The 72089-nt window shown below is 38.1% G+C and overlaps 4 protein-coding genes across 5 annotated transcripts; 2 read left to right on the top strand and 2 right to left on the bottom strand.

Annotated features, from left to right (window-relative positions):
- Window positions 1–40640: 40640 nt before the first annotated feature.
- LOC141628427 (U-box domain-containing protein 52-like) lies at window positions 40641–50335 on the top strand. Its single transcript, XM_074441575.1, has 11 exons — window positions 40641–40769; window positions 42572–42712; window positions 42797–42915; window positions 43179–43402; window positions 43492–43540; window positions 44141–44420; window positions 44989–45102; window positions 45380–45736; window positions 47563–48321; window positions 48781–48853; window positions 48977–50335. Exons 1-11 carry the CDS (start codon window positions 40641–40643, stop codon window positions 48997–48999), a joined length of 2268 nt encoding a protein of 755 aa, XP_074297676.1. The 3' UTR covers window positions 49000–50335.
- Window positions 50336–50575: 240 nt separating this feature from the next.
- Window positions 50576–58785, bottom strand: LOC141633110 (protein RBL-like). Of its 2 annotated transcripts, XR_012537915.1 has the most exons (8): window positions 58691–58785; window positions 58446–58500; window positions 58248–58346; window positions 56574–57655; window positions 52344–52602; window positions 51529–51722; window positions 50775–50872; window positions 50576–50663 (listed from the first exon to the last, which is right to left on the bottom strand). XR_012537915.1 is itself a non-coding variant. In XM_074445591.1 (7 exons), the coding sequence occupies exons 2-7, from the start codon at window positions 58462–58464 to the stop codon at window positions 51369–51371; spliced, it is 1710 nt and encodes a 569-aa protein (XP_074301692.1). In that variant the 5' UTR covers window positions 58465–58500; window positions 58691–58785; the 3' UTR covers window positions 51340–51368. The 2 variants fall into 2 exon arrangements, 1 of the variants encoding a protein (XP_074301692.1); XM_074445591.1 differs by lacking the exons at window positions 50576–50663; window positions 50775–50872 and adding an exon at window positions 51340–51425.
- An 830-nt stretch (window positions 58786–59615) lies between these two features.
- Window positions 59616–65910, top strand: LOC141628426 (uncharacterized). The gene is made up of 7 exons (XM_074441574.1): window positions 59616–59873; window positions 63240–63374; window positions 63504–63749; window positions 64122–64235; window positions 64320–64502; window positions 64930–65147; window positions 65429–65910. Exons 1-7 carry the CDS (start codon window positions 59616–59618, stop codon window positions 65748–65750), a joined length of 1476 nt encoding a protein of 491 aa, XP_074297675.1. The 3' UTR covers window positions 65751–65910.
- A 606-nt stretch (window positions 65911–66516) lies between these two features.
- On the bottom strand, window positions 66517–66987 carry LOC141634054 (mitochondrial import receptor subunit TOM7-1-like). Its single transcript, XM_074446365.1, has one exon. The coding sequence runs from the start codon at window positions 66859–66861 to the stop codon at window positions 66655–66657; it is 207 nt and encodes a 68-aa protein (XP_074302466.1). The 5' UTR covers window positions 66862–66987; the 3' UTR covers window positions 66517–66654.
- Between the last annotated feature and the right edge of the window lie 5102 nt (window positions 66988–72089).

Raw genomic sequence — 72089 nt, 5'->3', positions numbered from 1 at the left:
GAGGGGATGTAGGATATCTCTAAGCTCTTCCAGTTCTTGCGTAACCTTCCTAAAGCCACCAAGCACAAAATTAGTAAGAGTCATCAGCTGAGATGTAACACCACGAAGACCACCAGTATTCGACCCAGCTCTTGCATAACCCTCGCCCTTCACACCAACCAGCTTGTCATCAGAAATCCTCAAGTGCATCTGACTTAGCAACCCATCCATCATGGGGTCATACATAGGAACACAATACCCATCATCAGGAGATAAAACCCCTTGTTTCCATAGAATATGGGACAACCACATGCCATAAGGAAACTTAGTCTCCCTCTGTACCTCAGCTGCCACTTCCCGAATATAAATCAGAAACAGAGCAATATCCCCGAGAATGAGTACGAGGGGTGACAGAGCGACGGATAAAGTTAAAGAGAAACTGATGTGGTCCGTCAAAACTACCAGGGGATATCTTGGAATTGAAAATAGCTGATGGGTTAAAATAACGCAAGACAGTCAGAGGCCCTATACCGTCCAGAGGAGGCCAAACATCAGAATCATAAATTTCGAGACCTTCAGTCGGTATATTAAACAGCGATGCTACTTCAGCAGCACTCACAACAAATGATTGGCCATTTATCTTAGTCGACAATAGATCACCAGACGAGTTCACAGCAACCGATTGATAAAATTGAATTATTTCAGGAACAAAAACCACAGAGCGCAAGGTGAACATACCGACCCATTTTTTATGCGTGAGAATCTCCAGAAAGAAAGAAAAGGCAGGATCAGATTTAAGCCACACAACCGGATAGTACCGTCCAGGAAGAATATGATGCTCACAGAGACGCAAACACTGTTCCAGAATAGGTTCCGGCAGTCCCACAGATTTCAATTGAGCAATGACTCGGTCTTTATCAATCAAATTTTTCATAGAAGCTTTAATAGGTGGACCATTAGGCGGACCATCATCCTTGAGATCCGAAACTTCCGATATAGGACGCTCGCGCTTCAAATTCCGAGTCTTTCCATGTGTTTCCTTCCGAGAAATTTCAAGAATGCTTCTCAACTCGTCATCCGAGTCATCAGTCTCATCCTCGGCTTCATACACCATATTCTCTTTTCCTTTATCAGACACAAGAGATGGTTTGTCTCGCTTTTCTCCAACCTCCGGTTCATTTATAACAATCCCTTCACCAGCACCTTTTCGATTTCTCGGAACCCGCGGAATGACCGATTTCTTCATGGTGTCACTGGGCAACTCCTCAAACTCCGTGACAGGTGGCTCAAGTTCGGTCTCATGCAAGAGCTTGGAACGAGTAGAGATGATGAATGGTGAAAAGGTTGTTGGTTTAGGAACGATTTTGGTGGGTTTGGTGGTTGTTTTAGGTTGGGTTGTGGGTTTGGTGGTTGGTGGAGGTTGGGTTTCGGGTTCAATCGGAGTATCGGGGGAGGTGTCATGTGGTGGAGGATTTTCATTTGATTTGGATTTAGAGCGGGTGGCGACAGGGACAGGAGTGACGGTGGCGGGAGGGTTTGGACTTGTTTTCTTCTTCACCATTGTTGAGGTGGAGAAGATAAAGAAAGGTAGGTGATTTGGTTAAAGAGTTTTTGGAATTTTAGGGTTAATATCAATTGGAAAGTGTAAATTGGGGATGATGGGAATGACGGCACAAGGGTTTTATATGGGCTTAGTTTATGGTTTTATATGGGCTTAGTTTGTTGAGCCATATAATGCGATATGGTCAGGGATCCATGGGTATACAGATAAGATTTTGCCAAAAAAAAATATGCATGATTACGTAAAACTGTAACGATTCATAGAAAGTCAACTTATGACTAGTCTATATGAAGGAAACCGACTAGAGTAAGCAGAATACACGTCAACTTAAAATCTCATGAGTTAATTTATTGACCCATAATCGCGACATCTTCAATCTAGTCAGTCATTGAGGTATTAATTTCAGGACCAAAGATACTATGAGCTACTATTCAAAAGACCTAATTCTAATCGGATTTTCTCAGATTGTTCACGAGCCAATGGTTTAGTAAAAATATCGGACAACTGATCTTCCGTTTTACAAAATTTTAAGCTTATGTTCCCTTTTTCTACGTTATCACGAAGAAAATGATGACGAATGTCAATATGTTTTGTCCTTGAGTACTGAACGGGATTTTTAGAAATATTAATTGCACTCGTGTTATCACAAAGAATAGGAACACAATTAATAATCATACCATAATCCCGCAACTGTTGTCTTACCCAGAAGATTTGAGCACAACATTGAGCAGCAGCGACATATTCACTCTCAGCAGTAGATAAAGCAACCGTATTTTGTTTCTTGGAAGCCCAAGAGATAAGACACGGTCCTACAAAGGTGGCAATACCAGATGTACTCTTTCTTTCAACTGAGCAACCTGCATAATCTGCATCTGAATATCCCGTGAGAGTGAAATTGTAATCCATAGGATAGCATAAATATAAATCCTGAGTTCTAATCAAATATCGAAGAATACGCTTTACAGCTGTTAAATGTGATTCTTTAGGATTTGATTGAAACCGAGCACACAAATATACACTATAAAGAATATCCGGACGACTAGCTGTGAGATATAAAAGTGAACCTATCATACCTCGATACACCTTTTCATCTACTCTTTTACCTTTTTCATCTTTGTCAAGCTTAAGTCTAGAACACATAGGTGTAGGAAATGGATTAGCTGTAGTCATACCAAATTTCTTTAGCATCTCCTTGATATATTTTCTTTGATGGATCATTGTACCATGTGTGGTTTGCTTTATCTGAAGACCCAAAAAGAATCCTAGCTCGCCCATCATGCTCATCTCGAACTCCGATTGCATAAGATTAGAGAAATAAGCACACAAAACATCATTAGTTGCTCCAAAAATGATATCATCTACATAAATTTGAACAACTAATAGATCCTCTTTCACCGGTTTTAAAAATAGTGTCTTGTCAAGAGAACCTCTTTGAAATCCATTTTCAATAAGGAACTTTGATAGTATATCATACCAAGACCTAGGTGCTTGTTTAAGACCATAAAGTGCCTTATCTAACTTATAAACATGATTAGGAAAATTACTATCTAAAAAACCGGGTGGTTGTTCAACATATACTTCCTCTTGCAAATAGCCATTAAGAAACGCGGTCTTAACATCCATTTGAAAGAGTTTGATACCCATATGAGCGGCAAAAGCAATAAGGAGATGAATGGCTTCAAGTCTTTCCACGGGTGCAAAGGTTTCATCGTAATCGATCCTTTCCTGTTGATTGTATCCTTGCACTACAAGTCTGGCCTTGTTTCTCACAATCACACCTACATCATCCAATTTGTTTCGAAATACCCATTTCGATCCTATGACGGAACGATCTCTTGGACGTGGTTCCAAGTGCCACACCTTGCTTCGTTCAAATTGGTTAAGCTCCTCCTGCATAGCAATAACCCAATCAGGATCAGTTAAAGCATCATTAATATTAGAGGGTTCTAATTCTGATAAAAATGAATATATAATGAGCACAAAAATTTCTTAATGAAGATCTAGTTTTGACTCCCTCATGGATGTAAGTCAAAATGTTATCCATTGGACGTGAACTTTGATGCTTCCAGCGTCGAGGAACAAATGTTTCTGTTTCTGGTGTAGATTGAACAATACTGAATTCTGTTCGATTCTGCTTGACATTCGTATATGTAAACTGAACAGTATTGGATCCCGTTTGATTCTGCTCAACATCTGTATTCGTCTTTCTCGACTTATATGAGCTACTGGAAGCCTGATTTGTCTCATTAGACGGTGAAGTCGTCTGTTCAGCGTCGCCTGAACTTGGTGATTTTTCACGACTGGACAGTTCTCTGTTCTGTTCATTTCCTCCTGAATTCGTGGACTGTTCTGAACCTATTCCTTCCAACGACGAAGGCTCCTCCTCTAGTTCAGGTGGATCATCTCTTACAAATCCAATCTCAAAGTCATCATCATCCTGCAATTCAGTATTAAGCACATTAGATTCTTCAAAAATTACATGTACACTTTCCTCAAAACACATAGTTCTCTTATTGTGAACTTTATAGGCCTTGCTTTCGTTTGAGTATCCAATGAAAACCGCCTCATTGCTTCTTGGATCAAATTTTCCCAAATTATTTTTGCCATTGTTATGAACATAGTATTTTGATCCAAAGCAGCGGAAATGTGAAATGTTTGGCTTTCGCCCATATAGAAGCTCATAAGGTGTTTTCTTATGGATAGATCTAATGGCAACACGGTTACGAATATAACAAGTTGTGTTCACAGCTTCGGCCCAAAAGTTTCTAGGTAACTCGCTACAAAGTAACATGGATCTGGTCATGTCTTCCAAAGTTCTATTCATTCTTTCCACTACACCATTTTGTTGCGGTGTCCTAGGAGCAGAAAAGTTATGATCAATACCATGTTCCCTGCAAAAAGATATAAACGAATCATTCTGAAATTCTCTTCCATGGCTGGTTCTAATGGAGATCAATTTGTGACCAAGTTTGTTTTGGAGTTTCTTGATCAAAACAAGGAATTCTTCAAAAGTTTCACTTTTAGCATGTAAAAATAAAGTCCAAACAAACCGTGAATAATCGTCCACTAGAACACATACATAAAGATTTCCACCTCGGCTTCTAATCCTCATCGGACCACACAAATCCATGTGAATGAGTTCTAGAGGCTTGGTGGTGCTAACGAACCATTTAGATTTAAAAGAATTTCGGACATGTTTGCATCGAGCACAAACATCACAAACTCCGTCAATTTCAAACTTCATGGAAGGTAGGCATTCCACTAAATCGAGTTTGTAAAGTTTGTTTAGAGATGAAAAGCCAACATGTCCAAACCTCTTATGCCATAGATTAGGATCGTTTTGCATCACGGATAAACATTTAATGGTTTCCCTAAGAATGCTTCGTAAGTCAGCCACATAGATGTTATTAACTCTCTTACCTTGAAGAACAATTTCATTAGTACTTTCTTTGATTACATAACAAAGGTTTGCATGAAACTCGACTTTATTTCCTTTGTCACATAATTGAGAAATACTGATCAAATTGTGTTTGAGACCATTTACAAGCAACACATCATCAATGGAATGTGAAAGAGACTTACCGACTTTGCCAATACCAATTACTTCACCTATTTTGTTGTCTCTAAATGTCACATTTCCACCATCGTAGGCCAATAATGAGAGGAATTGGTTTCTATTACTTTTCATGTATCGTGAACATTGATACCAACGGTTGCCTCCTCTCATATGGCCCTGCAAAAGAGAATTAATTAGATGATTTAGGAACCCAAACAAGTTTGGCTCCCTTCTTATGACGAACGATATCTAAAACATATTTTCTAATCCACATTTTCTTAACAACTCTTATGTTTCGATCCAAATGACCTAAGCGTTTTTTACAAGCATTAAATACGTGGCCTGTGTGTCCACAAAATTTGCAAAGAATGTATTCAGGTAGACCCACGTACTTATGCTTGCGAAAATCTCTCTCAATGGGTTTAGGTCTTTTAATCTCAACAATACCGGCGTCAGTCTGAATTGAACAGTCGGGAGGGCTGTTTACTTTCTGTTTAGGGATCCAGATAGTACGATATTGAGAACCGCTCTGCCTAAAATCAAAACGTGAGTCATAGCCTAATCCAAGTTTATTGTTGTTCTCAGATTGATTGACTAGAAAATCAAGGACTATAGTACTACCTTCCCATTTAGCAACTACATTTCTCGAATTACTTAAATCAGTTTCAAGATTTTTGACTACTATGAGCAACTTTTTATTCTTAGCAAGGAGATAATTATAGTCATTATTAAGTCTATCAAACTTAGAACAAATTTCAGAATAAGAAGTTGAACTAGTAACATGCAATTCTTTAATCTCATCTAGTTCATTTGTTAAGTCGTGGATTTTATTAACAAGAGACTCGTTTTCAGCAGTGAGTTCAGATTGAGCAGTCTGGTCGACTGTTTGTTTCTGTATGTTCTTCATATTTCGTCTCAACTCTATATTCTCCTCCGCAATACTTTCAATTTCAGATCGCATAGCCTCAAGACGCTTGTTTTGTTCATAACTAGTATCCAAAGTCTCATCAAGCAATCTTACAATTTTTTCTTTAGACAAAGATCTAATCTTAATTTTGAGATTTGAGAGATTTACCTCATCTTCGGATTCGCTATCCGATACATCAGAGTGAGCCATGAGACATCTTAGAGAGTCGTCATCCCTTTTTCATTGAGATCTAGGCTTGTAGGTAGACTGTAGGCAGAATTTCTCATCTTTCTCATTTTCAGAAGGTTCCTCGTCCTCTGAATCGGACTCACCCCATACAGCAGCTATCATTGCACGTTTGTACTCCTGCTTAAACTTTTCACGTTTATCCTTAGCCTTTTCTTATTCCCATTTAGGGCAATTTCGGATCTGATGATCCCGTTCACCGCATTTGAAACATCCCATTCTAGAAATAGAACGAGATGAGGAAGACGAAGAAACAAATTTCTTTGGTTTATAACTTTCGAACTTTCCTTGATTTTGCTTTCTAATTATTTTCGCAATTCTTTTAGACAGCAAGGCAACTTCCTCCTCAAGATCACTTTCATTATCACTTGAGATGGCATTCAAGGCCAGACCCTTAGCTTTGGGTTTCTCTTCGGCATCATTTTCAAGTGTTATTTCGTGTGCCATAAGAGATCTCATTAAAGCTTTATAGGTAAGAGTGGCTAAATCTCTACACTCTTCAATGGCCGTGACTTTTTGTCGCCATTTCTTGGTAAGACTTCTTAAAATTTTACGGACAATATCCTCAGTTTCAAATTGTCTACCAAGATTTGAAAGTTCGTTAGTTATACTTGAAAAATGTGAAGACATGCTTTTTATAGGTTCATCCTCGTGCATTTTAAAGTTTTCATATTGTTGCATTAAGAGATCAATACGTTGTTTCTTTACTTGCACGGTCCTCTTATAGGCTAGTGATAAACTGTCCCAAATTTGTTTAGCCGTTTTACATCCTGCAATTCGATTGGTTTCTGATTCACCAATTCCGGATTGCAGGAGTGATGTAGCCCTAGCATTCTTCTCCGCCTTTTTGTAATCATCGGATGTGTAGTCCTTGGGCACTTTTACACTAGACGCACCATTGACATCGGTGGTAGTGATAGCCAGGGGACCATTTTCGATGATTACCCAACATTCATAATTTGTTCCTTGTATGAAATGCATCATACGATATTTCCACCAACCATAGCCCGTGCCATCGAAGACAGGACATTTGACAGATTTGGAATTCATTGAGAAAAAGAAAAGAAAAACTGATAAACTCAAAAGGATAAAACTCTTTGCGATAAGGCAATCAAGAGCACGAGGCTCTGATACCAATTGTTGAGTTTATCGATCCGGTACTTAAGAGGGAGAGGGGGTGAATTAAGTACCCTTTTAAAAAATAAAGCGAAATTAAAGCGCTAGGTCGTTCACGAATTTCCTTCTGAAATAATACACAAGCCAATTGAACAGTCTCGGTGACTGTTCAAACAATCAGAGTTGTGCTGTATTGTTCGTTTGAGTAAATACGTGAACCAAAAAGGAAAACAACTAAAAACAAGAGCAAACGAAATAAAAGAAAGCAAGAGACACACGATTTTTAACGTGGTTCGACCTTCTCTCTAAAGGTCTACGTCCACCCTCTCTCTTATTAATATTTCCTTTATAACCAACTCAATTACAAAGAAAACCCCCACGATCAACCCCGATCGTGCGACTCGAGTACAACCCCGTACCCCAAAAACACTCTCTCACAAAAGAGAAAATTACAACACAAATTGTCTCCTTATATGGTTGAACAATTGGAATGATGGAGAACAAAAATTGGCCTTATAAATATATAACTTGCGTACTCAGACTCAACCCACAATCACGGCTATCAAAAGGATTTGCAAACTGAAAAGTTTACGCTGAAAAACAATTTTGCAAGAACCTCTTTTGAGGAACAGAATGAGACAAAACTAATTTCCTGAAACTTTGTAAAACAAGTTTTGCACTCAAAAATATTCTCGTATAGCTCAGCTATCACAAGTGAAGGATTTGTATTTTTATAAGCAAGAGTTGTTAGTTGACCAAATCTCATCTTTCACGCAACAAACCCTAAACACAATATTTGACAATTATATTCTAGTTGCCTTCCAAAACACAAATTGTTCAAAAGGATAAAGATTTTATTTAGAGCAATATTAGAAAGTTTTTAAACAGAATACAATATTTATCAAAACAATAAATAGGAAAATATTTTATCTTGAAACTATTTTGTCCAAAAAGATAAGCCTTGATTTATTGGACCGAATAAGAATAAACACAAGTTATATATTCTTACAGTTTTTCTAGACACGAATCAAGACTTGGTCCAAGCTTCATCCATCTTCTTTTCCGAGCAAATATGAAATGCTTTTGGACCTGTCATACACACGTCTAGCACATACCATTAATTCAGAGGGATACACAAAAGTTAAGGACTTGTCATCATCAATAAAATAGGTGCAACAATCAGCTTATCACTTTATGGTATCAATCTAAAAATTAGGGTCAAAAAAAATATCCGAGAAGGCAAATAACAGTAAGTCTCCCTTAAAACTCGCATAATTTAAATATTTAACTAGATGAAAAGAAAACAAATCACAAAGTACTATGAATAAAATTCTGAGATATAACTTTACAAATATATGCATAAATAAAAAAAACTTTCAAAAGTTTCATCTAAAACCTACGAGTATTAATGAATTAACCTTACAACTTCACTCCAAAAGTTATATATTTAAGATCTACTTCGATTAACACTCTACATTGTCACCCGTGCAGAGCACGAGTTCAAAAACTACTTTTTCATAAGAACATAATCATTTTTACTTTTGTGATATGGTAAATTGAATTTCTTGTGAGATTTTGATAAAAGAGTTCAATTTCACTTATTATGTAAATTATGGGGCCTAATCACTCCAATTGAAAGTTATGGGGGTTAATTTCACAATTACACAAAGTTATGGGGGTCAATCACCACTTTCCGTTTTATATTTTATTGATTGATTATTGAAAGATTACTTGCCGTTTTATAGTGTATTTTATTGAATTTTTTTTTGAGAAAGTATTTTATTGACTGATTATTAATATTAGTGAAAGATTTATTTCCAAACTGATGATAGTTAGGCGGTAAAACAACATGTGAGAGTGATTGTGGGACTTCAACGTGTCCAGTGGTTTCTCTATTATACTTTTATATAGATATAGATAGATAGATAGATAGATTTGATGAGAATAATCCAAACTATCTAACCCCTTCTCAAATTAATCCAAAATATACTTTAACCCATATTAATCTAAACTTTACAATCATTTTTCTCTTATTGCACTCACCTTAATGTTTACCTATTATACCCGGTGAAGTTGACTTATTAGTAGGTTTCCTTATTTATTTAAGATCTTCTTCTTCTTCCTTCCCTAACCTTCTTTCTTCTTCATCTTCAAGTCATCAACTGTCATTTTTTGTCCCCTAAAATAGTTGTATCATTAACTTTTTCTCTCCTCATTTTATTTTCCACTCACCTGACTTTCGAACAAATCGAAATTGAAGGAAAATATAGAGGTGAAAGCGGAATTTCAGGAAATAATTTTCTAACATCTATACTAGGAGTACATGCATAAGATAATATTAATCATAATAAAAGGCGAAGAGAATATTTACCTCTTTAAGCGTAAATTCCACAAATAGCTTATATAAAAGAGATCTAAGAGCCCAACTTGTTGCCCCTCTACTCGGTCCACAAGCACAACCTGGAAACCCATGTCTGCTAAAACGAAAGAGAATGATCAATATCACTCTTACTTTTATGGGTCCTTGAGGCAGGCGGTATACGGGAAGAACATTATATTTTTTTTTCCTTGTGATTTAATATGGAAAAACTTATATTTCCATCACCCTCTAACTCTCTATGTAACACCCCAGATTATAAAACAAAGGGAAAACATATATAAAATGAATTATCAGAGTATAACAATGATAAAAGGGTCAAGGTGGCGGAAACACCTGATCAATCCGGTTCGCTACTAAATCCAAAAATCAAACTATTACATTATTCAGGATTCTCAAAATATGAAAACAAACTCCTAATTTATAATTCATCTCGCCGCACAGTACTTTCCCAGCAAGATATCATCCAAAGCAGCAATCATCTGAACAACCTGAGAATGGGGGTCGACAATCAGTCGGGAGTAACTAGATGCTCTCCCAGACATGTTTACAACAATTGAATATAACTAACAATCATTAACAAATGAAATGCAAAACCAGTAAACATGTGGGACCATCTATACTCATGAAAACTCGACTTCAACTTAACATACTATGGTTTACTAGACACTAGACAATGGAATCATGCGAACCTAGACCATATGTAACCACTAGACCATGTACACTTACAACCCAAGTAACACACAATCCACAACAACATAAGGCACAATGCTAGCAACAAAGCATAACGAATAAGGTCACACACAATCCATTTTTAGCAACAGAAGGCACAAAGCTAGCAACAAAGCATAGAGAATAGAGCGAACGACCGTTAGAGCGTATCACCACTGCCTCTAACTTGTCGGAGCGTATCACCAATGCCTCTGACTGACGGAGCGTATCACCACTGCCTCCATCGATGTGTAGCGTATCACCACTGTCTCCACGGTACTATGTATAGCGTATCACCACTTCCTATATGTCTAAGACCTGACCAGACCCCTCGATGCAATAACCGTACACCGAACGACACTCGGGACCTAGAGTGTATAAATGACGACTCTGGTCACCCCCGAACACAGACCAAAATAAATCCCGCATCAATGGGTGGCGTTAGTTCATTCTGATAGTATATAACTTATACTACCGTCATTTATTCAAACTAGCCCACAAACAAATGCACAGTATAACTGACTGTACCAACATGCGTGAACAACATCACGGCCCAACTTATAGGATAGTATAACTGACTAACCCACTTATCATATGAACAAGAGTAACCAACGACAAATGCAACATACCGTTATATAATAACTGTGACACCCTCATTCGTTACGGAAAAGTAAACACTTAATTCTAGATAAAAACTGCATGGATATGTTTGTAAGAGGTTCATTTGGGTAAAAACCTGAACCTGTTATAAAAATATCCAAATGGGAAGGTGTCAAACATGCAAGGTCCAAAATAAATCTCATACATAAAACATCGCTAAAGTCGCGAAACAAAGTTATACAACCCAATTATGAAAAAGGGAGACATATGTCCCTAAAAAGTATATGACATAAAAGTATTTAAGGGTCACAATAATATAAAGCCAATCTAGGTCCCAAGGTTACTTTAATTTGCTCGCTAGCTCGTCCATGTACCCTATATATGCATCACCTACCTGTCAATCGCATTTTATACAAATACGAAAGTCACAGTCAGTGGGGAGTAACTCCGAGTCCTCCCAGCCACGAAATGTCATAATTAATATAACATGTAAACATAAGAATATGAATATGAATGACACATAGCCTTAGCATATAGATGCTAGACAATCGTGCTTATCATGTGAACAACAATATAACAACACATAGTCCTAGCATGTGAATACTAGACCGACTCATACTACACTATCATGTGAATCACATAACATCCAGGAATCCAAACTTTATCAACCATAACCGGCTTTCATCTCACCTTCTATGATTCATAGAATCATCAAACAAGAAAGGACAATATATCTAGAGACAGGCATAAGTTCTTAGGACGGTCAATAGTCACTCTGTAACTCGAGTCTATACCACGAGGTAAGGTAAACACCCTAGTCCTAAACCTGCGCAGACCTAGCGACATGCGGAAAATACCGCATCCAAGACCCATGATCACACACATGAGTACCCCTAAGGAGTCCACCAAAGGGTTGACTAGTACTTAAGCTGACCACATACTTCTAAGAGTACGTCAGGAGGTCATTCCCTAACTTGGATATAAGCCCACCAAGTTAAGACACAAAGGCTATTAAGCTGTGAACATACACTCGTCAAAGACTATAAGGGCCTATCTATGACGAAGGCCGAAATACTCACCTAGGACCTAGTCCCAACTTGAATACTTTAACCCACACCACACAAGACAAGTAGGACACCCAATTAACCATAAGAGGGGCAAAGAGTCCAAACTTGCACACACACAAATGATCATACACACCCTAGCATATGAAAGACTACGCAAGAGCATATTCAGCTGACAATCCAACAATATCTCCTATATCAATAATAATCCAAATTCCAGCTAACCAACAGTACCATAATCCATGAGAACAAGCTAAAATGGCAAAGAGGCAACAAGACTCAAGCATAAGGCATCCAAAGCATCCAACAACCAACATGTGAAATGATAATTACAAATATCAAGGCATAACATAAAACATCCAATAACAACCAATCTCACCTCAAAGACGAACCCTCGACCCGAGTGTAACACCCCCGCACACCAGGATGCCTTACCAAGGACCATTCTAGTGTAAGACGGTGTCACCATCTCGGTTTCCCGAGGGAGTAGATCAAATTAGACAACAAAAGAACAAACTTATATTATTAACCTGTCTTTTATAATACAACTCAATACATCGTCTTTATAATAAAGGTACAACCATAACACTCATGACACTGCCTCTCTAGACTGGTAGCGTGATGACACGATCCCTCCAATCCTAGCCGCCATCATCAATAATACCGCTAAGCCAATCGCTCACCATCCCCGAATGGATCACCGCAGGTTTCACAAAACAACAACAACGGGTCGATCTTGACTAATCAAAAGTAAGACAGAATAACAATATAAACAGCTGATCATCCTCTATCCCAGTCTCACGACCACGTACAGTAACTGACTACGCCCCGAAGGGTGTAGCCCTGCCAGATTACCCATCGCAACAGGTAATCCTCGCCGCCAGTGGGTAACCGCAGCTCATCCCACCTAGTCCAGCTCATCCACGAGCGACTAATAATCCCTATCCCTTAATGTGCACATCCCCTCCCGTGGCGGGTTCCACGGAGGGCGAACTAGGGTGTGAAGTCACTCCCGCAAGTGACTCCACCACCATCACAACACACCCAGCCTTACAGTTATCACAACACCACAACAACACCGCCATCACCACTACACCAATACTCCGATGATCAGCAAATGACAATCATACACAATACAGTCACAATCTTAAATCAATTAACAGTAAACTGAGTAGGGAAACCCTACCTCATCGCAAAGCATGCAAGACTCCCATTTACAGCCACGCACGACTCCAATAAGCATCCTAACAATGATAACCATCTCCTATTACACAACTATACTCAAAGAATCACTCACAAGAACACAAGGCAGAAACTTACCTACATTACGCATCGACGGTGACATAGACGACCACCACTTCCGTCATCCTTTCTCGGCGAATCCCGTCATTCCCATGGTAGAGGTTTAGGCTAATTCATTAAAGTGTGAAGATATGGGTTGATAGGGTAGAGATAGGCTAGGGTTAGAGAAAGAGGAACTGTCGAAGAAATGAGAAAATGAAATGAATCTCGCGAACTTGCGTTTATATTAACGTGTCGACAGCAGCCATACTCGGTCGAGTACAAGAGTACTCGGCCGAGTAGGCTCTACTCGGCCGAGTAGGCTTTACTCGGTCGTGTATTGGTGATACTCGGCCGAGTAGCCTCAGCTAGGTCGAGCAAGTAATCCTATAAATCTCATGAAATAAGTCTGATCCCTCACCCATTCCTCCCTAAGGTATGTTTGGTCAACATTAACGGTCAACAAAGTTCTTAAATATCCTGGGTGTTACAATCTTCCCCCCTTAAAAAGAACTTCGTCCCCGAAGTTCAGCCCGCACGACCCTCTCCTCAAGTTTACGCACCGACATTAACCACCCACACCAAGGTGTACAAATTTACATCATCCCGACATTACCAACCTACCATCTTACTCAAACAAATAATCACCTATCACAGCTACTCCTCCAAACAATACCAATCACCGACCTTAACATACTCTTACGGAAATTAATGAACTCACATGCACTCTTTTGCCAAACACAACACAACTACTATCAACCATACACAAATGCGAAGCAATAATCTAAACAGCACTCAACCATACAAACATAGCAATATACAACTGCAAACCATACACAAATGTGAACCACCACGATCTGTACACTTATATCAATTATCATAAAAATTGAGTGGAGACAACCGTGCACAGTATAACCTTCATATTACTTCAATACAACATGGCTACAGCTTAAAGGAAACATGAACGTAAATTCCGAATGCTAACATGCCTAACATACATGTGATTCCAAAATCATAGGTATGACTAAATACATATAATTAAATACATACTTCATAAAATTACATAAAATTAAATACTTAGTTCCGCGACATTACTCTTCCCTTCTTGAAGGAACTTCGTCCCCGAAGTTCACCACTAACCACTTCCCGTACCCAAAGCTAATACGTACCTCATGACGGTGACATTACTCATAGACTCTTGTAGAATATTTCACTTTATGACAATACACACTTGTGATTGACAAAGACAAAAATATTTCAGCAACCAAGTAATGTATAACAATATAAATATAATTAATGAGGAATAGCAGTCTTATGCGTAACTCGTTGAGGCAATTATCACTGTAATCAAACATATATCCGTCTTAAACTTATTACAATTACCACGCTGTCTGAGTATGGTGCTACCTTTCATATGATTTAATGATTCGGGTCTTCCTCCCCTAAACCAGTTAAGTTTCCGGTAACCAAGCAATGTTATATAACGTAACATTCACCAATTCGTAGCTTATTCCAACAATCACGTATCCGTGATACAACATAATCCATCTGTGGAGCATGTTATAGTATAAAATAACAAAATAAGGTACTAACAACTCTTTCATACAATTATCATATAACCTGTGTAGTTCACCTAGCTAATTCCCATTAGCTCCCTGTTTCCGCAATATTCGGCCGAGTATGAAAGGCTACTCGGTCGAGTATATTTGTATACTCGGCCGAGTAAGCTCTACTCGGTCGAGTAGTGACTATGCTCGGTCGAGTTATCACAACCAGAGGGCGTTTTGACGACATTACCTAGAGCATTCACAATCAACCTGCATCAAATTCTTCGCAGCAAAATTAAGCACAACTAATTCCTAACATAAACGACATTCAACACGTCCCCATACGATAATTAAGTAAATAACGGCCTTATGGCCAAATGCAGTCATCCAACGGAAGATACCAAGTTCCGAAAGCAACATCCAAAGAAGAAGTAATAAATCCGACACAACAAAACAAATCCATCACAACCAAGTAAGTCCAACATCAAAGAAATCAAACTAAATAGTCTAACAACATAAGATCAATAACGAGGACCCTCCTCCATGTCATCATCACCACCTGCGCCAGAAGTACCTGCACCTGAGCTCCCTGATCCTGGAAAGCCTGCCGCTGCTGCTGAGTAGCCCTCTCCTAACTGACTGCCAGAGTTGGCTCCCCACGGTCCCGCGAGGTAGCCAAACTCAGTCTCCTCCGGAGGTCTCCAGAAACTCGGGTCAACCCCATAGCTGTGAAATACTCCCGTATCCACCCCCGGTCCCCTCCACCAGACAGGCTGTGCTAACTGTGTCCCTATGCCCTGGTTAAGGGTCATCTCATGTAAGTTGCGGAGCACCAAAGTAGAGGAGATCCGCTCAGCCAATTCATGCGGCTGCATCCTGGGGTCATGCACTGTGAGGTAGGGCGAATACTGGTAAGGGTAGCAAGGATAGGAGTCAGGAGTAGAGTAAGAGGGCTCAGGTACAACCGGTCTGCTCTAGATCGCCTCACTCCGCGACGCTCCCGAGGTGGGGGTGCTGTTCTTTGTCCCTCGGTGCGGTGACGAGGCTCAGGTAGGTCCAGGAGAATCCGTGGGTCAATCAGGTAGGACTGGGGCTCAGGTCTAGGAATGCAACAAGTCTCCCACTCAGCCAAATGATCAACAACAAGGAGATGAGCTGGGTCCGGAAGCACCATCCACATAGTTCCCCTCACTCTCCAGGCATACGACCCATCATCCATCTTCCTCAACCATCGGTTCTGACACCAGTACTGAGCGTCCATGGTAGGCATAATCTCTACATACTCATTCCTCTCAGGAGGTGGGGCCTCAAACTCTGTCAGGCGCTGAGCTAGGCGGGTCACTATGGCCCCGCAAGCAATGTGTCGGGTCTTGGACTGTGCCATGCGCTCAAGACTAGAGCACACTACACCAGGGGCACTGTAGTAGAATGGTTTCTGACGGTGTAGGTTGAGGTAAGACATAAGTAACATGACCTCATGAGAATTAAGCTTACTCACATCATCTCTCGAGTATAACAAACAGGTCATCATCCTCAAAAACATGCGAAGGGAAACGTGCTGAACATCATTAGTATGCATGGCACTGGCACTAGGGGCAGGTCTACCAGTCAAGTATGGAAGGTAAAGGGGTGCACCACTATTCTTGGCCACATCACTAAGGTAGTCATTCTCCTCGGCCTCTAAACCCAAATGGTCAGCCAACTCGTCCAGGGTAAGCTCATGATCCTCATTCATGAGACGAAAAGAAACGGTCTTTCCCTTCTTATCATAAACAAAAGAGCTCAAAAACTCTAAGGTCAAGTGGGGGTAGGATTTCTTTCTCAGATGATACAACCCCTCCATGCCCAAAATCTTGAAAATATGAACTATGTCCTCCTTGATCCCCAAAGTCTCAAGGATACTAGGGTTAACACAGCGGGTGGGGCGAAAAGGACGACGCATAAGAGCCACAAAAGCCTTTCGATGGTTGAAATCAGAGAAAATTACCGATGGATGTGCCTCCACCGGCGGAACTACCGGTTCAGTGCTTGATTGACCAGTCTCAAGCTGGACATTAGTACGGGTTCTTTTGTTGGGTAAGCCTCTGGTTTTCACCATACTGCAAGGAAACAATTCTTTAACAGGGGATTGACACAAAATTCTTAGCGCAAAAGACGGACTGTTTTCAATTGTATATCGATTTTAGAACCATCCTTTTAATACAAATTATCAGAAAATCACCAATTACCTTACAATTTATATGGTTACAAGCTTTAATTTGTTTCAAATTAGGGAATAATCATCAACAACCAGAAGATTTCAGAAACAATTCGTTTTTGTTAACCCTAAATTTCAGAAATTGAGTTTTAAACCATGAAATTAATCAATCAAGGCATACACAAGATTGATATACAATTGAATCCAAGAATCAACAAGTTAAAGACTAAATTTCAATTGTTTTAGCAAGAAAAAATCAAAATATAGCATGCTAGTATACCATAACTTTGGAAACAAATGAGAAAATTGAATTTAAACCTTACCTTAAACTGGTTTGAGGCAAGCAAGAACAAGTAGAATACCCAAGTTTTACCCAAAAGCTTGAGGGAGATAGGATATGGAGTTTTTAGAAAGAAGGAAAAGAAAGGTGGGAGGCGGAAATAAGGAAGAAAGGAACGAAAATAGGGTTTTTGTATAACCCGTATAAGTCCTGCTACAGCAATACTCGGTCGAGTATTGGGAATACTCGGCCGAGTGTCCACTACTCGGTTGAGTACCTTTCTTACTCGATCGAGTTTTGAAGAACAGAAGCGATTATTATTCTCACAAAACGGGCACTCGGTTGTGTAGCTTGATACTCGGCCGAGTATGGCCTACTCGGTCGAGTACACTCATCTACTCGGTCGAGTTTTCCGAAAACAAAGAAGAAGTCGTAACTTTTCATTGTTCCTGCAAAATCAAATAATATCGTTCGGAGTTCCGTGCATCCGGCTCGTCACTATTAAAGCTGATTTCTACCACATAAACACATAACAACATCACATCCATCATCGGAATAATCATCACTCCTACCTTCATTCCTCACTTTGCCCTGAAACTATTATATTCTATCCTTATAGCATACTCAACAAATGACAGTACCTGCAAGGTTTAACTCTTATGTCACATCATCTCTAATTCCGTTAATTCACCAGATATACACCATAATCACATTTGCAACATAGCAACTCAACACACAACACATTCATCGTGAGACAAATAGGCTAACTTATCACCGATCGCACATTGCAACAATTCCATCGATCACTTCAACTTTTCCGCACATACATCAAACACATATCACCCTAATAGTAGATACCCACAACAATCATCACCAAGCAATCAACGACTCTCACTAGCTACCCTTTTCCCGTGTCTGGCTTAAGTCCGATGGGGCCATGATTTTGAAATGAGGGCGCATACTCACCCAAAATCTAGCATCGGCTGGGGCTCCCAACGTACATACACCAGGTTCATTTTAATTGACACCCTATATTCATTAGATTCATTGGTTCAGGTTCCAAAATCGTCGGCTCTGATACCACTTTGTAACACCCCCGCACACCAGGATGCCTTACCAAGGACCATTCTAGTGTAAGACGGTGTCACCATCTCGGTTTCCCGAGGGAGTAGATCAAATTAGACAACAAAAGAACAAACTTATATTATTAACCTGTCTTTTATAATACAACTCAATACATCGTCTTTATAATAAAGGTACAACCATAACACTCATGACACTGCCTCTCTAGACTGGTAGCGTGATGACTCGATCCCTCCAATCTTAGCCGCCATCATCAACAATACCTGCTAAGCCAACTGCTCACTATCCCCGAATGGATCACCGCAGTTTCACAAAACAACAACAACGGGGGAGATCGACTAATCAAAAGTAAGACAGAATAACAATATAAACAGCTGATCATCCTCTATCCCAGTCTCACGACCACGTACAGTAACTGACTACGCCCCGAAGGGTGTAGCCCTGCCAAATTACCCATCGCAAATGGTAATCCTCGCCGCCAGTGGGTAACCGCAGCTCATCCCACCTAGTCCAGCTCATCCACGAGCAACTAATAATCCATGTCCCTTAATGTGCACATCCCCTCCCGTGGCGGGTTCCACGGAGGGCGAACTAGGGTGTGAAGTCACTCCCGCAAGTGACTCCACCACCATCACAACACACCCAGCCTTACAGTTATCACAACACCACAACAACACTGCCATCACCACTACACCAATACTCCGATGATCAGCAAATGACAATCATACACAATACAGTCACAATCTTAAATCAATTAACAGTAAACTGAGTAGGGAAACCCTACCTCATCGCAAAGCATGCAAGACTCCCATTTACAGCCACGCACGACTCCAATAAGCATCCTAACAATGATAACCATCTCCTATTACACAACTATACTCAAAGAATCACTCACAAGAACACAAGGCAGAAACTTACTTACATTACGCATCGACGGTGACATAGACGACCACCACTTCCTTCATCCTTTCTCGGCGAATCCCGTCATTCCCATGGTAGAGGTTTAGGCTAATTCATTAAAGTGTGAAGATATGGGTTGATAGGGTAGAGATAGGCTAGGGTTAGAGAAAGAGGAACTGTTGAAGAAATGAGAAAATGAAATGAATCTCGCGAACTTGCGTTTATATTAACGTGTCGACAGCAGCCATACTCGGTCGAGTACAAGAGTCCTCGGCCGAGTAGGCTCTACTCGGTCGAGTATTGGTGATACTCGGCCGAGTAGCCTCAGCTAGGTCGAGCAAGTAATCCTATAAACCTCATGAAACAAGTCTGATCCCTCACCTATTCCTCCCTAAGGTCTGTTTGGTCAACATTAACGGTCAACAAAGTTCTTAAATATCCTGGGTGTTACACCGAGTCCCGCGACGGGTCATCGGTCAAATCGAGGTTGACCGGTTTAAACCTAGTTTGACCAAACTCATTCGGTCAATCTGGCCCAGCTCAGAGTCTTGGCCTACTTTGGCCCAAATCACAAAATTCATCACAATATCATTCTCATACCATTTCCAATTTCTATCATGTGAAAAACTATTAACATAAGGAAATATATTCCAACTTACAAAATAACTAATTCCACAAAATTCTCGCATAATAAAATAGCATAAATAACCGTCTCACACAAGGGTAAACTTTTCTATAAATTTTTAATCAATAAAACGACGCCATTTACTAATACGGACTCTGAATTGAGTGATTCAAGTGGCTAAACCACCTAATTTTTCGATGCCATTCAATCTGTCATATTTTTGGAAACATTGGAAACCTTCTCGGTCCGGTACTGACGCGTTCCAGCCAACACGCGGACTTGTCACAACACATAATTCCTCATCCAAATTTGTTCCAAACAATAATATACAAATGGGTAACATAAATTAAACATAAGCATACTCATCTTACTCCATTCATTCATTTATCAACAAGATCGTCTCAAACAACAACAAACAACAACAACAACAAACAACAACAAACAACAAATACAACTACTAATGTGACATTAATTCGTCGAGTAACTCGGAATAGTTACCTTAAGCTAGCAAAGAGATAAGTAATAACTTGAGAATGCTTCTAAAACCCAAAATTACTCTTCATCTTCAACAACATATGAGTCACCTAACTCATCTTCAAATTCTTCACCTATAAGAACAATAAAAACACAATTATTAAGCTTTAAATTCGAAACCCTAAAAGATGAGCCTTAAAACAAAATTGGGGGAAATGAAAATAAAACTTACTAGTAGATGAGGATTGAAGAGAGGATTCCAAATATATAATTTTTATGAGATTTGGTGGAGAAATGAAGGATTTATGGTGGATTTAGGGATTGTAAGGAGGATTTTTGAGATGAATTTGGTGTTTGATGAAGGGAAGAGAGAGAATGAGAATTGAGGAAATGAAAGATGAAGAGGAGACCCATTGAGCATGGAGGGTGCATGGTTTGGAGTAGGGTGTTTGGGTGAGTTTCACTTGTTTACGTTTTGGTTCGTTTCGACGGAAATTAGAAATATTCGTCGAACGCGATTTTCGAGAAAATTAAAGTTCTTAAACACGATTTTACTAAAATATTAAGTACTCATATGCCCAATATCCAAACTCGTTTACCCAACGACCGTAAGAAAGGGAAAAAATCTCAATTTTACGACTTTTATCCGAAATCTATTTTATTAAAGGAAAAGGTTTAAATATAGTTTAAATCACTTTTAAACATTTCTAAACTATCAAAAATAATTACATTTCTTCAAAATAAAATAAGATTATATTTTATCATATAAATTAATATTAAATTAAAATGGATTAAAATATCACTTTTAAAATATAATAAAGGTCTTCAAATTTACGGGGTGTTACAATCATCCCTCCTTTTAAGAAGTTTCGTCCCCGAAACTTAGAAAAAGGAACATTGTATATATGTAGGCCTATCTCTTTAAAATCAAGTAAACAAAGTCTTCAAAATATGAACGTATGAAATTTAAGTGTCTTTTCAATGGAACGGAATATTCTCGTCGGCCGTTCAAGAACATCAACATTCCAAATCAAAGACATAAAAATATATATTTTTACACCAACAAATGAGAAAACCAATTATCGGACGTCTCCAATAACGAGCTTTACCACTCATTGACGTTAAAACCAGTGGAAAACAGTAAAACATTTTCAAAAATCTTTAGTTCGAAACTCTATAAAAAGGATAAATACTCCACTAGCTATGACCAAACTCTAACTACGACTTTTAAACAACTAAGCAAAGACTACTAACGCGGAGAGTATTTAAGAGAAGGAGAGGAACACTCGAAAAGATAGCTAAAACTCACAAGAATTAGATAAAGGAAAGAGAATTACCTCACGAGAAAAGTTCAGGATATTTAGCTAACATAGAAGATTCCGGCTCCCAAGTTTCTTCTTCGACATTTCCACAACGCCAAAGGATACGAACTAAGGGCACCACTTTGTTTCTAAGTTGCTTGTTTGCCCTTTTGAGGATTCGGATCGGCCTTTCTTCCAAAGCTAAGTTGGGTTCCAAATTTGGGATTTCTTCTTGAATAACATGGCTCGGATCACTAATGTACTTCCTCAACTGAGATACATGGAAGACATTATGAACCTTGCTCAAATTCGGGGGCAACTCTAAACGGTAAGCAACGGGGCCAATCTTCTCAAGCACACGGAAAGGTCCAATGTATTTGGGACTCGGCTTTCCTTTCACACCAAACCGTTTCACCCCTTTCATAGGTGATACCTTAAGGAACACTCGATCATCAACCTCAAAGGTAAGTGGTCGACGACGGACATCGGCATAAGATTTCTGTCGGTCTTGAGCGGTTTTCATACGCTCTCGAATGATCTGAACCTGATTGATGGTCTCAGTCACCAAATCGGGTCCCAACACATGAGCATCTTGGACTTGATCCCAACAAACAGGACTACGGCACTTCCTACCGTACAAAGCCTCATAAGGTGACATTTTGATAGAGGAATGATAGCTATTGTTGTAGGAGAATTCGACAAGAGGTAAACATTTCTCCCAAGAAGTGTGGAAGTCTAAAGCACAAGCACGGAGGAGGTCCTCTAAAGTCTGGATAGTCCTCTCGTCCGCCCATCTCAGAGCGGCATGAAAAGCGGTACTCATCGTAGCTTACTACCCATGGCTTCTTGCAAAGCAGTCCAGATTAAACGGGAACGAGAATCTAGGGTCACGATCTGAAACTATATCCTTAGGCACTCCATGGTAGCGTACGATCTCTTTCACGTAGGCACCAGCTAGGACATCTAATTTCCATGTCTCCTTGATAGGTATAAACCTAGCACATTTGGTCAATCGATCTACAACCACCCAAACCGCATCTTTTCCGCTAGCAGTCTTAGGTAAAGCCATCACAAAGTCCATGGAGATGGACTCCCATTTCCAAAGAGGAACATCCAAAGGTTGTAGCAAACCCCCGGGTTTCTGATGCTCAATCTTCACTTTCTGACAGGTAAGACACTTGCTAACATACTCTAGGACATCAATCTTCATCCTAGGCCACCAAAATTGTAATCTCAAGTCTTTATACATCTTGTCACCACCAGGATGAATAGAGTAAGGAGAAAGGTGAGCTTCATTAAGGATCTCCTTCCTCAACTCGGCTACTCTCGGAACATACATCCTACCTTGGTAATGAAGGTATCCATCACTATCCACCACACAATCCTTAGCTTGCCCAAGTTGGATTTTTGCTCGAATGGACCTGAAAGTAGCATCCTCAGGTAGGCAAGTACGGATCTCACGGTAAAAGTCGGGTTCTGCACTTATGGCACTAAGATAGTCAAAGCCCTTCCCAACAAGGCTTATCCCTAACGTTTGAAATTCCGTGGTAAGTTCATCAGGTAACACACGGATAGTGCTCAAAGAGTGACTAGTCTTCCTACTCAAGGCATCGGCCACCACATTTGCTTTCCCTTCATGATAGATCAACTCGGCATCATAATCATTCTCCAACTCTAGCCATCTTCATTGCCTCATATTCAATTCTTTCTGGGTAAAGATACACCTCAAACTCTTATGATCGGTATAAATGCGGCAATGAACTTCAATAAGGTAATGTCTCCATGTCTTCAAGGCATGCACTACGGCGGCTAATTCAAGATCATGAGCAAGATGAAGCGAGGAAAGAAGGTATGAACGGTAACGCTTATGGTCAAAGAAGAAAGGAAATTAGACAACAAGGAAACACCAGGTACTCAAATCTCACACAACAACATCAACCTAAGCGGTTCCGAAAAATTCTTAGCAACAAAACTTATAACCACATCACTCCCAAGGACTTCCTCAAAACGCTCATATTACTTCATCCTTATCTATTCCCTGAAACAGGGTACTCCACTATAAGTGTGATTTCACCACTCCAAATCTTCAAACATCCACAAACAACTTCCACAAGATCAAGGTCAAAGTTCCAACAAAGTTATACTCATATCCAACTAGTGTCAACCATGGGTTTCTTAAAATAGTAAAATCTTCAATCAAAGATCCGAATACCAAGCTATAAATTTCCAAAAAGGGTTCCTCAAATATTCCACCATTCAATTCCATCCATTTAAAGTAAAGTACCAAGCACTAGTATCCCAAGACATGTCTCACTACACTCCCCAAGGCTCTCAAATCCCAAACCTAAACAACAAAGCCAAGTTCTATAGCCTTAGGAACAAACGCAACTCACACTTGACAACCCAAAATCCACCAATCAAGAATACTCACTTTATCATGGATCTAGGTCTAAGAATCACTAGGTATGTCTCATCACACTACCTAAGTCTTCCTAACATCACAACCTCTCAAAACCAGGGTTATGGGTTAACCATAAACAATCTCCTCGAAGGTTCAATTTTCCAACCAAGGTTAAGATTCCTCAAAAGAAAAAGTACTATCAAAAGGCGTTAAGGGAGGATAAGTAAGGAACAAAGGACAAGTTAGGAGGGTACAAGAGTAACTTTCAAGGAAAGAGAAGAGAGAGTTTAGAAGAAGAATAAGCGCCAAAAGATAAAGAATAAGGCAAGGTACACAAAGAATGAGAAACATCTTCGAGGAAGTAGAAGCATTCTTCAAAGGTAAACAAATCTTCAGTCCTCGGCAATAGGCACCAAATCTTGATCTTCATGTAGGTAAGCTCGCGGTCATTGATCCAAGGGTACAAAAATAATTGACAATCAACAAACATATTAGAACCTACCACGAAGTATACACAAAGAGACTACAACATAAGGTCCTAAGTCTACCCATCCTACCCATCTCTCAAGTTTATTATTTTAAGGTCAAGTTATTTATATTGGGGTGCACAAACGTGCGTCGGGAGCAAATATGCTCTGATACCAACTGTGACACCCTCATTCGTTGCGGAAAAGTAAACACATAATTCTAGATAAAAACTGCATGGATATGTTTGTAATAGGTTCATTTGGGTAAAAAACTGTAATTTTAAAACCGAACCGTTATAAAAATATCCAAATGGGAAGGTGTCAAACATGCAAGGTCCAAAATAAATCTCATACATAAAACATCGCTAAAGTCGCGAAACAAAGTTATACAACCCAATTATGAAAAAGGGAGACATATGTCCCTAAAAAGTATATGACATAAAAGTATTTAAGGGTCACAATAATATAAAGCCAATCTAGGTCCCAAGGTTACTTTAATTTGCTCACTAGCTCGTCCATGTACCCCATATATGCATCACCTACCTATCAATCGCATTTTATACAAATACGAAAGCCACAGTCACTGGGGAGTAACACCGAGTCCTCCCAGCCACGAAATGTCATAATTAATATAACATGTAAACATAAGAATATGAATATGAATGACACATAGCCTTAGCATATAGATGCTAGACAATCGTGCTTATTATGTGAACAACAATATAACAACACATAGTCCTAGCATGTGAGTACTAGACCGACTCATACTACACTATCATGTGAATCACATAACATCCAGGAATCCAAACTCTATCAACCATAGCCGGCTTGCATCTCACCTTCTATGATTCATAGAATCATCAAACAAGAAAGGATAATATATCTAGAGACAGGCATAAGTTCTTAGGACAGTCAATAGTCACTCTGTAACTCGAGTCTATACCACGAGGTAAGGTAAACACCCTAGTCCTAAACCTGCGCAGACCTAGCGACATGCAGAAAATACCGCATCCAAGACCCATGATCACACACATGAGTACCCCTAAGGAGTCCACCAAGGGTTGACTAGTACTTAAGCTGACCACATACTTCTAAGAGTACGTCAGGAGGTCATGCCCTAACTTGGATATAAGCCCACCAAGCTAAGACACAAAGGCTACTAAGCTGTGAACATATACTCGTCAAAGACTATAAGGGCCTATCTATGACGATGGCCGAAATACTCACCTAGGACCTAGTCACAGCTTGAATACTTTAGCCCACACCACACAAGACAAGTAGAACACCCAATTAACCATAAGAGGGGCAAAGAGTCCAAACTTGCACACACACAAATGATCATACACACCCTAGCATATGAAAGACTACGCAAGAGTATATTCAGCTGACAATCCAACAATATCTCCTATATCAATAATAATCCAAATTCCAGCTAACCAAAAGTACCATAATCCATGAGAACAAGCTAAAATGGCAGAGAGGCAACAAGACTCAAGCATAAGGCATCCAAAGCATCCAACAACCAACATGTGAAATGATAATTACAAATATCAAGGCATAACATAAAACATCTAATAACAACCAATCTCACCTCAAAGACGAACCCTCGACCCGAGTCCCGCGACGGGTCATCGGTCAAATCGAGGCTAACCGGTTTAAACCTAGTTTGACCAAACTCGTTTGGTCAATCTGGCCCAGCTCAGAGTCTTGGCCTACTTTGGCTCAAATCACAAAATTCATCACAATATCATTCTCATACCATTTCCAATTTCTATCATGTGAAAAACTATTAACATAAGGAAATATATTCCAACTTACAAAATAACTAATTCCACAAAATTCTCGCATAATAAAATAGCATAAATAACCGTCTCACACAAGGGTAAACTTTTCTATAAATTTTTAATCGATAAAACGACGCCATTTACTAATACGGGCTCTGAATTGAGTGATTCAAGTGGCTAAACCACCTAATTTTTCGATGCCGTTCAATCTGTCATATTTTTGGAAACATTGGAAACCGTCTCGGTCCGATACTGACGCGTTCCAGCCAACACGCGGACTTGTCACAACACATAATTCCTCATCCAAATTTGTTCCAAACAATAATATACAAATGGGTAACATAAATTAAACATAAGCATACTCATCTTACTCCATTCATTCATTTATCAACAAGATCGTCTCAAACAACAACAAACAACAACAACAACAAACAACAACAAACAACAAATACAACTACTAATGTGACATTAATTCGTCGAGTAACTCGGAATAGCTACCTTAAGCTAGCAAAGAGATAAGTAATAACTTGAGAATGCTTCTAAAACCCAAAATTACTCTTCATCTTCAACAACATATGAGTCACCTAACTCATCTTCAAATTCTTCACCTATAAGAACAATAAAAACACAATTATTAAGCTTTAAATTCGAAACCCTAAAAGATGAGCCTTAAAACAAAATTGGGGGAAATGAAAATAAAACTTACTAGTAGATGAGGATTGAAGAGAGGATTCCAAATATATAATTTTTATGAGATTTGGTGGAGAAATGAAGGATTTATGGTGGATTTAGGGATTGTAAGGAGGATTTTTGAGATGAATTTGGTGTTTGATGAAGGGAAGAGAGAGAATGAGAATTGAGGAAATGAAAGATGAAGAGGAGACTCATTGAGGATGGAGGGTGCATGGTTTGGGGTAGGGTGTTTGGGTGAGTTTCACTTAGGGGTGGGCATAATCCGGTCCGGACCGGAAAAATGGACCGGTCCGGACCGGAATCTAGTGGACCGGAACCGGAATTAAAAATTCCGGTCCGGTCTCCGGTCCACCATTTTCCAAGATTCCGGTTTTCGGTCCGGTCCGGTCCGGGACCGTATTTTCCGGTCCGGACCGGTTTGGACCGGAATGCCCGGAATTATTGTTGTTTGCATTTTTTTTCTTAAAATTGTATTTTTATTCCGGTCCAATCCGGTCCAACCGGTCCGATCCGGTCCAATGGACCGGAATTTTTGGACCGGAATTTGAAAAAGTGGGTAATTCCGGTCCAACCGGTCCGGTCCGGTCTTGGACCGGAATTTTTCCGGTCCGGTCCCGGTCCGGAATTTTTGTAATCCGGTCCGGTCCCGGTCCATGAATTTTGTCGATTCCGGTTCCGGTCCAAACCGGTTCCGGTCCGGTCCGGTCCGGTTTTGGAACATAAACACAATTAAAAGAGAAACACCTAGTTACCTTTTACGCAAATAATCCTAAAGATCGTCTTCAACGATATAAACCTCCTCTCCAGGAGCAACTTCCACGCCTTCATTGTCGTTTCACACGTGCCAAAGAAGAACGAATCTAATAAATATACTAACTATATATATAAACTATAAAAACTGCGCGAAAAACATAAAACTTACGAAGAAGATAGATACATCCAAAGAGTAGGATTGATCTAGGTACGAAGAACGATGAAGAACGAAGGGCGGCACAAAACCCTAGGCGAGATTTCGCGCGACACCAAAGGAGGAAGAGAGGAGAGAATTTAGGTTTAGGGTTTTTGTGAGAAATAAGAGAAAAGAATTGCAAGGGTTTAGTTTCCATTCTTATTTATAGAAGAACTCATGGGTTTATTTCAAGCTTAGGCCCAAAACTCACCCATCTACACCAAAATCACCTGAGACTCAAGATAAGAGCGGGTCTTCACCCGTCTTGAACCCAACGAGCCCAAAAGATAAGAGACGGATATTTTCCCAGAAAATAAAATATGAAATATGGGAAAATAAAATTAAAGAAATATATTACGGAAATTAGGGGTGTTACACTCTATATATAGTATCGCATACTCGCATACCATAAAAGAGTCTTTGTGGAATAAGGAAAGAACTCCTATTCCTTTACTAAAACCGGTGCCTCAAATCCGTGTCCTTATAGGACTAATATTTCCTAATTGTGCTTATATTTGTGACCTTATGGGATTATACTATTTTAGTTATTAATTCAATCTAATTGTGACTAATTAGCATAATTATTCTCTAACAAGTAATTATGATTTAATAAAATAATATAATATTTATCTCCATAATAGATCCTATATTATATTTAGTAATTACCAGAAAAGTCTTGGGACATATTCCTCCAATCTCCCACTTGTCCGTAGACAATAAGGCAATCATCAAAGTCCTTAAATCTCTTAATGTCAATTTTAATAACACAATTAACATCCAATGTTCATTATGTCTTCCAACAAAATTATATTTTTTGATCCCGAGTTCGAACTGCTTAAATAAGGATTAACCTTTTTAATCCAATCCAGCATGGCCATGCATTTTCCCAGTTTTTGCTCATTAAGAGGCCTAGACACCAACCCTATCGTATAGGAGGACTTATTCAATCTTGTATAACCAAAACTCCCACTCAATTCTTAGCCACCATGACTACACCTTTTATAACCTCCTTTTACGGCGCAACGTTTAACAATATCAATGCATAACTAATTATATCATGGTTGAAAAGATATACTCATGTCAGAGGAATCCACTAAATATACATTTTGATTCTACTTCAGAATCTATTTTGATCAAGTCTCGATATATCCAATATATCCATGTAATTGAGTAGACATCTCTATGTCCCTATAGCCCATGGAACCGCGCTATCAAACAATTACATGCTAGTCTCTCAATAAAACACTTATGTCCACTTTAGTGATTTAGACTAGGGACTTAGTTAAGTTGTGATCTCTGTTCACCTCATACTTTTCCATTTATCAAAACATTTTTGATAACTCTATAAGAGAAACACAAGCTTACTTGGACATTTTATTTAATACTAAACCAACAATTAAATAAGAAATAAACTTTTATAGATGAACATTTTAAATAAAGAAATAATATCTTTACAAATGTATTCTCAGCCATACAATCTAAAGCCATTCTCCCATATGCTTTATGTAATACCTCGTAGTTTCTAAGGCGTTCACTCGACCATGTAGACCAAGTGGATCGAGTATAACCTATATTAGACTTAGTGAAGTTGTGATAATACCTGTCTGTAGAAGGGTCGTCGTAAAACTGTCATAACTTGAGATCTAGACATGATATTGATGTGATTCCAATTGCAAGTGATAGCTTGTTCTCTTACAATTCCAACGGTAGGTCACACGCCCAAAATGACCAAGAAACGAGTGAGATATGATTGTTTTACGAAAACTGGTCATTGCTAAGAACTGCGTCGCACTCGACCGAATGGACCGGCACTCGACCGAGTGGACTCGTCACTCGATCGAGTGGCGCTGAATCAGAACACGGGATAAGAAATCTTATCCCCTTATCCCTATTCATTCTATCTTCTTCCTCCTCACTCCAAATGCTCTCCCTTCTCTCTAAAACCCTCACAAACACCTTCTTCTATGAATTCAAGCTTGTTCTAGGGGATTGTTCACCTTATTATTATCTTTCCACCATTGTAAGTCAAGATCTATCCTTTCTTATTTTGTAGTAGACCCTAACTTTTGGAGAAAATTAATTTGGGTAATTAATTAGTAGTTAGTGTGTGTATTATGGGTAATTAGTAAGTATAATAAGGGGGTTTGTATTATATAATAGCATAGGATGTATTTGTGATGGTATTACATGATTTATAAAGGATTATGACGGTCTTGCGAGATGGAATCGTAGGGGATTCGAGTAGCTCGTAAAGAATGCTAAAAGGTAGGTTTATCCTACTCGGTTTCAATAATTTTGTGTGCACGTTTGTGTGTCTGTGTAATTGTCACCTATTTTCGGGGTGGCCTGTGTCGATCCATGTGATATTTACGATCATATGGGGAGCAGGTCGAGTACAGGTTTTCTTGTTGACGTGATCGGGATTTAAGCCGCGCCTTGGACTTGGAGTCGAGTAGCATAACATAGATGACATAGATAGTAGTCGACTTATAATTTGTATAGTTTACATTTTATTTGTTTATGGTTTGTAATCCACTAAATACTTTATTTATATGAATTGTTTCTTAATTGAAACTCCGATTTCACCGCATCGGGAAACTGAGATGGTAACATCTCCCGATTACCTTGTCCGGGTAAGAAGGGGGTGTTACAAAGTGGTATCAGAGCGACGATTTTGGAACCTAAACCAATGAACCAAAATGAATCTAGGAGTGTCAAATAAAATGAACCCAACATGAGTACAATAGGAGGTCGGTTTTGGATGAGTAGGCGCCCTCATATCAAAACTAGTGCCTATTGTCCCGGTTGGTCACTACGTGGGTGGTTAAGAGTGTGGGTGAAAGCTATGTGGAAAGTTGTATGGTTGCATGATTATGTGATAGCGTTAAGTTTCTTTCATGGCATTATTGTTTCCAATGATGTGTGAATGTGTATAGAAGTTGAATGCTTGGATTGATGTGAATAGCATGCTTGAAAATGGCTAACATATGTTGGTATACCGATAATGGTTTCACTCTTTGAATTACACTGTGTGCTAATTGAATGCCTATTATTGTTATCAATCATGTATGATTAGTAATGGATGTTGGTAGAGTAGCTACTAATGCTACGGTAGCGTACGAAAGACGGTAAGTAGGATGAGGTATGGACTAACTCTGGTGAGTCACCGGTAGTCGGTGGACTCCCAAACCTTCTCCTTGTGTTGCAGGAACTTCATTGTTCTAATTCGACTCGAAATTTCAAGCCGTAAGCAATCACTCTACCGAATACGAGTTCACACTCGGCCGAGTACAGTGCACTCGACCGAGTTGACCTTGGCACTCGACCGAGTATAACAGTTTCCAGAAACTGGAAACATTCTGGAAAATGGGGTACTCGATCAAGTGAACTCGGCCACTCGACCGAGTGGAATTTCACTCGACCGAGTGGGTGCTGTAGCTGAGATTTTTACATGGGTTAATCCCTTTCCTCTCATTTCTTATCTTTTTCTTATCTTCTTTTCACCTCACAACTTCAACATCAAAATTCCTCCAAAATTAATTCCAAAACTCCATATTTGTAATTTGCTACTTGGGTTAAGCTTTCTACTCCATTTTTCGTCTCAAATCTCTTCTTAATTAGAAATATAAGTAGACCATCCTTCCTCTTGTTTTCTCCATCTTAATTAGTTAGATATACACTAATGTGCTCAAGGTTTGTCAATTAATTTCATGTTTTTACTTAATTCATAGTAATAAATAGCTTTCTACACATTGTTGTTGCTAAATATCTAAATTTTGTGTCAATTTTTCCACCTAAAGCGAAGAACACGAAAATGAATACTTGAGCTTGCATGTGGATTTTTGGTGCTTGATGTTGAGTTTAATTGAACAAAGGCTTAACCTTTGTTGTTATTGATGGATCTTGTTTAGTATGTGAAAATTTCGTCTTAAATTTTCGAAATATAGGTAAGTCATGCCCAAATTTTGATTTTTTTTAATGAGTAAAACTTGGTTTATTTGCCTTATAAGACTACCCTCTTTGTTAGTAATGTGGAATATTGCCTTAAAACGAAACGAATTTCGTCTTAAAACGTGGTAAAATTTTCGAAATCCCTATATACCATGGACAAATTTTAATTTATGTCTTAAAAATGGTTTAATTATGTTGTTAAGCTAAGAATTTGATGTTTATTGTTATACTACGAGGTAAACTAAGAAATTTTCATCTTAAAAATGTGACCAATTTCTCAAAAATTTGGTATTAACCATGTCAAAATTTTGACTTTTATGCTCACTACATGTTTTACTTACTCATGATTACCTTGAATCTCAAACCATGATACTTGGGGAAGCTTTCCATTGAAACTTTTTCCGTCTTAAAGACCTTAAAGTGTTGGAGATAAGTATTATACTTAACCGGATTTTTAATTTTGTCAAGTCAAATCTCGTCTTAATTGCTTCTTAATGATGTAACTTGGTTTGTAATAGCATGTTCCACTTATGTTGGAATTTTCATCTTAAAATTTTCAAGAAATTTGAGACAAATGGTCGTTATGTTAAAGTTTTAATATAGCAATTCACATTCCAGTCAAGTTTAAGTAAATTTGCATAATAAGGAAGAGCATTTTACAAAGTTGCTAAAGTTGATTTTTAAAGTTGCGTCATTTTACAAAGTTAATCATATTTCAAGTGTGCTATTAAGACAAGTTGTAGTTTGATTAAAATACAAAGGAAGTCAGGCCGTAATTTATTTAATTCTATTTTCGGGTTAAGTAAACTTCTTCTCATTGATAAGCTCGTGTCAAGGGTTTATTTTCAACTGTTGGTCGTTGATTTAAAGCACTAAGGAAAATTTATATCCGTCCCAAGTCATTCGATTCTTACCTCTTCCATATCATTCCGGATTGTCTTAATTCTCACTACTCCTATCTGGAATTTGACATGTGAAATGAATTCCGTGGCGTGTCAAGGCTATCACGGAATGCGAGGAGCAATCAAGTAAGAGATGCTCATCAAGAGCCGGTGGTACCTCCAGAGATTCAACCCCAGGGATTTCCGGGCATAGAGTTTGTGTGAACCCGAAAGGACGATTTTCTCACCGTAGCCCTTAGGTATATATCTCCGACAAGATGCGTGGAATTGGATAGTCATCGAGTTTTAGAATTTGGAAACGCTAGGAAGATATGGTAGTCCATGCATAGTTTTAAGTTGAGTGAATTGATCATGAGAGACAACCTATAAATGATGATTGGAGTGCGACCAAGGTTGAATATTTAGCAATTATTCAGACTCATAGTTAGCGAACGAAATTTAAAGGACATGTGAGAGTGACCTCATTGAGTATGACTCGAGTATTTTGGGATAACATATGTTTGAGTTGGGATTTATGGAATGATGAGAGAATAGTGAGGTACCAAGAGTGAAAAGAGAGTGGCGACATGAGTTGATAAAAGTTTCTGGAAGGCGTGAGATTTGACTTAAGAAATGGTATGAATCGAATACATAGTGACAAAGGTTTATGAAACCGGAAAATGAGAGGGAATACTAGAACGAGAGATGAGTTGGAGGTTTGTAAGTTTTGTAATCCAACGTTCGATAAGGAATTGTTACAAGTTTTAAGGGAACCCTTGTGAAGAGGTCGCGTTGACGGCCGTGACATACGAGGGATGAGTTTGAATTTTAATAATTGAGATATATGATGGTGGACTTAGTATTACCAAGCTTGATTTTCATGGTTATGAGAGTGAGAGTGTGATATGTAAAGCATGTGGGCTCAATTGTGTCGTTAAGGTATCCTGATTTCTTGTGTTATGTAGTATGGTCGCTTAAGCTAAATGTGTATGCATGGAGTGTGAAAGTAGTAGGGTGAAATTTTGGCCTATGAGCGGTAGTATAGATGTTGTTTGTAAAGTTGCCTCCCAATCGTCAGGTGGAACACCCACGGTGTACATCGTGACCTTGTTGTAGTGCCTAATTGAGTGATGAAATAGGAAAGCTTGGAAACAATTTTGAGAATGAAAACCTCATGCCCAGGTGACACTCGACCGAGTGCGCCATGTACTCGATTGAATGGCCGCCTACTCGGCCGAGTGGCCTCATACACTCGACCGAGTGGTCTACTTTGACCCTTGTTTTGTCAATACTCGACCTAATATTGGGTATATACCTATATTTTCACAATTTATAATGGTTGATTTGTGTCGGATGAACATGTTGACCCCATATAGATTAGACCTTGTGAATTGTTTGAATTATGTGACTTTTGAGTGAAATGTAAAGAAAGTTGTTAATTGACATGTGTAATTAGATGACAATAATGATGTGATAATCTTGTTTGATGTGTGTTAGTTGACGTGGTTTTCTTTTGTTGTGTAAAAGTAAAATGAAACAAGCAATTTATGTGTCGTATAGTGGTCATTGTATGATAGTGATTGTGGCCTTCTGTATGAGCGGAAGTGTTGATGATGAATGGGAACGAATATGGAAACACATGTGTGATCATGTGGCGGATTTGACGCGGTATATGCGTGGCTTGATGTCCGGAAATGGGAATGTTGATCATTGTTGAGTCACATAACGAGAAATTTTACATTAATTGATTGTTCCATAGAGTCCGCGTATTGGTGTTTTGATTCGCATACATATGAAGGCATGAGATTTGACGTGACATAGATATGTAATAATAATCGAGTTATACCCCGTGATAGATATGTACACGTATAACAAACTTGAGTTGGGAGTTAGTTATGGGATTATAGATTGAAACCGTGGGTTGGACCTTGTGCTTTGACGTTTGGGAGGCTTCTAGAGTGGGATTATAGCAATGGCATAAGACGATATGAGATTTGATTACGGATTTGCAATGAGTAAGAGAGAGTGTTGAACTTGGAACATAATCACTTGTGGAAATTGGTAATGAGCGTATGAAAACACATAATGAGCTTGATAGTCGAACTTCGGGGCGAAGTTCTCTTTTAAGGGGAGTGGATGTAATAATTTGGAAATTAAGGAAAGAGTGTTGGGAATAGATGTTAGATTAGTGTGGGAATCGATTTGGGATTAGTGGATTAGTAGCGTTGGTACAATGGAACTTGATAGGTAGTACTAAGGATGTTGCGGTAGTGAGAGTCACTTGTGAGGTTGACCTTGTCCGTTGAGTGGATGGTACGAGTTTATGGGGCGTCTTTCGGGATAGTGTTACCTTGGCTTTGTGAAAGGAGAGTAGGGACCGAGATTGTGATGGGATATAGAGTATAGAGTTAGTAGTACCTTGTTAGAGTCGTGTGTGAACTTCGGGGACGAAATTATTTTTAAGGAGAGAATATTGTAATACCTCGTAGTTTCTAAGGTGTTCACTCGATTGAGTAGACCAAGTGGACCGAGTATAACCTATATTAGACTTAATGGAGTTGCGATAATGCCCGTCTGTAGAAGGGTCGTCTTAAAACTGTCATAACTTGAGATCTAGACATGATATTGATGTGATTCCAATTAGAGGTGATAGCTTGTTCTCTTACAATTCCAACGGTAGGTCACACGCCCAAAAATGACAAAGAAACGAGTGAGATATGACTGTTTTACGAAAATTGATCATTGCTGAGAACTGCGTCGCACTCGACCGAGTAAGGTTCACTCGACCGAGTGGACCGGCACTCGACCGAGTGAGTGACACTCGTCCGAGTGAGTGGCACTCGACCGAGTGGACTCGTCACTCGATCAAGTGGAGCTGAATCAGAACGCGGGATAAGAAATTTTATCCCCCTATCACCATTCATCCTATCTTCTTCCTCCTCACTACAAATGCTCTCCCTTCTCTCTAAAACCCTCACAAACACCTTCTTCTATGGATTCAAGCTTGTTCTAGGGGATTGTTCACCTTATTCTCATCTTTCCACCATTATAAGTCAAGATCTATCCTTTCTTATTTTGTAGTAAACCCTAACTTTTGGGGAAAATTAATTTGGGTAATTAATTAGTAGTTAGTGTGTGTATTCTGGGTAATTAGTGAGTATAATAAGGGGGTTTGTATTATATAATAGCATAGGATGTATTTGTGATGGTATTACATGATTTATATAAGATTATGACGGTCTTTCGAGACGGAATCGTAGAGGATTCGAGTAGCTCATGAAGAATGCTAAAAGGTAGGTTTATCCTACTCGTTTTCAATCATTTTATGTGCACATTTGTGTGTCTGTGTAATTGTCACCTATTTTCGGGGTGGCCTGTGTCGATCCATATGATATTTCCGATCATATGGGGAGCAGGTTGAGTACATGTTTGCTTGTTGACGTGATCGGGATTTGGGCCGCGCCTTGGACTTGGAGTCGAGTAACATAACATAGATGTCATAGATGGTAGTCAACTTAAAATTTGTATAGTTTACATTTATTTATTTGTTTATGGTTTATAATTCACTAAATACTTTATTTATATGAATTGTTTTTTAATTGTAACTCTGATTTCACCGCCTCGGGAAACCAAGATGGTAACATCTCCCAATTACCTTGGTCGGGTAAGAAGGGGGTGTTACACTTTAATCCAATAGCCCTAGCATGACTATCATGCTTAGGTTGTGGGAGCGGTTTAGTCATCGGGTCTGCGACATTTGCATCTGTGTGAACCTTGCAAACCTTGATGTCCCCTCTTCCTACGATTTCTCTAATAAGATGGAACTTTCTTTGCACATGTTTGGATCTATGGTGTGATCTCGGTTCCTTAGTCTGAGCAATAGCACCATTATTGTCACAATACAACTCAATGCCATTCTCAATGCTAGGTACAACACCAAACTCACCAATGAACTTTTTTTATCCATATTGCCTCTTTTGCCGCATCTGTCGCTGCGATATGCTCAGCCTCAGTTGTAGAATCCGCGACGGTGTCCTGCTTAGAACTCTTCCAGCTCATAGCTCCTCCATTGAGGAAAAAAACGAAACCAGACAGGATCGGAAGTCATCTTTGTCATTCTGGAAGCTCGCATCGATGTAACTACTAACAACCAACTCATCTTCTCCACCATAGATTAGGAAGTTATCCTTCGTTCTTCTTAAGTACTTAAGGATATTCTTCACTGCTATCCAATGCGCTTCACCAGGATTATTCTGGTATCTGCTACATATACACAAAGCATACGCAACATCTGGTCGAGTACACATCATGACATACATAGTGGAACCTACTGCTGAAGCATAGGGAACATTGCTCATTCGCTTGATCTTATCAGGTGTTTTGGGACATTGAGTCTTACCAAGTAATATATGCCATGCTGAATGGGAATGAAACCTCTCTTAGAGTTTTCAAATTTAAAGTTAGCAAGAACCTTATCTGTATAAGTCTCTTGGCTTAGTCCAATCATTCTCTTCGATCTATCTCTATAGATCTTGATTCCAAAAATGTACTCTGCCTCTCCTAAGTCTTTCATAGAAAAACAATGTTTAAGCCATTTCTTGACTGATTCAAGCATGGATACATCATTACCTATGAGTAGTATGTCATCCACATACAAGCCTAGAAAAGCTATGCTACTCCCACTTAACTTCTTGTATACACAAGCTTCCTCTTCATTTATGAGAAAACCAAACTCTTTGATTGCCTCATCAAATCTAAGGTTCCAACTCCGTGATGCTTGCTTAAGTTCATATATAGACCTCTTAAGCTTACATATCTTTCCTGGATTTCCTGGATCTTCAAAACCTTGTGGTTGTGTCATGTACACATCCTCTTTCAAGAACCCATTCAAGAAAGCGGTTTTGACATTCATCTCCCATATCTCATAATCATAATAGGCAGCAATCGCTAGAATTATTTTGATGGATTTTAACATAGCTATTAGTGAGAAGGTCTCATCATAGTCTACACCATGAATTTGCTTGAAACCCTTCGCCACGAGCATAGCTTTGAAAACACTAATTTTTCCATCTTTGTCTGTTTTCAATTTGAAAATCCATTTGCAACCAATGGGTTTAACCCCATTAGGCAAATCAACCAAGTCTCATACTTGATTCTTAGACATAGAATCCATTTCAGTTTTCATGGCCTCAAGCCTCTTTCACAGTCTTGACTCACCAAAGCATCCTTGTAACTAGTAGGTTCCTCAAATTCCAAAATCATTATTTCAGAACTTTCCGTTAAATAGAAATCATTATATCTCGTTGACGGAATGGGATTTCTACTAGTCCTACGTTGGGGAACAACAGATGGGGCGGCTGACGGGATATGGGTCGCACCCACGACATTCCTTACGGTGTTGTTATGTTGTGTTGCCTCATCTATTTGTTGCTTATCTCGAACTTCTTCGAGATATATATTACTCCCACTTGCCTTTTTAGAAAGAGTTTATAGGGTGAACTCATAATAGAATAACCACATTCAAAATAAATAAAAGCAAGCATAAAACGAAATTAAATGCAAGCATAAAGGAAAACAATGATCTAGTATGGCCCCTAAACTAACTAGGTCCAAAAGCTTCTTCCAGATCTCCATCCTTCGTGAAACCTTCCTTACTCTTTTGGATCTCCATCCCCCATCTTCTCTGGATTTCGTCTTCAAATTACATTATTTTTACTAATTACAAACTAGCTAATAAAAATAAAAGAAAGCAATAAATTATTACATTGCAATACGATGCGCCCGCAATCGTATGAACTAAGATAATAATACATTGGCCGAATAACAAGACGAAAAAAAAAAAATTATTACAAAGTATGACGATACACAGATCGTAAAGCCATCCTAGTTTGAGCCATACTAGTCATCTTAAGTAATCACAATATATAAAAAAAAAAAAAAAAAAAAAGAATAATAATGGCATACAACCGACGCATTCAAAATACAATATATAATGGCATACAACCGCCGCAATCAAAATATATATAGTAAATGCAAACATTATCTAATTAATGATTAATTAGACAATCAAAACAACAAAATAGTGTTACTACTCAACAATTAAGTAATAAACTAAGTGAATCTTTTATTATTTTAATTCAATTATCATTACTCTAACATGGAATAATCATTATTATTAACAATAATTTGCCTAATTGGAATTTTATTTTGTTTTACCTTTGTCTTTAATCAAATCAAAAACTAACATGATTTAAACAACTCTTCCAATCTAATTAAAATTTTTAATATATTCTAATCAAATTAGAATCAATACAACCATTGTAGATTTCAATAAAATTAAATAAATCCCAAAAACAACTTTCAAAAATCAAAAAACACAATTTTTAACATAAAACGGCCTAAAAGTCGATTAAAACGTTCGAATTTGACTTATAAACGTCAACCCTACTATGTAGTCTTGTTTAAAACGTCATTTACGCTCGAAAACACTATTTTTTCATAAAAACCCGACACTAAGGCCTGTTTAGAAAAATTTACGTCTAACGCGTGAACAGTACCTGCTGAACAGTATCACCGGCACTGTTCACGTGAACAGTGTTTTTTTTTTTTATATTGTTGATTAATTCAATCTAAATTAAAAAATTACCAACCAATTAATATCAACATATTAATTATGCAAATTTTCTAATCTAAACAAAATAATCGAAATAAAAAGAATAATCTAGCATATGACTATGATCATAAAATCTTACGCAAGTCGCTATGATACCACTGAAGGATAATATAGATGCGAAAGCGGAATTTCAGGAAACAATTTTCTAACATCTATAGTAGGATCACATGCATAAGATAATATGAATCATAATAAAAGGCGAAAAGAATATTTACCTCTTGAAACGTAAATTCCACAAATAGCTTATATAAAAGAGATCTGAGAGCTCCACTTGTTGCCCCTCTACTTGGTCCAGAAGCACAACCCGAAAGCCCACGTCTGCTAGAACGAAAGAGAAGGATCAATATCACTCTCTTACTTTTATGGGTGCTTGAGGCAGACAGTATATAGGAAGAACAGTATATTTTCTTCCTTGTGATTTCTTATGGAAAAACTTATATTTATATATATATATATATATATATATATATATATATATATATATATATATATATATATAGTATCGCATACTCGCATACCATAAAAGAGTCTTTGTGGAATAAGGAAAGAACTCCTATTTCTTTTCTAAAACCGGTGCCTCAAGTCTGTTGTCCTTATAGGACTAATATTTCTTAATTGTGCTTATATGTGTGACCGATTGATTATACTACTATTTTAATCATTAATCATAATCATTAATCCAATCTAATTGTGACTAATTAGCATAATTATTCTCTAGCAAATAATTATGATTTAATAAAATAATAAAATATTTATCTGCATAATATATCCTATATTATATTTAGTAATTGCCGGAAATATCTTAGGACATATTCCTCCAGAAACATCATCAACCATTGTTTCCCCTTAACTGTAAGAGGGACGACCAAAGCAAACAAAAATTTCTGTAATTTTTTTTTTTTTTTTTTGCGCTTTGAAATACTGAGATATACCCAAACTTATTTTTCTGCAAGATTAAATCTTTTTGGGTTTTTCTATTTGGGTTTTCTTTAAGATTTATCGGATATTCTTTGTTTTATGTGAATTTGAACGAAAAATGGTGATTGAACCTGAGAAAAATGCTCCTCAAGATGAAGTTGTGTTAATGGAGTTTCCTGCTCTTTTTCGTTGGAAGAAACATGCCCAATTTGTATCTAATACTCAATTAGTTCTATTAATTAATTTGGTTAGTTCTATTTGTTTGGTGTCGATTTTTGGGGTTTTTATAACATCCAATTAGAAAAACGTACCTTATTTATTGATTAGTGGCAGATAATGATGGAAGATGATGACGGATTTGAAAAAAAAAAAGCAATGGAAAGATGAAAACAGTAAAAGATATGGTGAAAATAAACAAAGATTAAAAATATGAGGGAAAAAATTGCTTTAAAAATAATAAAAGGTAAAGGGTAACCTGTTTAGCAAGGTTGTCCTTCCAAAATAGCAATATATAATGGAGGGAGTATAAGATAAATGAGTGCAAAGTTCAGATTAATATGGGTTAGAGTATAGCTTGGATTAGTTTGAGAATAGGCAACATAGTTTGGATTATTCTTGTCAAATAACCCTATATTATAGGTATGACAACATCATGTTGCCATCACAGGCTTACTGTCATATCAGTAGCGTCTAATGAGGTGTTCAATGTTTTTACTAAATTGATATTCTGATTCTAGACTGATGTATAAACCAGTTCTTCCAATGCCCCTCGTATGACCATATTGGCCGGTAAAAAAACAAGCCATGATAAACAGCGTCATAGCATCATAGTATGCTATCATGATTCATGATAGTTGCCCCCGATCATGCATAGTACAGTAATTTAGGTGCTGTTTGGCCAAGTTTTAAAAGTGTTTTGTAACTGAAAAAATAATAGCTAGGCTAAACACCCTAAATTATGGAGTTTTAAAACAGCTTTTAAAAAGTTAAAGGTGATGTTTGGCCAAGCTTAAAAAGTGCTTTTGTAATTGAAAAAGTAGTAGCTTGGCCAAACATGGTAAATTAGAGAGTTTTAAAAGTGCTTTTGAAAAGTCAAAAACTGATTATTCACCCCCAAAAGGAGAAGTAGATATTTACTACTTCTACTTCTACTTTTTATATAAAGAACCAAATAAGCAAACAAAAGTTATATTAAAGTAGTTAGACCAAACATGTAAATTTTGTGAGAAACCGCTTTTACAAAAGTATGGCCAAACAACTAAAACTTTTCCGAAAAGTAACTTGTGAATAAACCCTTTTAAAAAGGAAAAGTCATTTTTCCATAAGAAAAACTGATAACTTACCCCCAAAAGTAGAAGTAGGTATTTTCTACTTCTACTTTTCACATAAAATACTAAAAATTCATTACTAATTTGCTTTTTTTTTTTTCCTCCAGCTTTATATCAGTTGGTCTTGCTTCAGACGGGTTATTTTGATTTGAAATAATAAGATGAGATTTTGTAACCATTTTACAGTCAAATGTGACCACTATTGAAAAAACAAGTTATCATAAGCTTTAACACTGATTGTATCATTGTGGTTACATTTCACCATAAAATGGTCACATATGACAAAAAGTGAACGTCTGAATTCTTGTTTTAACTCCACTTTTTCTCTTCTATGTTTGGCCAAACTTATACTCCGTAGAAGTCTTACATCGATATTGTGAGACCGTCTTACGGTGTGAGTCTGTGAGATCATCTTATAATTTGTGCTATAATTTGTGAGATCGTTTTACATATAAGTAATATACGAGTAGTTAACAAAAAAACAAAGTGAAAAAATAGGATAAAAGTAAGTAGGCCAAACATATCAATTTTTTAAGAAACTACTTTTACAAATGTTAGGCCAAACAACTTCAACTTTTTCAAGAAATAGTTTCTTAAAAAGCTCATTCTAAGAAGTAAACACTTTCACATAAACTTAGCCAAACAACACCTTAATACCTTGCAGAAAACGCTTTGTTCTACAAGCTTGTAGGCATCCACTCTCTAATCTTTCATTGTTCAGGGAAATAATTCTGTTCCTTGTTTCGCAGTGAATAATGCCATTGCATCAGCAAGCCCAGGACCATCACCAAACTTCCAGCATGCTGATAAGCTAACAAAAGAACTATTCCTCACATTTCGCTGCTTTTGCACACGCAAGGATGTAAGTTTCTAAAGGTTTTGTACTCATATCTATTTTAAGCTTGAGAGATTATTGAGCTTATTAGTTTTTTCTGGGTTTTATCAGATACGTTCCTTAGATATTACACTTAGAGATACGGATGTCGCCAAAGCTTTATCAGAATATGCCAGCTACGCTGCCATTGAGCATTTAGTTCTTGGTGCTTCAAGAGGTGGACTTATCAGGTAATAACTACTCGGCACTCGCATTACTTAATGACAATATAACAGCAGAATTAATCCTCTTATGTGGTTCAAAGACACCGGACTGAAATAAAAAAAGATTTGGGCCCGACATGTGGGCCAAATCCAGGCCCGGTTTCACAAGGGAAATTCTGATACTGATGGGTTTGAACCCAGATCATAATTTTCACTAATTGACTTCAGAGGTTAAGCTAGCTGACTTCCACGGAGAAAATGTATGATGATGTATTTCTATAATGATGTAGGAAATTTAAACAAGCTGATATACCAGCAATGGTGTCAAGAGGAGCACCTGATTTCTGCAACGTATATGTCATCTCCAAGTCTAAGATCTCATCACTGCGCAAAGCTTCAAGATCGGCTCCATTCCAGTCTCCTCTTAAAAGCCAGTTAGACAGTCTAATCAAAGAAAAGCCGAGTGTTGTTGAGATTGTAGATTCACCTCCACGACAAAGTCTATCCATTCTAGGTATGTCTATTGCTGTAGTATTATGCTTTACTACTACTTCCAAGATCTTCCTCAAAAAATGATCATGTACCTGGATTTCCTGCAAACAGGGGAAAAGCCATTTCATAGAGCACTAAGAGATGACCAGGACGTAGGCAGGTAAGTCTGATGAGCAGGGAAATCTGTCTTTTTCCTAAAAATGCAAAACAGCCAACCGTTTCCACGTCCAATAAAATACAAACACGAAAACAAAGACAGGTTTAATGACAAAAAATAAAAAAGCATGCACGAAAGTAGTTTTCAAATGTTGAATTTATTGTTAACTGAAACTGTTTTTATTGTGAAATGATGGTCATTGGATCAACTGAGCCCGTCTCTGTTAGCACAACACAAGGACAAGGTTGCATACATCTAATTCCCTTACCATGTCGTTTGCAAGACCTCTTGAGAAACGGGGATGATGTTAAAATATATTGTTCATACCAGCAACAGTTTCACCTTTTTGGAACTTACTAGCATGGTTTTAAATACCTGTCCCAACACCGGTTCGCGACCGAGGTTTAAGAAATTACTGCAACCACATTTTACCGCATATAGCGAGATTAGGCCACAACAACCGATACCGCGACCGTTGCCGAAACCGAGATTTAGTTCTATGTTTACTAGTATAGTAGTATTAGACACAATTGTTATGTAACACTAAGATTAGAAAGATAGTGATGATAATAAGAGCTAAATATTTTACTGATGCTGAATCAGGTCAGGTAGAATTAATGAAAGGCTATTATTCGGTGAGCTTCCAGAAAGTGACACAGACCTCTCCTTTGTGAGCTCTGAAAGAACGAGTATCGACCACTTTTCTCCATTGCACTATGACTACATGGATCCATCTCGCACGCCAAGGATATCAACCAGCTCAGATCACAGTTTTGGATCAGTACACTTCGGACAAAGAGCCAATGACATGAACTCCTTCCGTGACTTCTCATTTATATCGCAGGAAAGTGGGATGTCCTCGATTGCTTCATCACACCATGGTGTAAGTAAATTTTAAGTTTCGTCAAATTATAGTGGACATTTTCATCATTTCCGTGAATAAAAGATTGTGATTCTAAGTCACACGCAGTCAAAGAAAGAAAATAGTGATATACCCAAGTTTTGACTTGTACACGTTTTCAAAAGTTCTACGCACCCGTAGTCTCTTACTCCGCATAGGTAGGAGGCATTGCGAAAATGTAAGTGCTGTATTGACCTCCACGAAACATTACACTCAACTAATTCTGGCAGTCAAGCTATGTCAACTTTGACCGTTAATTTCTCCAACTGTGTGACAAGATACCAAGTAAAACTTATCATGTTTAATTTATCAAATCTATTATTTGTAGCTATTGTAAGTTGTGAGAAAATATCAGTCAACTTTGACATGGTTTGACCACACAAGTCAAATGCGCAAAAATATAAGTGGGATGGAGGGAGTAGTACTGATTCGCAAATTTTATGAGCAATATGAGCTGATGTGTAGCTTACTGGTGAAGATATTGTGCCTGCAAGTGGTTTCCCATGCGTGTAATCACAAAAGCAACTGTCTGTTTTTGAAATGAGCGCAGGAAGACGTGGAAAATGAGATGAGAAGGCTGAGGCTTGAGCTCAAGCAAACCATGGAAATGTACAGTGAAGCTTGTAAAGAAGCAGTTACTGCTAAAGAGAGAGAAAGGCAAAGGGTAAGTCAAAAGTCGTTTGCGTAGAAAAAAGAGGGAAAAAAATGATTTTAACATATCCACTAGAGTTATTCACGGCCATTCCACCCATTGAGATTGGCCTGTCTGGTCCGTAAAACAGCAGAGATAGACAATGCATTTAAAAAAAAATTATGTAGGTGGCCCATTACCTTGTCTCAAACCCATTTGTCCATGTTCCACAAAATCCACGTCCAGCTCAAGCCCGCATTTGATCACAGTAATTACCGCTTATATATGCTCTTTATTGACCCAAGTGCAGGCGATGGACCTCCATCGATGGAGGCATGACGAAGATATGAAAATGGAATCAGCGGTTAATCTTCAAGAAGCTTCAATGATGCTTGCTGAAAGAGGGAAAAGTAATATGACTTCAGAATCAGGAAAAGAAAGAACACATGAACAATATACAGAGGACACATCAACATATAGTTCAATAAGATATAGAAAGTATAGCATTGAAGAGATTGAAGCGGCTACTAATAATTTCTCTGAATCTCTCAAGATTGGAGAAGGAGGGTATGGCCCTGTCTTCAAGTGTAATCTTGATCACACGAAAGTTGCAGTAAAAGTGTTACGCCCAGATGCAGCTCAAGGAAGAACCCAGTTCCAGCAAGAGGTAATCAAATCAGTTGCATAAACGTAGACATGGCAAAACTGAGTGGACACGAATTGACACAACCCAAAAAGTACAAACGTGAAGTAGACCGAAATCAAAATGACCCCATCAGTAGTTAACTGAACCCTAAATGACTTATTTCAAAAATACACCGAACAATCACAACCCTAGCCATAAGTCCCATAACCACACACTTTAAATGACACAAATCCCAATATGACCCGAACCGTAAATGATCCGGTCTGCACCTAAACCAAATGAACTTGATTGCCAAGTCTACTTTGCCAATTGTATTGAAGAGTGCTTCAGGGTTTTTATGCGATAAAGATACGCTCCAAAGATTAAAGGGAAAAATTTATTGCACGGCAATTAGGCTTGCCTTACTTTACGGTTTCGAGTGTTGGGCCGTGAAACATTGTCACGTTCAAAAGATGAGTGTGGCGGAGATGCGTATGTTGAGGTGGATGTGCGGTCATACAAGGAAAAATCGATTAAGGAATGAGGTGATTAGGGAAAAGGTAAAAGTGGCACTAATAGAGGACAAGATGATGGAAAATAGACTAAGATGGTTTGGCCATGTGAGAAGGAGACTTATGGACGGACTAGTTAGGAGGCTGGAGACTTGGAGAACAAAAAAGTTCCTAGGGGTAGAGGGAGGCCGAGACAAACATGGTTGAGAGTGATAGAGCACGATATGAGATTTCTGGGGCTTGAGAAGAGTATGGTCACGGAGAAGGTACAATGGAGGGAAATGATACATGTGAATTTTTAGTATTTGAGGTTATTTGACATATTTAGTGTTTTTATTTAATTTTTTAAAAAAAATTATTTGTTCTTCTCTCCTTTATTACACTTTTTTTACCAACCACTTACTTATATATTTTACTTGGTTTACTTTTAAGGTATTCCGGATCCTTAAATCTACTCCGGTTTTCAAAATCGTTTTAATCTTTATTCTCGATTTAAATTTTAAGTTTTTATTAAAAAAAATCCGGATTTTGAATTTAAAACCTATAAATTTACCTTGACTTTTTATTATGTTTCACTCTCCCTTTTGTTTTTCATTTTCCCCTTTTCTATTTTTTTCGCATGGACGGTTCTAAAGGATGATTCATGTCAGCCGACACCAAATCATTTTGGGATTAAGGCTCTGATGTTGTTGTTGTTGTTGTTGTTGATATTTCATTTCTGGGTTTAGTAATGTAATTCACACTAGTCGGTCATTAAAAGGCAAGTATAAACGCTAATAATACAGTATGACTGTCAACATGAATGCATTTTCAGTGGAATCCGCCCAATGTGGCTACAACTACTCAGAGGTAAACCTAGGCCAGATGAGTTTACCTAAGGGATTCTTGTAAGTTTGTAGTTCTTGTAAAAGATACTCCCGCCTCCATGAGTTAACTTGTTTCTTTTGCACGAGAATTAAGGAGTATAGTAAGTTAAGATTTGGGATCGCAAGAGAAAGGAAACATTTTAAGTGAGAAGCTTATTCCTGGACACCAAAGGTAAGAAACAAGGAAGTCTGTCTTTTCATGGACAATGGAGTATTAAGCAATTCTCTAACAAAAAAGGATTAATTATGATAGCTTTCAAAAACTCACTTTCTAAGTTGGTCTAATGAAGCGCCTATGCATATAACACATAAAGAAATTGTTATATTGTATTATTCATATCTTACAGATCTACCAGTTCAGACATCTTTGCCAATGTATACTACAGTAGAATTCAGAAGCTTTAGAGATCCACATTAATTATAGTTAAAAGTAGATTATATACTCAAATAAATCTATTCCTAAAGTCTTCTTACCTTAACGGTGATGCAGGTGGAAGTACTAAGCTGCATAAGACATCCCCATATGGTTCTCCTTCTAGGAGCATGCCCAGAATACGGCTGCATTGTGTATGAACACATGGAGAATGGCAGTTTGGACGATCGCCTATTTTGTCGAGGTAAAACCCCTCCTCTTTGTTGGCAAGTCAGGTTCCGAGTTGCTGCAGAGGTAGCAACAGGACTGCATTTCCTCCATCAGACAAAGCCGGAACCACTAGTTCATCGTGATCTAAAACCCGGCAATATACTACTAGACCGGTACTTTGTCAGTAAGATTGGTGATGTTGGATTGGCAAGGCTGGTGCCTCCTACAGTGGCTGATCATATAACCCAATATTGCATGACATCAGCAGCTGGAACATTTTGCTACATTGACCCGGAGTATCAACTAACGGGTATGCTTGGAGTCAAATCGGATGTATATTCATTGGGGGTTGTGCTTCTCCAAATTATAACTGCCAGACCACCGATGGGTTTGGCCCACCAAGTCGGGCGTGCCATTGAAAGGGGAACATTTTCCGAGATTCTGGATCCTTTGGTGCCAGATTGGCCAGTAGAAGAAGCCTTATGCTTGGCAAAGATAGCCATTCAATGTGCAGAGATGAGGCGGAAAGACCGTCCAGATCTTGGGAAAGAAGTTTTGCCAGAGCTTAACAGACTAAAGGACTTCGCTGATGACAGAACACCGCCTTTCATGTTTTATGTCAATGCAGGTCCCTCCCCTGCCCAAAGCCAGACATCCGCAACACAGGTCAGAGCTTAGGGTATGGGTGTAACGGTAAAATTGTGTGCTGGGAAACTACTATAGACCACAAGCTTTGCTTAGACCTGGCACAACTCACACGAACTAAATCACCCGACGAGGATAACCTGACTGCAGACCTGAACTAGGTTAGAAAAAATAAATCAACATGACTGGAAATCTTAACTGACATATCTGACCTTTTTTGCACCTAATACCTATCTGACCAAAAACCACCCAGCCTGAAAAATGACCTGATGTGATATGACACTGATTGATCCAAAACAACCAATTAGAAACTACACATAACTTACTTGCAAAAGAAATGTAAAACATCGTCCTAAATGATCCAACTTGGACCCAACTTGACCAAAATGACTTGACCAGTTCCAAGTTCCAACCTAACCCAAAATGCACGCTGATTTGAAATGTGAACCATAAAACTAAAGAACATATATCGTATTGTAGGTAATTGATCCAGCAATGGGGCATTCAGCTGCAAGCAGCATGAACCCTCCCTCATCTACATCATCACCAAAAGGTAAGCAGTAAAACGGTAAAGCAAAAAAGCTCAATATCATCACAGCTTTTCATCAAGAAGGCAACAAATATTTATTTTACTTTATCACTTATCTTTTCCTATCTCACCCTACCTTAATTACAGCGATTTCAGGTGAGGCGGAATGAGCTTGGTGCTGAGCTGGTTGCTGATTTTGGAAGCTATCAATCAATTTTACCAACAATGAGTCTTGTATGAGATGCTCTCACGTGTGAGGCCAGCCAACATCCTTAGGTATTCCTCATTTAGATATAGGGTTAATGGTTCGGTCTCACATCTGAGATCTCTCATGTAAGTTATTGATGAAGCAAGTTGATGAGTCCAGACATAGATACACCAAGTGCGCTTGTAGATAGAAATCCACATAATCCTCTTTCTTTTTATTCATCACCCCATCTTACATATTCCTCACTTAGATGTAGGGTAAATGGTTCGGTCTCACATCACGACCTTTCATGTAATTTTTTGTGAAGCACCAATTGTTGAAGCAATCTGATGGGCGTAGGCATAGAATACATTCAGTGGGCATGTATATAGTAACACAGAATCCTCTTTCTTTTTATTCCCTCACCCACCGGACACAGAGAAAGAAGGAAAGATGTGAAGTATAAGATTTGCATCTTAATTTTTGGTACAGAAGTCCATAGTGAAATCGTACCTGCTTAACCTGGTGGCGACTCTCAAGGTAATGCAAGAAACTAAACCGATGTAGGTCAGGCCTTTATTATTAAACAGGTGTAATAACTAATAAGTGCTGATGTAACAAAATACATGATACACTCACAAGTTCTGCACGGCATATAATAAATCAGACAAAAGATTGAAAATTGAAGTAGTTACCTAACTATCAGAAGATTTTAGACATAAATGCAACAATGCAAATTCACAAACAATTGAATGCTCCCAAGAGTTTTTCTGATCACGCAGCAACATTTGAGTAAAATTCAGCTTAAAGGACCCTATTAAAACTGCAGAACTTCATGTTAGTACCAGCGGATGGGTTGTTAGCAAAACATCTCTGAACAAAGAGAAGCCTGTGAATTTCCCCCTCATTCTCTGTTGTTACAAAAATTATGAGTATGTTCTTAATCGGCATGTGAACATCTACAATATTTTTAGAAAGAACCTTCCATTCTAAGAAAATTTCACCATCTATTCTGGTAGTAAAAACTTCTGTAAGGAACAATTAAATTGATCTCACCTTCAGGTTTTTCTTCAGATTAACCTTTCATGTATCAAGATCAAGCAGTCGGGGACATTTTATTTTAACATGGTTGCCTTGTATTAAGGTCTTGCCTCATAATTATATGTCAATATGTAAAACAATACCAAGAAATATAGACAACATAGGTAAATGCCAACGGTTGAAATACAAGGAAAATCAAGAAATACTTTACTCACAAAGATTTGGGAACATTGCCTTAAGCAAAAATACAATGTTGATTTTAACATAAATTCCCCATAAAGAATTGTTTTATAAAGGTATTAGAAAGCCTGCAAATATGTTAGTGGCACAACCGAGTGAACCGACTAGAGAAGGATCGGTAACTGCAAAATTGGTCCGAATAAAGTGGATAGATTTAAACATAGCGTGCCCAATGAGTAAGAAATTCCTGTTGCCGAACTCATACCTAGTCCAAGCCTGCAAATGATCACTTGGAACTTGTATACCTTACAATCCCGCAAACGGCAAAAGTGCTGCTATCAACAAGAAAAACCCATTCAAGCGCTAGACCAGAGAGAAATCCAACCCAAACCCTTGCTTATGCCCACCAATCCATTGGTACAGAACCTGTGATTGTGGGTGAATACTTAAATTTGGTAACAAACTTCAGAAAGAATATTTTTTTCATACAACAGAAAAATAAAAATAAAAAATAAGGAAAGCCTTTAAATCACTCACCCCCAGCACCCTCAATGACTCTTAGCAGCATCCTGACCCGAATGATTGTGTTTGTAGCATCAAAACCAGGTGCAGAATTGTATGATCTTGTATACAACCTGCATTGTCTCCTCAAATAAACTCTACAAGCTGGGATATACCACATTACCACCATAAATCGGTTCAGGAAACAGACATCAGAATATGAAAATAAGGGATCACCATTAGGTTAGGTTTACTATGTCAGCAAGGATCATCCAGCTCCAGACCAAGGAACCATTGCCGACTGAACAACAAATCCTGATTCTGACGATGTTATGTCTCCCTAACATTCTTGATACCATGGTTTAAAAATATTGCGAAAACAAATACAAGACAGTCTTACATGTCAGAACATTTAATTAACATATAAGCAAATGAGAAGTGCACAAGTATGGGAGGTGGTCTCACATTATGGATGAGACCGTCTCGTGCAAGACCAGCTGTAAAATTACACAGACACCACCCAAATCATTTTGGGATTAAGGCTCTGATGTTGTTGTTGTTGTTATCATCTCTAAACAAATGCAACAAGAGCAAGCTGATCAGGTTGAATACGCCACCAATATTAATTCCTTAGAAACTGTCGCAAACATAACTTGCTGCATAATCTCTTGAATGATACAACAATATCTAACATACAACAAGGAAAAACAGAGAAGCCTAATTAACTAAAAATTTGAATGACTAATATACATCTACATTATAAATTGTCTGTTTAATAGTCATCAGAAACCTCGTCCAGATCCAGGGGTACGTCATTTTCTTCGTCTGCTGATTTATTTTTGGACTTGGAAGCTTTTCCATAAGGCTTTGCCTTCTTTACAAGTTTCTTTACCATCTCTGCCTGCATATCCAAGACTTTCTCTGAGGGTTTTCGACGTCTTTTCACACGCCCCCCATTAGTGTCCTCAGCAGAGTTGTCAAAACCTGTAAATTAGGATGAAAGTCAGGTCAGTAAGGTTGAAATCTCACAATTCACTAAATGTGTTCACTTTTCGTTACCAAATGATGTACTCCGTATGAAGTAGTAATCAAGAGGGCAGTTAGCTGTTGTGAAAGAATATTGAAAGTATCCTACAAATGCAGAGTTTATACTACATCTCTGCTCTAACTGAAGTTCACAAATACCACCTAATTTTTGACTTCGAGCACATTGAAATACTTCATGCATGCAACTTTTGTAGCTAAATATTTAAGAAATTTCACAAAAAATGAAGCCTCAAACATCACCGTCAGAAAGGGGGCACACCGGTGACCGGCCTGGGCACACGCATAAACCAGAAAATTAAAAAAGAAAAAAAAGTTCTAGAGTTATAGGAATCTAAACCTAGTGATTTCAAGCCTTCAGTTTCATAACAGTAGGCCCTACATATTTTGCATTGGCAACTCCCAGGGCCTCAGCTAGGTAAGTACAACGGGTAAAAACTGCTAGTCTGCTACCCCATATTCAAAATCTTGGCTCTGCTGATCTGCTCCTAGTAACACCTTTAGTAGTTCAAAAGGGAAGCAGTGACTTGATACACAGAAGAGCAAAAGAGTTGGCATTACCTTCAATTGGACTTGACTCATGGTTCATAGCATGACCATTCATCAACGCTTCTCCCGAAAGGGGAGAGGCAGAATTATTATTGTCCAACATCTTCACAGAGTTGCCAACACGTTTATCTTGCTGCTCAGGAGCATCAGGACAAGGAAATACTGGCAAGAACAAAAGTTCCTTGTGTGAAGACTCTGAGTCACTACAGGATGAATCATTCTCCACTGTGAGAATATCAACCTCATCTTGGTTAACCTCTGACTCTTTCACCTGGCAGGATCATACAAATTGTCAAAAACCAATCATGAAATAACAGCTACAGCTAAACTCACACCATTGTCACCACCAACAACATTATCCCAATGCCTAGATGGCTCCTGCTTGTGGAGGTTAAGGGAAATTGGATGTATGCGGCCTTACCCATGTGTTAAAAACACAGACAGGATGTTTTCAAAAGATTAATGAAACGACATATTGCTACTTCCCTATACAAGAAGAATAGAATGTTTAGTGAACGATTTTGCTTTATTACATCTTATTCCAAATCCGAAGAAGAGAGTCTCTTTGGCACCGTTAAAAAAAAAAAAAGTTAATCAATCATGAAAAGCACGACTCCGCCTGTGAGTGTTTTCGGGCATTCACTGCCGGTCCCAAGCCCGGATAAAGGAGGAGGGTTGCGGTAGGTCTGTGGCAGCCAGCATAAAAACTAGTCACATTTTATGGACATGAATCGGAATTTGAACATCGTTGGGGCGTCTCCTTAGAAGCGACGCGCTGCACTTCTTAGACCCGGGTGTAGTGAAAAGTATGTGAGGGTTGCTAGGTCGTCGCCCGGAAGCGACGCGCCATCTTTACATCTGGGGGTGGTGTCAAATAGGCAAGAGTGCGCTACATCTTCTAGACCGGGTGTAGTGAAAAATATGCAAGGGTTGTTAGGTCGTCGCCCAAAAGCGGCGCCCCACCTCGAAGTATGGGTGTGGTGTCAAATAGGTTTGGATTTAGGAAGCATGGTCAAGAGCGGGTAAAGAAATCAGGACATGACTTTAGGAAGGGTAGTAGTTACGTTTAGGTACTTGGAATGTTGGCTCTTTGAGAGGGAGATTAGCTGAGGTAGGGGAGGTTATGAAAAGGAGGAGAGTGCATATAATGTGTCCTACAAGAGACAAAGTGGGTCGGAGATAAAGCAAGGGTGATAGCGCCTTGGGGTTATAAGCTTTGGTACACGGGTAAAGACAAAAGTCGTAATGGAGTGGGTATTGTCATTGATAAAGATTACATCGATGATGTGGTAGAAGTATCAAGAAAGAGTGATAGGATCATGAGCATTAAGCTTGTAATCGGGGATGAGGTGGTGACTGTTATAAGTGCTTACGCACCTCAAGTAGGTTTGGATGCTTCTTTTCGACGAGCCTTCTGGGATGGGAAGATCTGGAAGAGGTTGTAGAACGAGTCCCTATTGGAGAGAAATTGATCATTGGTGGTGACCTCAATGGGCATGTGGGTACTAGTCGAGTTGGCTTCGAGAGCATTCATGGGGGTTTTGGGTTCGGGGAGAGAAATGAAGCAGGAAGTGACATATTAGATTTTGCTTTGGCGTATGACTTGGGTGTAATGAACACTTGGTTCGAGAAAAGACATTCTCATTTGGTGACTTATAGGAGTGGAGGAAATGCTAGTCAAATTGACTTCCTTTTGGTAAGGAATGTGTGGAGGAAAGAGTACACCGATTACAAGGTCATACCCGGGGAAAGTGCAGCAACACAACATAGACTAGTGGTGCTTGATTTTCGAGGTAAGAGAGACTTGAGGAAGAGAAAGATAATCGGTGAGGCACGAATCAAGTGGTGGAAGCTACAAGGGGAAAACCAACAAGCGTTTTTGAACAAGCGTTTTTGGATAAGGTTGGAAGTAGCGATATTTGGTCGGATTGCAAGGAGAAAGATATTGATGCAACGTGGGATAAATTGAAGCATGTTGTAAAGAATTTGGCGAGGGAGGTGTTAGGGGAATCTAAAGGGCATAGACCATCAAGTAAGGACACATCTTGGTGGAACGATGAGGTGAGACAAGCGATAAAGACAAAACGTGAATGCTATAAGGTTTTGGGGAAATGCATGAGTGATGAGAACTTTGAAAAGTACAAGGAGGCTAGACGAGCCGCTAAAAAGGCAGTACGAGATGCGAGGGCAAAAGTTAAACAAGAAGTGTATGCCAGGTTGGACACGAGAGAAGGAGAGAAGGATATCTATAAACTGGCTCGCATAAGAGACCGAAAGACGAGAGATATTAGGAGAGTTAGGTGTCTGAGAGATATGGACGACAAGGTTCTGGTTCAGGATAACGAAATAAAGGCAAGATAGAGTTCTTACTTTGATACTTTATTCAATGGACATCAGGAACAAGGTTTTGGGGATGTAGAAGTAACACCAAGCATGGCTAATCGGGAATTTGTGCGTAGAATACAAAAGAGTGAAGTTAGAAAGGCGTTAAGGAAGATGGGGTCAAAGAAAGTAGAGGGACCGGATGGTATACCCATGGAAGTTTGGAGGTGCTTCGGGGAGAAAGGGATCGAATGGGTAACCATGCTCTTCAACAAGATTTGGAGGAGCAACAAGATGCCATCGGGAGGAGAAGCACTCTTGTCCCTTTGTACAAGAACAAAGGTGATGTTCAAGAGTGTTCCAACTATCGGGGAATTAAACTTATGAGTCATACGATGAAGTTATAGGAGCGGATAATCGAGCAAAGGCTTAGGAGATGTGTAGACATCTCGGATAACCAATTTGGATTTATGCCCGGGAGATCGACTATGGATGCGATTTTTATCATGAGACAGTTGATGGAACACCATCGGGACAAGAAGAAGGACTTGCATATGGTTTTTATTGACTTGGAAAAGGCATATGATAGGGTACCAAGAGAAGTACTTTGGTGGGCTTTGGCGAGAAAGGGTGTGTCTCAAAAATATATTGACCTCATAAAGGAGGTGTATGAGGGGGCTAGTGCAAGTGTTCGCACTAATGTTGGGAGAACGGAAGAATTTCCCATTACCATCGGTTCTGCACCCAGTCCTTTTCTCTTTGCTATAGTTATGGATGAGTTGACAAGGGATATTCAGGCCGACATCCCTTGGTGTATGATGTTTGTTGATGATATTGTGTTGATTGATGAGACGAAAGAGGGGGTGGAGAGAAAGTTGGAATTGTGGCGGGTCAGATTTCTTCAGATATCTAGGATCTATTATTCAAAAAGATGGGGAGTTAGACGGAGATGTGGCTCACAGAATTAAAGCGGGATGGTTGAAATGGAAGAGTGCTTCAGGGTTTTTATGCGACAAAGATATGCCCCAAAGATTAAAGGGAAAATTTTATCGCACGGCAATTAGACCTGCCTTACTTTACGGTTCCGAGTGTTGGGCCGTGAAACATTGTCACATTCAAAAGATGAGTGTGGCGGAGTTGCGTATGTTGAGGTGGATGTGCGGACATACAAGGAAAGATCGATTAAGGAATGAGGTGATTAGGGAAAAGGTAAAAGTGGCGCCAATAGAGGACAAGATGATGGAAAACCGACTAAGATGGTTTGGTCATGTGAGAAGAAGACCTATGGACGCACCAGTTAGGAGGCTGGAGACTTGGAGAACATAAAAGGTTCCTAGGGGTAGAGGGAAGCCGAGACAGATATGGTTGAGAGTGATGGAGCACGATATGAGATTTCTGGGGCTTGAGGAGAGTATGGTGAGGGAGAGGGCACAATGGAGAGAAAGGATACATGTGGATTTTTAGTATTTGATGTTTTTCTGACATATTTAGTGTTTTTATTTAATTTTAAAAAATTAAATTATTTGTTCTTCTCTCCTTTATTACATTTTTTTTACCAACCACTTTCTTAAATATTTTACTTGGTTTTAGGCATTAGGATCCTTAATTCTATTTCGGTTTTCAAAATCGTTTTAATCTTTTCTCTCGATTTAAACTTTAAGTTTTTATAAAAGAAATCCGGAATTCGATTTTAAAACCTGTAAATTTAACTTGACTTTGCATTACATTTTCGCTCTCCCTTTGTTTTTCATTTTCCCTTTTCTATTCGCATTTTGAGGTGTGTGTTCACCCATGGAAGGTTTTAAAGGATGATTCCTGTCAGCCGACCCCAAATCATTTTGGGATTAAGGCTCTGATGTTGTTGTTGTTGTTGAATCATGAAAAGTAGCACAAAAAGTCAGCTATTGGTAATTAGTTTACCTTTTCGGTTTCAGGCACAATATCAAATTCATCTTCTCGTTCCACATACTCTTCATTCTCTTCCAGCTCTTTGAAATCTGGGGCAAATGCACTCCAGTTTTCAGTGTAGTCTTTAGCCCATATATAGATCAAGCCAGTCAACGAGACTGAGATAACAATAGGACGAACAGGATGCCATGCTAGATCAATCAAGGCTTCTTTTGGCCCTTCAAGAATTTTCACAAGGTGTCCAGCGCGGTCCCATATGTATATTTTGTGCTCTCCTTTGCTAGCAGAACCACCAATTACCCAATCACCATCACCACTAAACCCAGGTGCCTTCCAATGGATCCGGGTTACCGAATCTTGAAATTCGCGAAACAGCACCAAACTCTTACATCCAATGGCTTTCAGCTTCTCTACCTCATTAAGATCATTCAACGCTACACACATCTCATCAAGCGCCTTTAAGCCTCCTTTTGGAGGTAGCAAGTTCTCATAAACCCTAATAGTGCGATCACTTGAATTTGTGAGAAGATACCGGCCATTTCTGCAAAATACAATGTTCTTAATCACAGCACCCCCTGTGATGGGGATCACTGCACGAACTTGAACATTGCTGTGATCAATTATGAGGATTTCTCCCTTAGAATTTCCCAAATAAACCAGGTCGCCATGCATATTAAAGCACGCAGGAGTCTGAGGAGCAGAATCGTCTGGAACTTTGTTACGTAATGGAGCCAAACGCCCATCTCCCTCTACCAGAACTGACGCAAGCAACACGGTAGTTTTACCGGTCAATAAGTCGACAATCAAAGGAGCGGAATAGACAGGACAGGCCAAGCACAGAGATGGAGTTGGGGAGCTAGGATGTAAGCGAGCATGCAAAGGGGTTTTCTCCAACACTATCTGAGCTATTTTCTCTCCAGTAGCAACATCCCATAAGATTAATGCCTTGTCAGCAGAAGAAACTAGGATGTGATGACCGTACTTTGACCAACAAACGCTAGTTATAGCATTTGAACAGTCTTTATCCCGCAGCTCTTTTGCAATCCCCCTGGTTTCGAAGTCCCATATAACACAAGTTCCATTGGAGCAACCAGCTGAAAGAAATAAGCATTAGCCACTCAGCGGTAATGCAAAGACACGAAGAGCAACATAGGTCGATATATAAAATCATCCTGGCTATGAAAGTGCTTTAATCAACATCAAGCATATAGTAACACACTAACACACAAAACGACAAGAACAGAAGTCGACCAAAGAACATACATAATATGCAAAGTTTGGTAGCTAAGTGAGGGAAGAAATTATTTTGTCAAGGCCTTGTTTGTCACTCCCTGCAATCCATTGAATTGTATACCTATTCCATTTGATAGTATATGTAACCTATTTTTCCGCCTCAACAGCATATTGAGGCTTCCACCTTTAAATTTTCAAAGTCGATACATATCAAACAACAAAGTTCAAAATCATGGTCTTGCACTCCAAACATAAATTATTATTCCAAAAAACTGGTTTTACCGATAATGCAAATATAACCATCAGCAAGATCACACATTTTCATTTCATAGTGGAAACATAACCTATTCCAAGCTCAAACTCAGCCTATAAACCTCAACGCCACACAGAAACACGAAAATTAAATTATACGAAAAAGAACATAAATCACAGATAATAAGTAAATAATAATACCAGCAAGAAGGGTTCCGCGGCGATTAAAAGCAATGCACTTCATAACACCATGCTCCAAATACTCTTCTATCACCTCTGGAAAATCGCCTTGCAACGGATCTACACCCACCCCCACCCCCCAATTCAAAATTAAGTTCAATTGAACAATGAAGAACGTCAAAATATCGAAATTAAACACAAAATAAGAAAGAAAATCACCTATAATTGCAGAATTCATTGTGCATTACACAGCAACAGCAACAGCAACAGCAACCTGATAAAGCAAAAGAATCAAAATATAAGAAATACCCAATTCAATACTCTTTAAAGGTACTCAAATATCAAATTTAATTAGGGAAAAAGTTCGAATATATAATCAAATTCAAATTCTGGGTTGTCTATTAATTGGATGGTCAATTAGATAAGTTTAGTACTTAATTAGGTAAAATTAATTTAAGAAATACCCAGTTCAGTGAAAAGTTGGGAATTAGAATCAAATTGAAATACTGGGTTGTATGTTTTTTGGGTGTTTAATTAGGTAAAAATTGAAAGATTACGTGGGAGAGTTAAAGGAAATTACTTAGAAAGTTACCAGCAAAGAAAGGTTTTGACCGTTTTTTATTTGGGTTATTTAATGAAAATACTCTAAATTATTGGAGTAGTTCTCAAAATACTCCAAATTAAAATTTAAGTACCAATATATTCAACTACTAGATTTTGTGTCCGTGCGTTGCACAGGTAACTAGATAATGTTCGATTTTTAAATGAGCTTATATAAAATATAAGTCTATGCATCTGAAAACGAAAGATTATCATAATACGGAGTACAACTTAAATTCATGATAAATCACAATCACTCTAAGATTGGTTTTATATGTGCATTGTCTATGCTCCCATTATTACGATTTGTCACACTGAATATTATCCGTGCATAATCTAAATTCGATTCATGTTTTAGTAAAGCAATTAGATAATATACTGGGGCAATTAGTTTAGAATTTGACGGAGTATATCTTTAATCGTTACGAATTATGTTGATTCATGATTTTAATAATAACGGTTACAAAGTGAATTGCCGATCTGATTTCAGAGTGTAAGTCCAAGGGGCGTTCGACGGTGGGGATGGGAAGGGTTGCCGGTCAGTGGGGATTGTGCAGTGATCCGGCGATGGGAGTGTACGGTGGTGGTGAGAATTGGGTCGGTGAATGTCGAGAGATGTAGTATGTGTACTGCAAATCTTTTGTCTATTTTTGTTGGTAAGGGTAGACAATGGAAAGTAATAGCGAAAATGTACTGAATTATTATTATTATTTATTATTTGTAATTAACTTATTTATAATCAAAAAAAAAATATTATAAGGATTTATTATTTAACTTTTATGTCTAATGATGTTGAGGGATGGGGTTAGGGATTTGGATGAGCTTTCTTTATGGAGCTCATGGATGAGGGAACATAAGAATGGTGATGGGGGTGAAATGACGGATTTGCCCTTGTTGTCATTGAACGAGAAGGTTAAGTGTATTGCTAGAGAGAAGGGTGATAATGGGAAAATTCCAATTTTTGAAAGTGTTGGGTTGAGTCTTTCTTCTGCTGTTCATCTGTCTAGAATTCTTTCTAAGCATTCTCTATCTTCCCTTATTCAAAAGGTATTGCCTTTACCGATTTCGAGTTAGTTTTGTCTAAGGCCGTTTTATACAAACATAACCCATATCAGTGGGAAAGTAGTTAATAAAAGAATCGGTTTTATGATAAACTTGTGTAAGGCAGCCTCGTCACAAAGTATTTGTGATTTCTTTTTGTTGGAAGTAATCTGCGCAAAGAATGATATAAATCAGATAGATTACATTGTAGAAGTTCTTTCGTTGCTTTCGTAAGAGAATCTCTACACTCTCTCCACTACTTTTGCATGTTTATAGCCACTAACATCATGTTTGACCCATGTTTATGGGTAGTGGTTATGTCATTAACTTTGTGGTTATGATGTCCTTTTCTACCACTATAAATAGAGAAGTGTAGTCATTTGAGAATAATACATCTTCCATTTGAGAATCTCTACACTCTCTCCACTACTTGCATGTTTATAGCCACTAACATCATGTTTGACCCATGTTTATGGGTAGTGGTTATGTCATTAACTTTGTGGTTATGATGTCCTTTTCTACCACTATAAATAGAGAAGTGTAGTCATTTGAGAATAATACATCTTCCATATATCTCTACTACTTCTCTATGATAATTTTGAGCATACTATATGAGTTCCAACTCCTAATGGTTGAGTACACAACTTTTAGGAGTGTTGTGTGACCTTGGGGGGCGACGCCTATATCGATTTGTACCGTAGTCGGGGCGATTTCGTTTCTCATTCAGTGGCCTCCATACCACGACACAACAATAAATATTCTCTAATTATATCTTCGCCCCTATAGTGATACTATATTTCCAACACTTTTAATTGTCATTTTTGTAAAATGATTGTTCTTGTTTCAGGTAATTTGGACTTACATTGGTGTGATTGTATTAAATTGGTGATATTAGTATTACTCATAAGTGGCCTTGTATATTGAATTTCTTCCCAAGTGGTTTAGTATGATAGGGAATTAGTTGCAATTGCGTTGCCGGAAGTAGATTTTGTTGTTAGATTGATTTGAATTATCAAGGACTAAGGTTGGTTTGAAGTTTGAGCCTTGAGGAACCTTTGCTCGATTATCAATTACGTTTGCTGATTATTCTAGTGTTGAACATGTAGCCTTTGAGCCTTTGCATCTGACATTTTGGGTATGGAGGGTGCTTTGACCCGTCATGTGCAATCCTGCCACCCCCTTGTGTCGAATTAAGGATTTTGGGGATACTGTTATGGATCTGATAATCTATGGTACACGAATTTCTGTTGAACCAACTTAAAATGAATCTTTATAGCTTAGTGGAAATTGTTGGTTTAATTGAGATTTGGCTGTAGCGGTATCTTAGGAATGTAGTCGAGCCTGTGTGTGAAATGCTGCCTTAATAGTTCACGTCTACCCGCAAATTTTTGTGGTCTTTCTGATGCTCTACTCGCAGTACTTGGAAGTGTCAGACTTTCAACAACAACAGCAACAAACAACTTTTTACTAATGACTCTAGGACTCCCTCAAATCTACATAGTATAAAAGATGAGTTTTTTCTTGGCTTTTCATTGGTCCCTCATTTTTAGTGCTTTGGAAAAAGTTGTATTTAGGTAGGGCCCTCCATGTTCCTTTTACATATTTAATTACCCTCTCTCCTGCATTCACTAATTAATTACCCTCTCTCTTCTCATCACTTTAATTAAATATATTACACTATTATGCTTTCATTAGTGATTCTAAACTTTCAAAAAAATAAAATGGAAAAAAATATTCGCATGAGAATACATTCAAGTTGCGTACCAATTACCAAAAAACAATACATTCGAGTTAATAAACAAAATCGAGATATTAAATTTGGGATCACAATAACATAAGTTTCTTCTGATTATACTCTTCAATTAACCCCAATATTTTGACATCAAATTTATGTAATTCGCATGTAAAAAGCGATAAAAATTATTTCTTGATGTAAATCGTCGACGAGGCGGAAAATTAAACGATGATTCCTTTTTTTGTGCTGAGGATGAAGCAAGAGGAACTAAAACATATGTTATGAGGGTGAAGATGAATTATTAACTAATATGGCTTTAGGGTAAGTGAGGTAAGTGATGAGGGAGTATATGGATGAATAAGATGAGAGCGCGGAAACATTAGACTTAAGAGTATAAATAAGGTGGGGTGGGCCATGAGGATTTACGTACATGTATGCTATACTGCTATAGGTCCGTTTATATTATAATGATGATTGATTTTGATTAAGATCATCTTAATTCATAATATTTCACATCTTTTTTTTTTTTTTAAAATCGGTTGTGAATATCGTCTTAACTTAAGACGGTCACAAATAATAGTTTGTGTATATAACAATACACAAAATGAGCTCTTAAAGTAGTGATAGTGTCGGTCCAATTGTAACGTGAGCCGATTTGGATTGTTTGGTTTCAACATCGTAAATTTGCGGTGTAGTTTATGGATTACATTTTCTTTTATAATATTTCTTGATAATAGTGTGTTATTTTTCCTCCCCTTTAAAGTATAAAAGATTTTTCTCTGTTTTTTAAATCGTTTTTTTATTGATTTTTATATAAGACGGGTTCATTTAATAAAAATATACGTATAGACAGATACCTTTTTCATAAGGAAAACTAGCTGAATATAATATTTACAGGTATTATGGCCCTATTTGGCAAACGACAGAAGCAGATTTATTGATTGTGTTTGATAATTAGCAGATTATTTGACAAATCTACCATTTTCATGTATAAACTCAATATGCTATTACGATATGCTCCTATTATTAAAGATATTCAAAAAAATGTAGATTCCACCAATATCTTTATCGAATATGTCATTAACCAAATACTTAAAATTAGTAGATTGATTGGTCAAACTACTATTTAAGCCGAAATCTACCAATTTCACCTAATATGCTGTTTACCAAATATGGTCATATTTATATTTAACTTACATTATAAATTAACCGTGCATTTTCTGCACGGGTGTAAAACTAGTTGAGAAGTAGAGGAAGGGGTCGAAGTTTGGGCGTACGCTATCTTACATTTGTGTTAACAAAACAAAGAGGTTGTTTAAGAATGACCGACCTATAATGAAAATTGTTTCAAGAATTGCAAGATTAGCTCCTACTTTCATAATGAGAAAAAGTGCGACCTTAATAATATGCCATCTTGCTTTATTTCATCAGAATTGAGAATTAAAGAACGGTGACTCTTTGGCTCCATTTGAACTGTAGTATGTGTGTTCTGGCACTATGTGAGTCCTTTCTCAGAGATGAAGTTAATGTTTCTGCGTGAGTGTAGTTTGTAAATTCAGGCACAACTTTATTGAAAGTTTACCATATTTGACTTTTGTGCATTTTCTAAATGGTTCTTATTGTGTGTTTCTTGATAGGTTAAATATGTCAAGGAAATCTTCTTTTCTTCCAACGATGAGAAATTAGTTGGTAAACTTGCTCGGCGTATGATGCTCCACCTATCAATTTCAGTGGATGAGGATGTTCAGCAAACTTTATCATTTTTCGAAAAGGTTAGTCATTATCACGAAGTCAGTGATTTATAACATTTCATCATCAACCTTATATTTGTAGTTTGTAACTACTATTGCATAATTACCTCCTTCAATTTTGTAAGATAACTTCTTTGTGTGTTCTTATAGATTGATGCAAGACGTGGTGGCTTGGATATGTTAGGATGTTATGATGCTTCTTTTAGGTATCTCATTGAGTCGTTTCCTCGTCTACTTCTCTTGTCAGTGGATAACCATATGAAACCGCTAGTCAACTTTCTGGAGAGTGTTGGAGTTCCAAAAGATCGCAAGGGGAATGTCCTCCTTTTATACCCTCCACTTCTTTTCCTCGACATTAAAGAAGTCATTAAAGCCAGATCATGGACCCTTGAAAAGGTACTTGCCTTAGTGTTTGATATCGGGACTTGGTTCAGAGCATGATGCCAGTAGTCTATTTAGGTTTTCGCCTGTATCTCTTGAATTTTTGGCACTGCATCTTACGTGGTAGTTACCTATTATCCAACTACATCTCATATTGCTAGTGAAATCTTTCTACCACTGTTCTGCCTGAGCTAACTGGCCAATACATTCCACTCTTCCAATGCAAAGAGATGCTACTGATGTTGGACATGTGTTTTTCACTTTTTTCTTAACTCCGCAAATCCTTCTATCTTCACATGGATAACGCATACTGGCATTATGTTCTTTATTACTACCATACTCCTGAATATCTGATATTAAATTGCCGGCTGTGTTCCTGCCTTATAGACTGGAGCTTTGGACAAAGATTTTGGTAAAATGTTGGTGAAATATCCATGGATTCTTTCAGCCGGTGTCCAGAAAAATTATGAAGAAATTGCCGCTCTCTTGGAAACTAAGAAGGTATGGCACTCAATGTGATGTCAATCTGAGATTGTTATTGTACCTCCTAGTTTGATTGGAATCAGAGAAATCTTTTCGTTGCAGGTACCAAAAGACAGTATCGATCGAGCTATTATCAACTGGCCTCTCTTGCTGGGCAGTTCAGCTGACAAGCTGAAACCAATGGTCGAAGAATTAAATGAGCTAGGTGTAAGATCCAATCAGTTGGGTAAAGTTATAGCTACAAGTCCTCAGCTTCTACTTCGAAGAAAAGAAGAATTCTGGACGGTAACCTCATCTTCCTCTCTTTGGCTGTTTACTTCATGACTGTCACTTAATTGCATGAAGATGGGCGAGATGGCCTAGTTTTCCTGCATGACTTGCGATATTTGATACTATCTACATCCCGTTTATATCGTCTCCCTTTCTCTTAGATGGTCAATCTCTACCATTAATCGCTTCAAATATCTGTTAACCTGCAATGTCAAATTTGTCATTTCGCTTTGTTAAAACTGCTATTTTCATGTTATCTTTTTTAGTTAAGTCGAAAACAACTGTATATGTGGGAAAATCCTGGTAGAAATTGAGCAAGTCTAAGTAGGACAATATAAATGGGACGGAAAGAATAATTTCTATGCCTAGTATACTGTCAGTGATTAGTTTTTCTAAGTTTGTTTTATCCTCGTTAATTGACTATTAACTCCTTGCCATTCAGATGGTTACTTTCTTGAAAGACATGGGATTTGACACGGGAAGTATTGGTAAGATCCTAGCACGCTGCCCTGAAATCTTTACTGTTCGGGACGTTACAACCCTTCACAAAAAACTGGAGTTTCTCGGTGGCTTGGGCATATTTAAAGAACAACATTATCGGGTTATAAAGAAGTACCCTGAGTTCTTCGTGTCGGATACTGACAACACGGTAATGCCAAGGTGAGGCTCATAGGTCATAGTAATTACTATTCGTATGTGAATTATGCATTTTAGTTCGAAGCTGCCATGACTTGAATAAAGTGTAGGTCAGAGATTTAGTTAATTTTATAACGATGTTCTGTCAAGTAATTGAGGGAAATGGTACTCTACTCATGACGACGAAACTTGCAAGCACAAATACTGCGCTCATGGCTCCCTTTGCACCAGATAAAAAGTTAAAAACGAGGTTTTGTGACGATATCTGATGAGTGACGAACTGATTGTTTCATGTGCGTAAATAGGCCAAGGTACTTGTTGAAATGGGGGTTATCAGAGAGAACTATTGCATCAATGGTTGTACGTTTTTCTCCTCTACTGGGCTACAGCATCAAAGAAGTCCTAAAACTGAAGTTGGAATTCCTGGTGAACACCATGGGGAAGTCGATCAAAGAAGTAGCATACTATCCAAGGTACTTCAGCTATTCTTTGGAGAAGAAGATAAAACCCAGATATCTTGTATTAAGAGGTAGGAATGTAGACTGTAGTTTGGAAGAGATGTTGTCCAAAAACGATGAGGAATTTGCTAGCGACTTTTTAGGGATTGAGAAAGTGTGTATCTATTAGATGAGTTGAGATGTGTATTAGCTCAGGAATAGGAGTTGTAGCACACCACAGCTGTAAAGGAATATTGACAATGTCATTGTATATACAGAAACCAATACTCCTATCTAGCATTAGGGGAAAGGTTTTGAGATATCGACTTTTTTAAGCCGTCTCCAAAAGAGTACCTATTATTCGTGTACAAGATTGTGGTTGGAGATCGGGTTTGTTTCAATACCATCTTTACATAAATTAGGCCATATTTCTGAACTTTTCAAAGATTCGAGCTGTTTCAAATACACCCTTCATATCTTACAGTAGAGCGAGTCCTTAAACGGGACAGTAGGAGAAGTTGAATCCCCTACTGATTTCAGAGACGACACTGCTGATCTGACTCGATTTCATGCAAGATCCAAACAGAGACATTGGAATGCCTCCAAAAGCGTCTTGCGCTACATAATGTTCCTAGGGTGTTGCTATCCTCACAAATCGGTCTTGCAGTCGACAAACTAAGCACATGAAAATCGATAGTGTACGCAATATGATACAAACCCTCGCTCTGAATAATTGTCAAATGCTATTGAAAATACTAGCTTTTCTGCACTGCAGTTGAACTATACGAATCTAGCATATTGCATTTCTAGAACCGCTTTACCGAAGAGGTCTTAGCCAAATACGGAGTAGTTAGGAATCATATCGTAAATTCCAAAAGCTCAGGTATCCTACAGTACCAATTTCATCCGTAATTCCTTTAATTTTCGACAAACATACACGATCAAAACTCAGAAGATAATAAAATCAACAATTAATCAACATAAAATAGTCAAATATCCATAAAACCCCAATTCGAAACCAAATTACATGTCGACTAATAACGATAACGACAACGATAATAATCAAAAGACGATACGATTACACAACACAGAAATTAAACAGGAGAAAGAAGTTGGTAAAGGGTAGGACGAGGCTCAGAACGCATCCCGACGAAAATAATCAAAGGAATATAACCATAATGAACAATAACTTTAGCTTTCTTTAAACTCCAATTAGTCCATTCTTTAACACACTTAATCTTCGACCCTGCTCCTTGTTTGTTTGATCCTCCTCTTCCTTTAATACGGGCCGTGGGCGCCATTGTTGCTGCTGCTCCTGTTCTTCTTTGATCGGATCTCTGGTTTTTGTGATTTGTGTGCGTGGCTTAAACCCTAACCCCTAACTTCTCCTCATTTTATAGTGGTGGAAAAGTACATTCTAGGGACTTTGTTTTGGGCTGTTTACTCAATTTTAACTTTTCAGTTGCTTTGGGCTTCACAAGTACAACTAGACCTAAGTCATTCGGGGGTATTTCGTTCGGGTTATTTTCGGGTGAATAATTTATCGGATTATTTTGGGTTGGGTTATTTTTGAATACAATTGCACCGGTTTGGATTATTATTTATTTCATTTCGGGTTGTTCTGGGTCACTTTGGATCACTTCGCGAAGTCGGGATTTTGTCCTCAATAATTCATTCGAGTCACTTCAGTTTATCGGGTCACTCTGGGTCGGGACACTTTGCGACTATCAACTCGAGTTTGGGTCAGTTCGGACCTCGGGTCAATATTATCGGGTCGGGTTATCTTTGTCAAGTCTAAGTACAACTTATTGCCATTTTCATTTCATAAGAGGCGATTAAATTCAGGTTTTGAGGTCAGGCTCTGGCCAAATTAAATTAATTTTCGTTGATATGCAGATTAATGAAGATTGGTTGATCATGTATTACTTGAAAAATACATTGTTTAAAACGTTTTTTCCAGATTAGGCGAGATAACTTCGATGAGTTGTACCATTCATGAAGAACTCTACTTTGGCAAAACGATACATTGTCACATCCACCAGATGTGGCCTGAACCGCGAAACCAACAACTTCACTCCGCGAGTGTTGTGCACAAGCCTATGTCAATAGCGGTGGGGTTTGGTGGGTTCGATTTTTAAGCCGAAGGGCCAACTAGGTTCAATAACGTTGGGGAGTATTGGTGGATCGATTGTTAATTTAAAGGATTATCTGAACTTTGCTAATTTTAGATTGGACTAATTATAATTTGATTCTGATGCCTTCGAGTTTCTCTAAGGCCATGTTCTTTTAGACTGAAACGGATTTGAACTGAACTTATATGATCTGAACTGAACTGAACTGAACTTATATTAGGATCTGAACTTTTCTGAACCGAACTGAATTTATAGGACCTGAATTGAACTGAATTTATAGGATATGAATTTAACAGAACTTATAGTGCGAACCCCCGCAAAATCGCTAAGAAAATACAATAAGAAAAATGCGGAATTTCGGGAAACTTTTTAAAGTTTAAAGCGCGGGTTCAATAAAACCTACAACATAAATAAAGTATGCGGAATAGAAGTTAAGTTTATACAAACGTGATAGTAAAAAATGGGGGAAAATATATTACTCGAATGACAAGACGATAAAGGGTGAGTCCAAGCAATCCTAGTAAACAAACTACTAGTCCAAGGTGCTCGCTAGCTCACATTTCTAAACTCCACAAATGCATCTTCACAAACCTGTCATTCATGTAAACATGAAAGCCACAGTCAGTGGGGAGTAACTCAAGGTTCTCCCAGTCACAAATTGTCGAAACAAACATAACAAGGAACTCAAATAGGTAAATCATGTAAGATAATTACAAATGACATGAACATCAAAATCTATATTTAAACATAAAAATTAAATGAGAGGGAATAAGATAGCTCAATATTAGCATAATGAAGACTCAACTATTTATGTGAGATAATTAAATAATATGAAAGACAAGAATACGGTCATTTAGACAAAAGCACGCATTTCAAGGAAATATGACATAGATATGAGATTAGGATTCGAATCATATGAAGTAGATAAGTAAGGGATCAATCAATACAAAATACGTGAATGGAAACCATAGCCGTTACTTTGAAAACCATTTAACAAACATTGCACGGGACGTGGCTACTAATGTCACATTCATACTTATGGCTTGCATCTCACCATAAGAACGGATGGGCGCATCAATCCCGGCGATCATATCGCAACTATAAGGCTTGCATCTCACCTCTAGTATCCGATAGGACCAAAGACACCTACATCCAATCAATATAAGACGTAGCTCTTACCTTGAATGACATATGTCAATAACTATAACTAAGCAAGACCTTTACTACTCATTAGATATAATTCCTCTGGTAGGACGACAATAAAGATCACAATGACTCAGTCCTAGTCTAAATCTGGCCAGACTCTCGGGACAGGACAGTTCCCGATTCGACATGCGGGAGGACAGTCCGCATCCAAGACTCGAACGACAGATCGGAAGTCGAGAACCCACATTCGGCAGAACGGTCCGAAAGAGGCGGAATATATGAGTTAAAACCATACTTGACAAATCGGCACAAGTAGGGCGTAAAGATAAGTCAAGCAGTAAGGTATAGCAAAATGGCATATTCATAAGAATACGACTCAACCAAATAAATATTCAAAATGGCATGATTCAATTTGGAAAGGGAAGAATAAATGTAATGGGCAAATAATAATCCAAGTAAGGCATTCCAAACCAATTTATACTCATAAACATGAATTAGTAACTCATTTCTCAAATACTTGTCACTTGAATAAAAATGTAAATAATTGGAAGTAGACCATTAATATTAAACAAAATAAGAATTTAATTATAAATGGCCTAAATGCAAGATAAATTATTTATTACATACAAGGCATGAATAAATAAATTGAACTCATATTATAATGATAACATGCCATTTCATATATAAATGACATAATTAAACAATGAATTCCAATATTACAAATCATGTGAGAAAAATATATTAATGAACGATATTTAACGAATTACGTTATATAGAACACGAGACGGAATTTAAATAATTTAAATAAACCAACTTGGCACCAAATGCACCCATAATATAAGTGTGGCCCAATAACATAAGGCATATACAACAAGCCCAATTACAAGACATGACCAAAACACAAACAAAATATTGCCCAATAACATAAAATATAAATAAGCCCAATTTAACAAAACACAACACCACCTAAAACAAGGAAGAAGGGAACAAGGGGTGTAGCATACAACCCCAACCCGTGACCACCCCCAACAACGGCCAGGCCGTGGCCACGCCGCCAGCCCACGGCCGGCCACAATCGTGTCCACCGCCTGCCCCCACGGCCAGCCACCAGCCGTGGCCAACACCTCCACAAGACGGTTCAACACACAACCACAATCACTTACCCAAATGCAACATTACACATAAATAACAAGACAAGTTCATGAGCATGTCTGAGACGGGAATTCACGTCGTCATTACTACTTAAAGCAACCACCTACCCACACCACATTGGCCACCATTTACCCGCCAACACAGCCCACGTAACCACCCTTTCACGGCTGCCCAACACAGCCAAAAACAGTCGCATAAAACCATGCTACACAGTCCATCGAGACAACCTGCAAAAGGCCGCCAAAACAGACCCAACCAGGCCGTGACATGCCACCAAACACGCCCTACAGCAGGCCCCGAGCAGGCCATAGACAGTCCCATACAACCACCACTTTCGATTGTCCAAAACAGTCCATACAACCCTTATTACGACTACCCAAAAACAGAGTATAAAACAGTCCAAATTAAGAGCGCATTGAGATGGAAATCACCATACAAATGACCCATATTATTATTCTTGAATATACATTTGAGACGGAAATAAGAAAGTTGGCTCGAACCACCAACCAAACATTGACCAAAAACCGTGCATAGGATCGTCTCACAGCCCCATTTTCGCGTTTTTGAGCAACCCCATTTAAGCAATAATTCGACCCCCCCATTAAGACAAGGTTTAAGACGGAATTTAACACGATAAATTCGAGCATACAAGTGAGAAAAGCATAAAGAACCACTCTTTAATACACAAAAACATGTAAAACGACCCATATGAAGAAATTTCGACATTTTTGTCGAGTAACCTATCACCGTTAACTCGAAAGCTCTTTAATCTTCAAGTGAATGGTCCACAAAGCACGAGTCTCCCTCTTGGTCTTCAAATCCTTCACCTAGAACGAAAAAGACGAGCTTTTTAAGCTTAAAACCGAAATTCCCATAAGACGGGTCATTTCGAAAACTCAACAAGAGTGTTAACTTTCTTACCTAGAAAGATGAAGGGCGGAAAAGGAAGAGAATGGCGCAAGAATTAGCTAAAACTGTCAAGAAACGAAGGAGAAATCTAGGATCGAAGGTGGAGCATTAATGAATGCCGGTTGAGAGTGATTGAGAGTGAGGGAATAAAAAGATTATTTTAGTGAGGTGTAAAAAGGTAGGTGGATGTGTTGTTGACTTGTGATTGGTCCGAAATTAACTTAGATTCAAAAGTGAAATGTGACGGTCTTTTGCTAGACGGAAATACGTCTCAAGTCTACTATAGCTTAAGATGGAGATTATTATTATTATTATTATTATTATTATTATTATTATTATTATTATTATTATTATTATTATTATTATTATTATTATTATTATTATTATTATTATTATTATTATTATTATTATTATTATTATTATTATTATTATTATTATTATTACTATTCGACTAAAAATATATATTTTTATATAAATTAAGCTTTAAAAATATAATTAGTTAAATTAAGCAATTTAAAATATAAATAAAGTAATAGAATGGTTAATTAAATTATAAATAAATGTCAAAATGGAAAATTCGCGGGTGTTACATATAGAATCCAAAGTGAACTTAAATTAAGTGACTTTAAGTTCAAAAGAACATGACCTAGCTCTACTTCGATCATGTAAAAGTGGATTAACTCTTATATTAACAACGTAATGGCTAATATCAATATAGCTGTCTTAAGCACACATTTATTTAAATGTATTGATTGTACTGCAAATAAAGTGAATGTTGCAAAATTGTGCAATTTTCATTTTAGCAATATAATTATTATTTTGGCACTCTATTACACTTACACTAATTTATTAACATGACTACGTAATATCCCAATTATTGAAATAAAGAAAAAAAAACTTTAAACTCCTAAATCAAAAAAAAATCTCAAAATTTAAGAAAACAAACCTCTCATGGAGTCATGGGTATTTTGTGAGAGGAAACGGGGTCAGTACTAATCACAATCAGACAGAAATCAACACAGCTCAATTGTCACATCATCCAAGTAGAGTGTTGGTGTAGCATAAAGAATGGATTTGTATATATTGTGGTCGATAGTGTTAAAAGGCCATGGCTGGGCTTGTAGTAGTTCGATGTTTAGGAGTGGGGGAATATTTCAATAGTGTTGACAGTTGAATGATGATGATTATGC

The sequence above is a fragment of the Silene latifolia genome, chromosome Y (assembly GCF_048544455.1).
Source record: "Silene latifolia isolate original U9 population chromosome Y, ASM4854445v1, whole genome shotgun sequence".
NCBI lineage: Eukaryota > Viridiplantae > Streptophyta > Magnoliopsida > Caryophyllales > Caryophyllaceae > Silene > Silene latifolia.
Note: the sequence above shows the minus strand (reverse complement) of the source record. Positions and strands in the feature narration are given on the sequence as shown.

Bases quoted from the DNA above. Each gene is read 5' to 3' on its own strand.
- LOC141628427 (XM_074441575.1), top strand. From the start codon at position 40,641: ATGGTGATTGAACCTGAGAAAAATGCTCCTCAAGATGAAGTTGTGTTA. The intron at 45,737-47,562 runs GTAATCAAATCA...ACGGTGATGCAG, and splicing joins GAACCCAGTTCCAGCAAGAG to GTGGAAGTACTAAGCTGCAT. The intron at 48,322-48,780 runs GTCAGAGCTTAG...ATCGTATTGTAG, and splicing joins GCCAGACATCCGCAACACAG to GTAATTGATCCAGCAATGGG.
- LOC141633110 (XM_074445591.1), bottom strand. The intron at 57,656-58,247 runs GTATTATTATTT...TATTTCTTTCAG, and splicing joins CCGCGGAACCCTTCTTGCTG to CTGGTTGCTCCAATGGAACT. The intron at 52,603-56,573 runs GTAAACTAATTA...TGATCCTGCCAG, and splicing joins TTGTGCCTGAAACCGAAAAG to GTGAAAGAGTCAGAGGTTAA.
- LOC141628426 (XM_074441574.1), top strand. From the start codon at position 59,616: ATGTTGAGGGATGGGGTTAGGGATTTGGATGAGCTTTCTTTATGGAGC. The intron at 63,375-63,503 runs GTTAGTCATTAT...GTGTTCTTATAG, and splicing joins CTTTATCATTTTTCGAAAAG to ATTGATGCAAGACGTGGTGG. The intron at 64,236-64,319 runs GTATGGCACTCA...TTTTCGTTGCAG, and splicing joins CTCTCTTGGAAACTAAGAAG to GTACCAAAAGACAGTATCGA.
- LOC141634054 (XM_074446365.1), bottom strand. From the start codon at position 66,861: ATGGCGCCCACGGCCCGTATTAAAGGAAGAGGAGGATCAAACAAACAA.